The sequence below is a fragment of the Notamacropus eugenii genome, chromosome 5 (genome assembly GCF_028372415.1).
Source record: "Notamacropus eugenii isolate mMacEug1 chromosome 5, mMacEug1.pri_v2, whole genome shotgun sequence".
NCBI classification, from domain to species: domain Eukaryota; kingdom Metazoa; phylum Chordata; class Mammalia; order Diprotodontia; family Macropodidae; genus Notamacropus; species Notamacropus eugenii.
Genome location: NC_092876.1, coordinates 207,376,636 through 207,448,724, shown reverse-complemented (window position 1 = coordinate 207,448,724; position 72,089 = coordinate 207,376,636). Strand labels below are relative to the sequence as shown.

The following is a 72,089-nucleotide window of genomic DNA, read 5'->3' as shown; positions in this document are numbered from 1 at the left end:
AGGTTAATTTTGAGTCAAAACATTATGTTGCTTTGCCTAGTTTGAACTGAATTCCTAGGTCCTATGAGTATCATAAATACTAAAACAAAAGACCTCAAATCATAAAAAAAAAATTATACTAAATATGAGGGTTTTTTCTTCCTATGAAGCCATACCAATTCAATTTAACAAGAAATTATTAAATGCCTACTATGTGTATGGAACTATGGTAGGCACTGGGGAATGCAAAGACAAACAGAAATGATTCTTGCCCTCATGGCGCTTATATTCTATTGGGATCACAGACCAGATAAATAAGTAGGCCAGAATTTGATGAGGAATATAGCATTAACAAATCAGAGAATAAGAAAAGGCTTCCTATAGGAGGTGCCACTGAGTTGAGTTTTGAAGGATTCTAAGAGTTTGAGATAAGAAATATGAGGAAGATTAAAAGTCATATTGCAAACTAGGTATAATGTCACAGTCTATCAAAGTTGGGGCTTAATGATGGGAAAAATAATATTTAGAAATTAGGAAAGAAGAACTATTTCTTGCCTAAAATAAATTGTGGAAATAAATTCCATGAAGACTGAAAGCTAAACCATTTTAAAGTTCGAACCAAGGGCATCAACTTGTTCCAAATAAATTGAGTTGAATTCTAATTGAGGGAGAATATAAATCTCTGGAAAGTTGTGGGAAAGACAAAAGAACCCATGGAAACTATTGGTATGCAAGGCACAAGGAGAGTTTTTTGCTTTGTCTTGCTCATGCCTTGTTCATTGAACATTTTAGCATTTTAACATTCAAATTTTTTTTCCGAACTTCACTGAAAATTCAAGATGGGTTTACAGTGACCTATATAGAAAGAATCTGTTCAACCAAGGCTTATTAAAATCTAATTTTTATTTTATAGCCACAACTTGCAGTTTCATTCAGGTAACCATGGCAAAAAATACCCCAGAGAGATCCTCTTTCCAGAGTGGCTTCTGTTAAAATAGTAACCCTTTACTTGGTTGTGAGATATCTAATATAACTTAGTCTGTTAAAAAGCCATTTCCTAATGGCCTTTTCCTGGAACAGCAATTCTGGACCAGGAAACAACAACTTCACCATTGGAGGTAAAGTTAAATAGGGAAGTTTTTGTGAGGGGGGAAGATAGGATGGGGTAGAGAGTCTAGAACTATGATTTTATTGGTATAGGGAACTCCCTCTACCAATTCAGCACCTCTGCTGCCAACTTAAAGTCTTAGAGAAGGAGCTCTTAAACTTTTTGCTGTTGTTTTCTTTTTTCTTTCTTTCTTTTTTTTTTTTTTTGATGGACTTGTTTTCTTTTGTTTGGTCATGGTCCCCTTTAGCAATCTGATGAAAGCAATGGTCCCTCTCTCAGAATAAATTTTTAAAACTCATAATTTTAAAAATGTTCAATTGCAGTGAAGAATTAGAAAAAGAATAAAGATATACATTTCCCCCCATCACCACAGCATAAGAACCCTTGCCCTAGAGAGTTGTCTGGGGACACTGATAGGTTAAGTGATTTGCTCATGATCTCATGACAGGAATATATGGGGTTGGTCATGCAGTAGAGTAGAGGGATGGAAGTTAGATAGCCAAGTGTCCTTCTGGCAACCTTATCATATCAGAAGTCAAAGAAAAGGTCTAGAAAGGATAGAAACAGTCATTTATTAAGTGCCTGCTGGATGACACATACTATGCTAAGTGTTTTCAAACATTATTAATTCATTTGATCCTCACAACAACCCTAGAAGGTGGGTGCTATTTTTATCCCCATTTTATAGTTAAAGAAACTGAAATAGGCAGAAGTTGAGTGATTTGCCCAGGGTCATATGGCTAGTGTCTGAGACAGGATTTGAATTCTTATCTTCCTGACTCCAGGCCCAGTCTTCTATGAACCACACCATCTAGCCACCCAGCATATTGAGTGCCAACCCCTGTGACAAACTTATTAGAAGACATGGACATGAGTCTCAAGGGATGGGCAGGCATGGGTGAATTGAGATCTGTGTGTCCTCAAAGGAAGCAGCCAAATGAGTGAGAGCACAGATTCATTTGAGGATTGGGATAAGTCAAGGGGAGTCAGTCTGGACTTCCCCACTTCTGGAGGAAAGATTTAGGAACAGAGGATTAGGATTTTGCTTCTGATCTTTTACTGTAATGGGAAACTACTATTAAACTATTATGTGTGGGTTTCAACAATGCTGAATCAACCTGAAAACAAGATAGCTGTGAGGTTTAGAGTGAATAGTTTGGTGAAGGGAGGGCCATATTCGTCAGAGATGATATGAATGGGACTTAAATTAGGGTAGTAACTAAGGAGAGAGAAGAAGGGAGAGATAAAGGAAATTGTTAGGGTCAAAGTTAGGGAACTGAACAAAAGACTAGATGTACAAAGTAAAGAAAGGTTCCAAGTGAAACAGAACCATATATGCCATTCTCCTGGTTACTGACGACAGGAAAAATCTGTACGGGGATGATGGCTACTTCTGTCTTCAGTGTGTTTTTGTTTAATTGAAAATGACGTAGTCTTATTCTAGGATCACAGCTTTAGACCTGAAAAGGATCTTAGAGACAAACTTCCTCATTTTACATGGAAGGAAACTGAGGTCTATATGGATGATGAGGTCATACTGTTTTACCTAAGCTGATTTTTCTGAAAACCTTGAAGTCAAGAGAAAGAAAAATATAAATAAAAGAAAACTCTAAATATTAAATATTTAAAGTAATTTAAAAGTTTTTAGGTAAAATGCAAAGTGATGCATAGTACTCTCCCTTCTACCCCTAAAAATGTTGGGAAATATTTTCTACCTTTCCTAGTAGTAAGAAACATTTGTAGGATGTCCATATAAAAATATACTGTATCAATTACATTATATAGATAGATGTATATTATATATATATGCATATATATGTATATGCATATGCATGTATACTTCTGAAGTGTGTGGCTTCTCGAAGTTCAAAGAAAAGGGAAATAAAACCTCTTTAAATCAGTTGAGGAGAACTATTGTATTAAAATGAACATGTATATTTTGCATAGATTCTAAGGTCCTTGAGGGTAGGGGCTATCTTTTGACTCTTTTTTGTGGTGCTTAGAACAGTGTCAGCACATGGCAGGCACTTCATAATTGTTTTGATTGATTAAGTTGAAAAGTGTTTAGGACTAATAAAGCAATCTCTGTTTTGTTTGTATACCCAATGTCATCTGAGGGTAAGAAGTCCTAAAGGTACAAATTAGCAAATAATAAGTGTTGATCACTTTTTTTCTTAATCACAATTAGAAAGGTAAAGAACATGTATAAAGGTAGGAGTGTGTCAGAGCCAGCTTAGATCTGTAAGCTGGTTGTTCAATTTTCATCATGAGCATTTATTTATTTACACTTCAGAAATCTGCAAATGCTGTCAGGATTTGATTTATGATTTCATTGATTGTCTAGACTTAAGAAAATATCAATAATGTAGATTAATCTTTAAAGTGTATAGTGCTTATTTCCCCCCCAAACACACCTGGAGAATTGCTAAATAAATGTTTGCCAGCACCCACCTGAGTGAAGAACTGAAATCAGAAGATAGAACCATTTATGGCTTATAATGCCATTCCTGTATATGAGGTCAGTCAATAATCATTCATTAACACTTAGTATGTTCCAGACACTATGCTACATGTGGAATTATATACGTTTGTAAAGTTAGAGTAAGAAGTTTACATTTAGAGGTTACCAGTCAGCAGATGTGACATCAGCTGTGAACAGACTCTAAGGATACTGAAACTTCCTAAAAAATGAGCACATCTCAAACCCCCATTGTAGTGAAATTTAAAATAGGATCATTGTGGTGAGTGTGCAGAGCTGTGAATACCATGTATTTAAGTGTATGTAATGTCTTCCACTTAATGGGATGGGCTTCACCAAGACATTTCCCAGGGAGCCAAATTAAATCTAATGATAGTTAATAGTGAGGACTCTTGCTTAATTGGGACAGTCATGCCTACTTAATTGAGATGCCTCTGGGTGATTAAGTGGTATTTGAATCAGGAGACCCAGAACTTGCGGTGATCAGAAATAGATGGTGTTCAGCAGCTCCTTTAAGGATTCTGTTAGTGCTGGTTCAGCAGAGTAAACTTGGAGCAAGCAAATTACTTCTTCATAAGTGAGCAGCCTTCTTTGTGAGGAAAATGGCTTCTCCTTCTAAGGGGAGTACTATTTTGGGCCCAGGAAAAGCCCATTTCCAAAATGGCACCTTTATTGCCAAAGAGAAGGTTATTCTTTTGAGGACTGGGCCCACCACTGTGATTATTTATGTTTCTCTGTGGTTCTTCTTTATTAGACTATTTATTATGTCCTACAGTGTTGGGAAAATTCCTAATGAAATGTCACTCTCGCTGCCCTCTTAGGGTTGGGTGATACACACCCAAGTGCAGAAAAGAAACAGAAATGAAGTTCAAGAAAGAGGAACACACACACACACACACACACACACACTCACTCACTCACTCACTCACATAAACAGACATAGTCAAACAAAAAACACGGATGGGATCATTAGCAAGATGGAAGAAAAACATTGCTATTTGAAAGAGCAGCTGGTAGCACAGTAGATAAAGTACCAGACCTGGAATCAGGAAGACCAGTCTTCTTAAATTCAAATCCTGCCTCAGACACTTACTAGCTGCGTGACCCTAGGCAAGTCACTTAACCCTGTTTGCCTCAGTTTCCTCATCTGTAAAATGAGGTGGAGGAGGAAATGTCAAACCACTCCAGTATCTTTGCCAAGAAAATCCCAAGTGGGGTCACAAAGAGTTGGACATGACTGAATAACAACCACCCAGCTATTCTCCCCATTTCCTATAAAAAGCCAGTTGTTGGCATTGAAAGCCTTTCTGTGACCAGCAGTGGAGAATTGGATGAGTCTCTGATTTCCGGAGTTTGGGGCAAGAGGTTCAAGGAGTCAGAGATATCTTTCTAGCTTAGGTGTCTTTGATCAAATTGGGATTGAAATTTGGAGAAGAAGAAAAAAAGCACAGGGTTATCCATTAATATAACTCAATATTTCTTCAAAGGAACTGCATTGAAACATATTTTTCCTTGATAGTTAACAATTAGGATTTTAGATAGAAATTATATAGTGAACAATTGTTAGGAATGATTTGTATCATGAGGAACTTTACTTTGGGGAATCATAGGATCACAGATTTGAAGTGGGAAAAGACTTTGAACATCATCACATCCAGCCCCCTCATTTCTACAGTTGGGGAGAAGGACACATAGGTAGTTAAATTCAGAATGAGATTTGAACTCCGGAACTCTAACACCACATGCAGTATTCTTTCAAGAATGGATCACTCTGCCACCCCCCTCTCCCAAGAATGTAAGTGAATGCTCCTAAAAATTCTTTCTGCTGAAACACATTAGAGAGATGGAGAACAACAGAGAGAGACACATAGATAGAGACAGAGAGAAAGAGACAGAGACAGAGAGAGAAAGGAAGAGAGACACAGAGACAGGGGGAAGAAGAGACAGAGAAAGAGACAGAAAGAGAGAGACAGAAAGAGAGAGACAGAGACAGAAAGACAGAGAGAGAGAGAGAGAGAGAGAGAGAGAGAGAGAGAGAGAGAGAGAGAGAGAGAGAGAGAGAGAGAGAGAGAGATTATGGTCCTAGAAAATACTTAAAGATTTCATGGTTGGGGCAAACAGTTAATTTGTCCTCAATCCAAACAATCTCAAGTCCCAGAGCACATTATCAGAGCAGGAGGTAACTGCATGTTCATGCTGGATACTTTAATTTTATTTTTACAGCTGGGTGGGGCTTTGGGTTAATTAGTTTAGTGAACTTTAAGGCTTGAGTTTGGTGATAAGCCTTCAATGTTTTACAGTTAGTCTCAGAAATACTATAAAGCAGAGGTGTCAAACACACAGCCGCAGCAATCCTGAGCATAGCCTGAACCAGATTAAAATGTAATTGGGAAACATTTAGCAAAATAAAAATACAATAAAGCGTAGATAATGAGTTAGGAAACCATTAATTCAATATGCAGCCTGTGGAGAATCTTCTGTGTGGCTTAGTGGCCTCTATTCCTATATGAGATTGACACTGCTCTAAAGGATCCTTTTCCTAGTGAAGGAGGAGAGTCCTGGGACTCTTGAATCCTCCCCCTCCCTTCCATACCCTCTCTTTCTGTTATTAAGATATGCTGTTTTAAATTTATTAAGACAACAGATAACTTCTGCTTTCCTACTTTATGATGGTATTAAGGTTGGTGAGAGCTGCTCAGAATAATGAAGGAGAGGCGAGATCTCTGTACCCCAGAGAGCAACCTGGAAGAGAAAGAAAGAGGCATGTTCTAAGCGGGGACACGTAGTGATTGTCTGATTGCCTGTCCCAGAGACTTTGCCCCACCCATGTTTGCTTCTCTGAGTTCTGAAGAACTGATGGGAGGGACCCACGCCAAAGCATATTTGAGCACAGTACATTGGACAGATGTAGAAGACTGCCTTTTCTTAGGCACTGAATGACTGGCAGTGTGTTCAGTCATTTTGTTTTTGCTATTAAAGTCATCGACAAATGAGATTATGATTACATACATGTAGAAGATATGCACCATAACATGTAACATGTGTGTGATCATGTGTGTATATATACTATGTGTGTGTCCATGTGTGTTGAGTGGTGTGTATATAGGTATATGGTTTTTTAAATGCTTTTTCTCAAAGCAACCTCACCAGAAATTATGAATATGACCAATTTAGAAAAGCACGGAAAGAGAATCTGATGCAAAGTGAAGTAAGTAGGAACAAGTAAACAATATACTCAAAGACTGTATTTGTGTGTGTGTGTGTGTATATGTGTATATATATATAATATATATATAGTGTGTATGTCTATATATTTGTGTATGTATGTAGTATATGTGTGTAGATGTGTCTAAGTATATACATAGGTGTGTATGTGTGGAGAGGGGGAAGAGAGGATGATGATGATGATGATGATTGATGACAGGTTTATAAAATGTTTTTGATAACCTTGGAGTACTGCTAAGGCACTTGTGATAGATATTCACATTTAAATAGCTCTTTATGGCTTTTAAAATGCTTTTTCTCAAAGCAACCTCATCAGTAATTATGAACATGACCAATTTAGAAAAGTATGGAAAGACAATCTGATGCAAAGTGAAGTAAGCAGGCCCAAGTAAACATTATACTCAGTGACGGTTATTTAGTCATGTCTGACTCTTCGTGACCCTATGGACCATAGCACACCAATACTGACCATGAGATTTTTTTTGGCAAAGATACTGGACTACTCTGCCATTTCCTTCACTAGTGGAGTCAGACAGAGGTTAAATGATTTGCCCAGGGTCACACAGCGTCTGAGGCCTTTTTGACTCCATGCCCAACACTTTATCTACTGAGCCACCTTGCTATCTCTACACAATGACTCCAATAATGCAAATAGAAAAAGTAAACACAAAGCAACCAAACATGAATTGCAAAATTACAAAGAATAATTGTGGCTCCAAAGAAGAGAAGTGAGAAGGTGGGCTAACCCTTCCCCTTTGTAGAGGTGGGAGGTTGATTCGTGTGGTATACTGCATATATTTTCAGATTTATTTTTTGATATATTGATCAGTTTTGCTGATATTTTTCTTCATCTTTCTTTTTCTTTAAAATATTATTTGTTAAATGGATTGGCTGTCTAGGAAGGGAGAGGGAAACACATATTGGTAGAAATGCTGGTGTTGCAAGGAACAAAACATATCAAATTTGTTTTTTAAGAGAGAGCTGATCTAAGAATAATAAAACTGGAGAAGCAAGTCCCAAGTCTGTCACTAAGCATTCAAGACCTTAGACATTTCATCCGAATTCTTAGGGTCTCCATTTTCTCACCGAAAAGAAGAAAACGTTTGTCAAGATCAAGGATTCTTAACTGGAGGTCCATGGATCAATTTCAAGGGGTCCATGAACTTGGATGGGAACTTTTCTGAGAAGACAAATATATTTTAGGATTGCTAAACAAGCAATATCTTTCTTATTGAAACTACATTGTCTGAATGACTCACCATAAAAATGGAGATTGGGAGGGAAGATGACACATAGTAAACATTTATAAAGTACTTTTTGATTGATTGATTGATTTACTAAAGACCACTATAAAGCCTGATGCTTTTCTTCCTTCACTATCTGTAGGCTAAATTTGGGGATAATTCTGCCTAGGTACTAAAAATCTTCCTTATCCCTCAACACTCTCCCATCCCCCAGGTAGTTTCTGAATGTGCATATTGACCCGTTGATTTCTTCCTCTGGTCATGTTGATGAGTAAATGTCTATGTCTGCTATGACCAATTGACTGAATTGATGAATAAAACAATTATTAATTTATTAAGTTGATTACTAAGTGTTAGATACTATATTAAATGATGGGAATATAACCCCAAATTAAGACAGTTCCTTTCCCTTAAATAACTTACATTCTAGTGGTAAGAGACAAGACATAGAGGATAGTGGTGGGCAGAGAAGGGTGAAACCACTGCGATGGGGACAAGGAGTCATAGGCATTTGATTTTTCATATGTCTTTTCTAGATCGATTCTATTACTATTCCTGGAGCAGAAAGTGAGAAATGGGCATGGGAATGGCGTGTGTCAAAAGGTATCTGCATAAGCATGATAGGAAGATGTGGATGGTGTAACAGAAGTGGAAGCTGTGAGTAGCTAGAGCTGGCTATATGTGGTGAGTTTTCACCAATCATCACAGCCCTGAGAAGCTGCCAGAAGTCCAGCTGGGGGAGAGGAATCACTAAACTATGATTTTATAGGAACTTTTGCGATTGACCTGACTACTGTTGGACTAGAAATATCCCCTCTCAGGGACTCCTCTCAATCAATCAATCACATTTGCTTCTACCAGATATTCCTGAAGAAACTTGATCATTGCTCCAGCCCCATTTCTTGGACTCTGATCCCCTCCAGGATTTTCAGTCCTGTAACAGTAAGTACCCTGACATACACAGGGAGCCTGCTTTCACACGTTCTTTGATCTGCTTCTCTAAAAGGAAATGCAGCTTTAGAGGGGTTAGAAATCACTTTAATGAAGCACACATATCAGAGAAAATAAAAATAAAAATTTCAGGGAAATCAAAAATCAACAGACAGCACTTCGAAACTGCCTGACCATTAACACACATACATCTTTACCAGAAAGGGAAGCACCAACACCTGGCTTTTCAAAGATGGGGAGCTGTGTAGAGGCTTCCCAAAGTCTCTTCTGGCACACAAATCTTTTTCCAAAAACTAAACCCCAAAGTAAAACCTCACCCTCAGAGTATTTATACACTTTTCAGAACCCTCAGACCCAGTGCCTCAATAGAAGAAACAAAAGGTACTTGGGACCCTCCTACAAAACAACTTCGCCTAAATCAAGCTTCCCTGAATGGGCAGTCCCATCAATGGGTGAGGAAGATCTTTTATCACAGTCAAATAGAGGCATTATACTTCTTGATTGTGTTCATCCTTTGTTGCCAAAGAAGACCGTGCCATCAGAGAAATGATGACATGACTTGCACTTGACTTTGTTTTGAGTGAGGGAGGGCTGTGCGGGTCACCAGCCTCACTTCCTCCAGAGTAATCTGAATCCAGTGACCAGATATTCATCAGGATGACTGGAGATGACCCAGGATGCACTGGAAAACCTTGGGTCCTTTAGGCCAAGGTGTTTTCAGGCACTCACTTAGGGTGAGGCAATGCCCATTCATTGAATAGGCCTGTTTAAGAAGTAGCCAGGGCATGGCCCCTTTAATGAGACCAAGAAAAGGAAAGCCATCAGACTGGGAGGGAAACACCAACAATTACTACTGATAATCACTCTAAAGCTAGGAAGGTCCAGAAGAGCACTTAGGCCTGGCTCCCTTAGCTTCTCAGCTTCAGAGTGCAGTAGGTGTAAGGTTTTGAGAGGGGGAGGGGAGTGGAGAGGAGGGGAGGGGAGGAACTAGCCAGTAAAACCCAGTCAACTGGGCATCTTTTGGCCATCCAAATTTACCTTCCTTTGGAGAGGAGAAGGAAGGGGAAGGGGAGGCAGACAAGAGAGGAGGAGCTGAGTTACTCAGCTAGCTGGGTTCCCATTCAGCCAGCTGTGTCTACTCACAGGATTGTGTTCGTCCTTCATTGCGCCAGAAGACTATGCCATCAGAAATGTTGAATGAACCTATGGGAACTGATAAGATCAACAAGTGAGAGGATGTAGAAAGAAAAAAGAAGAGGGCAAAAAAAATGACAAAGACCTGGTGAACACCCACCGTTAGTGAGTGGTCAAAGTAAATAAAAGAGACAAAGAAAGATAAATCAGACAGATTGAAAGAGAAACAAGAGAGCAGTGTTACGAAAACAGAGAGGAGCAAGTTTTGGAAGGGTTAGATCTGGGGTGGGGAACCTGTGGTCTCAAGGCCACATGTGGTCCTCTAGGTTCTCCAGTGTGGCTTTTGACTGTGGCCTCTAGGCCACAGGTTTCCCACCCCGGGTTAGTTCAACAATATCAATGTTGAAGAGAGATGAAGTATGAGGTCTGAGGGAAAAAGGTTACTAGATTTGGCAAATATGAAATCATCGTTAACTTTGGACAAAACTACTTCAATTACATTATGAAGCCAGATGCTAGATTGAAGAAAGCTTACCAAAGAGCAAGAGGAGAGGAAGTGTTGGTTTGTTTTCAATGAGTTTATCTGAGAAAGGAAGGAAAAATACAGGAGGCTAGATAGCAGGAATGGTAGGATTAATGGATAGGGGAGACTGGGGTCTATTTGTTGGGAGCTGGACAGAAACCAGTAGAGTAATAGAAACTGGAGTTTGAGGTGAGGGGGATATCTACTAGGAAACACTGGAGAGGATGGGAATATGGGTACATGAAGAAGGATTAGTCTTGGCAAAGAGAAGGCCTTCCTCTTAAATCAGAGACTGGAAAGAAGGAGGAGAGAAGAAGAAACTCGTGATGAATGACCTCAATTTCTTCTTTAAATGGAAACAAGGTCCTCAGCTGAGGGGATGGTATGGGAGGTTTGAGGAGACAAGATAAGGTGTGATATATCTCTGCGATGAGCAGGACAGAGAATTCATTAGGGGCCAGCAGTGGGATCACCTTACTATAGTGAGGGCCCAGTTGGATTTGATAACACAGATTTTGCAGTCAATCTGATTGCCCTGGCTGTGTTCTTTCCTCCAGCTCTGTTCAATGTCCAGTGAGTAGGAAGACATGGGGAGGACCATGATTGGGGTTTGGCAAGATGTGATCAGCTTATACCTACAAATTAAAATGTAAACATTTCTGTGTATACAAAAGGACCCCTTTCCTGTCTCTCAAACTGGAAAAAATGAAGAGATTGGTGGTTGTTCTCTCCACATCACAGGACCAGTGGCTGGAGGCATTGGGCCCAGGGTGTCACTTCCTGTTGACTTTTTAGAACCTGCTGTGGTCATTTGGATCTATCTTATCTGAGTCACCATGGTGACATCACCTGTCCAAACACTCTTTGGAAACAAAAGCACTGGGGAAATCAAAGATAGCTGCTACTTGGTTAGTTCCAAGGGCCCAGACAATATCATTCATGGAATTAGTCACCAGTCAATAAATAAATGTTTACTATGTGTCTCCACAGCCTTCCTCTTTTGGGTGGGGCTGGCCATAGACTTTAGCCATCAGTCTAGACCTCTCACCTTTGTGGATGCTCAGAGTGTATGAGTGATCATTTGTAAAATGGATATTGATTGTCACTTCACTGTGAAATGTCAACCTGAGAGCATTCACTATTATAGAAATAACAGGGTTGCTCCTTCAGTTGTGTCATCCAGCCTGCACACTGATCACACCACCATGTCATTGTTCATTTTTCCCCTTGGCTTAGGCAGTCACAGTCACAGTGACATATTTCAAATAGGTTGGCTACACTGAGACAATAACTTGCCAGGCAGCATGCGCCATCAATCATGCCTTTCTCTCAACTTCTATTACACTTTCTACCTATACCATGTATTTGGGCACGTGATCATATTCTGACTTAAACGATTATTTAGCTAATTCTTGTGCACCTGGCCTATTTCCCTGAACTAGATTGCAATCTTCTTGTGGGAAGTATTCTACCTTATATTTAATACTGTTGCAAGTAGAACTGGAGAAATAGCTGCTGCTCAGTTATTGCACTTGAATTGAATTGAAACAGCAAAATTAAAGTGAAAAAGGAACCATCATTATAGAAGACATACTTTAACCTACAAATACAATCAGAACAATAAGGTATCTTATAAATAAAGTCCTTTATCATACTGAAAAACCAGTTAAACTACTAGATTTTTCAAAGCACAAAACCATTTAAAACCTATCCTAAGACATTATAGAAAAGTTGCTTTCTATCTCTATACAAGAGCTGAGGTGTAAAAAAAGGGGGGGAGCAAATGGCCCACAATAAACTTTCAAGAGAAATAATCAAACTTATTTATTTTAGTTGGTTGGTTTTGAGTTCCATTTATCTATCTCTCAGAGCTGAGCTCTTACAAGAAAAATAATGATTTAGCCTTGTGACCTTTATCAGAGTCACTTGTGAACACGCTTCCATAAAGTAAAAGAATGAAACTTCAAATGAACCAAATAAAATGTAATTATTTTTCCTGACAGAAAGTATGTGCCTGAATAACAATTTCAATTAACTTTCAACTGTCAAAGATGCAATTTTGTTTTGTTTTTAATGAAGTCCTAATGAAAAAAGATAAAGTAAAACTGAAAACAATCAGAATGACCTTGAATTCCCCTAATACTAGCAAGATTCATACTCCTGTTTGTAGCTCACGCAACCTAGAAACTATGCAATCCAGAATATAATATTATTTGCAAATTCTTATTTTTCAAATCCCTACTCTGTTGTAAATCTTTACCACAGGTAATTATCTATAATTATGGTTTTCTCCTACACCCCCCAAAATGTGATATATTGTACATTATCACTGACAAAAGTTTAATTTGGACAAAAAAAATCAGACCGTTTTTTTACAACTCCGCCCATGTATGCCCCCTTCTTCCAAAAACTCTTGATCAGTTGGCATCCTAGAAGTTTCAACAGTAATGTTCAGAGGATAAAAAAGCCCACCTCAAATTCCCCAAGAAACAGCCTGAGCATCTTCTAACAGCAAAAATACAAAGTCACCATGGCACTACATGCCCTCCACAATCTAGCCCTCACCTATCTTTCCTGTATTGCCTTAGCTGATGCACTATCCATTACCATCAAACTAGCCCAATAGCATTTCCTCATCCAAGACATCCCATCTCTCACCTCTGGTCTTTGCACAATTGTCCCTTCTATCTGGTATGTGTTCCTTCCTAGAAGACTCCTTAACTTCCTTCAAAGTACGGTTCAAGTGGCAACTCCTACATAGAGCCCCTCACTATTAGCAGTCTTCCTCTTGAAATGATTTTGTATGAATTTGTATGGAGTTGTGTTTGTATCTCCCCCTTACCTCTCTCCACATCTCTAACGTGTTCTTGACAATAGGGACTGTTCAATACTGCTCTTTTTATCCCCAATACTTTGTATGCATTGTTCAGTCATTTCAGTCCTATCTGACTCTTCATGACCCCATTTGGAGTTTTCCTGGCAAAGGTACTGAAGTAGCTTTCCATTTCCTTCTCCAGCTCATTTTACAGATGAAGAAACTGAGGCAAACAGAGTGAAATGACTTGCCCAGAGTTACACAGGATTTGAGGCAGGATTTGAGTTCAGGTCTTCCTGACTCCAGACCCAGAGTTCTATCCACTAAGTCACCTAACTGCCCCTCATATGTAGAAGGAACCTTATAAATATCTAGGAAGCTATGTGATATAGTGGATAGGACTCCAGCTTAGAGTAAGGATAGATCTGAGTTCAAACTTGGTCTCAGCAACTTACCAGCTATGGCATCCTGGGCAAGTCAGTTAACTTCTTTTTACCTCAGTTTCCTCATCTGAAAAATGGAGATAACAGTACCAATCTCCCAGAGCTATTGTGATTATCAAATAAGATAATAATTGTAAAGCGCTTAGCATAGTGCTTGAGTAGAGCACATAGTAAGTGCTCCACAAATACTGACTTATTTTCCTGCTGTTTTGTCATTATTACTTGCAATCATTATTTGTTGAATCAAGTTAAACAGAACCAAATAAGCCAGATGCTTAAAGGACCAGATACACCGAGCACTAATACATTAGAGCTTATAATAAAGGTAGGTAGTAAACTCTGATAAAGCTTCAACAGGAAGGATAGCACCAGAAAGGATGAAAAATAATAATTCTGAACGAACCATAAAGTAGAACAAACCTTATTCCAAATGAAAGTAGCCATCATAGAATCTAGAGAACTTGACCATTTTCATCTTACCCATTTCTCTCACCTGCAGGCATGGCCATACTTAAACTACCTCAGAGCTATGAGAATACAGCCTTTGAAAAACAATCCTCTAGTGAAGGGAAATCCACAAAGCATTCATTCTAATACTTAATATGTCTTACTGTGAGGAAGGTTGATCTAAATCCCTTAAACTGAACTGTAAGTCTATTTATCTTATTCTGTTCTCAGTGGAGATGAATAATAATCATAATACATCAATATTTTGAGAATTAGTGATTTTGCCAGTGTGATTTCTCTTTCCATGGATATAGATATAGACTTCTCTTTGCCTTAGTATTTAGTCCTTGTGAACTGCTAAGATCAAATAACTCATTGCCTGGTATCCAATGCAGGGTGATGAGTCTATAAAATTTGGTTAGGCAAAACCCGTCAAGAAAGAGACACATTCTGAAGCTGGGGTTATACTCGAAGGCAGGGGTTCTTGACCTTTTTGGTTTCATGGACCCCTTTTAATAGTCTGGGGAAACCTATGAATCCCCCCTCAGAATAATGTTAATATCTGAAGTAAAATACTTAGGACAATTATATTGAAATACAGTCATCAAAACAGTTTTGTTTGATTTAAAGTTCACAGATCACAGGCTAAGAAACCCTGTTCTAAGCCTTTCCAGCTGACCCGCTCTTGGCATAGCCTTGAGCCCTGTTTCATGCTAAGTATTTAGACCCAACAAGGCCAAAGATAAACAAATCATGCTGCATTAATCCAATAGAATGTTAGGATGCTATAAGGAACTATGAAGATGAAGAATATCAGTCTAAAGTTCTAGATTTAGAGCAGGAAAGGCCCTTGGACGTCTTTAAGTCCACCACTCATTTCACTGAGTTAGAGAATACTGACTTACATCTACACATCTGAGCCAGGATTTGCACTCTGCTCTTCCTGAATCCAAGTCCAACCTTCTACCTACAACATCACCTGGCTGCCTAATGCAGAATGAAGTAAATAAAAACAGAACCAGGAAAACCAAACGTGATGACTAACATGATAAGAATGAAAAGAATAACAACAAAATTTAAACTAAATGCTGTAAAACTAAAACCAAATGCTATAAAAGCGAAAGCACTTGGCCCCAAAGAAGGAGAATGCACCTTCTTGTTTTGAGTATTTCAGTGAGTGTGCTTGAATGATTGCATTGAATGTTGGATTTGGTGAATATGACAACTTTACTGAGTTATTTATTTTTCTTTATGTTTGGAAGTAGCACTCTGGGAGGGGGAGACCACAGGATTACAGGATTGTAGATTTAGAGCTAAAAGGCACCTCAGAGGCCAACCAATCAAGCCTCCTCATATTACAGATGAAGAAACCAAGGCTAAGGGAAGTTAAATGACTTGTCCAAGGCCACCCAGGTAATTAATGTCAGAAACAGGATTTGAACGTTGCTGTTCTGCCCTCAGAGACAGGGTTCTTTCCATCATACCATGCGGTCTATACTGGAAAATGTAGATTATGTAAAAAATGTTGTTTTTTTAATTAAAAAAAAGAATACAGGGTCATCTCCATGTAATTAAGAGATGCTAGAGTATCAGTAGAGAGGCTAAAATTAATAACAGATTTAGATAATACTTTGCACTTTTTTTTCACAAAATCCCTATAAAGCGGGCAGTATGATATTACTATCCCCATTGTACAAATGAAGAAACTGAGATTCAGAGGGGGAAGATGACTTGAATGCTGCCTTACAAGGATTCCACTATGTCTTTTGACTCCAAGTTCAATACTCTTCCAAATCCACTAGCCATGTTATCCATACCTCTCCATGGATAACAGCTGGTCAGCCTCATATTTATGTGAGAGACTTTCTTAAATTTGAAAATGGTTACTAAAATCACCCATGAACCTGTTCCCCCAGAATGAATAATTTCACTTCCTTTAACTTTGTCTTAAAGGTCATCATTTCAAACCAGCTAGTCATCTGTAAAGTAAAAGAGCACTGTTTTTAAAATCATGTGATCTGGTCTTCTATTCCCATCCCCAACATTAGCAAGTTATATGACCTTTAGGTAAACCATTTAACCTCAAAGGACTGACCTGGATTCTACCTACAATCTCTGCTGACTGTTAAATTACACAAGTCCATCCAACTACCTGCTAAATTCTCCACTTTAGTTAGGGAACTCGGGACCAGGTAGAATATTCTAGAAGAATAGCCTTATGATTGTTAAGGATAAATATTTTCTGATATGTTTTCCATTTCTGTGTACTGGTTTTTGTTGTTGGTGGTGGTGGTGATGGCATTTTAAATACAGGGTTTATAATGACAGCTCACAACTTGTTATTCATTAGGATCACAAGATCTAGGTGCTGCTTTCCCACCCAACCCTCCTAGCACTGAATATTAGTTCAGTTTGGCTTTCAGATCCACCATCCTAAGACATGGCATATTTAAGCCCATTCAGTAGAATTCAGGGTAGCCTTTCAAACCCTGATCCTTTCTTCCAGGCTCCTGGTCAGTTTCCTCCCTCTTCTTAGTGCTGTCTGTAGCCTTAATTACCATTCTCTATGTGTGTGTTTGTCCTTCAATGCCAAAGAGGACCATGCCATCAGAGAAATAATGACATGACTTGCACTTGACTTTGAGTGAGGGAGGGCTGTGCAGATCACCAGCCTCACTTCTCCTCCAGAATCATCTGAATCCAGTAACCAGATATTCATCAGGATGACTGGAGAAGACCCAGGATGAGGCAACTGGGGTTAAGTGACTTGCCCAAAGTCACACAGCTAGTGAGTGTCAAATATCTGAGATGAGATTTGAACTCAAGTCCTCCTGACTCCTGCACTGGTGCTTTATCCACTGCACCACCTAGCTGCTCACCGTTCTTTATATTTCATCATCCAACTCATGGAACAAAATAAAAATAATAAAAATAAAAAGGCAGAAGGCCAATATGATCTAGAGAAGCTTCCACTTATGTTCTTCTAGGTCAGAGCTTCTGTGTGTGTGAGTGTGTGTGTGTGTGTGTGTGTCTGTGTGTGTATGTGTGTGTGTGTGTGTGTGTGTGTATGATCATGGACCCCTTTGCCCTTCTGGTGAAATTTATGGGCCCCACAGAGTAATGTTCTTAAATGTGTAAAATAAAAGAAAGGATTACAAAGGAAATCAATAAAATTCAAATACAGTCATCAAAATATTTTTTAAAAGACAAATTCATGAATCTTGGATTAAGAAGGCCTGCTTTAGGATTTTGCTTGAGGCACAGCTTTGTACCACATATGTACCAACCACGAGTTATGTCATTTATTCCAGTGCTTAGTTCAGTGCCTAGCATACAGCAGGCATTTAATAAATGTTTATTGATTGATAAGACTAGGTTTTTCCCAGTTACCCTTAACCTATTTCTCCATTTATTTTATTCTTTGTAACTCTGCAATATTTGGATTGAACCATGATCCAATCAACTCTGTTTTGGTGGTTGAGATGACCCAGACCTCCTTATTTCATTAGCATATGAAACTCCCATTGTGGAAATTCCCTCTATCAAAGAAGATTTAGATTGTTTTCTACTTATAGTGTTAAAGAATTGCCTGAGACACTGAGTACCCAATTTCTTATAGTAAGTATCCATGCTCAGGGCTTGAATCCAGTCCTTTCTGATCAATATTCCCATTTATTTTAATCTTTTTCTCTTATGAGGTATGTTGTGATTGGGTTAAACTGTGATACCATTTAATCTTGTAAATCAGTTTTTGAGGGGATTATCATTCAGGGCTATCACTTCATTAGTATTTGGAAACCTAAGCCATCAGTGAAGATTAGCAAATCTTCTGTAATTTATAATTTTATAGAATTGCTCAGGGACTGAGAATTCAAGAGACTAGTCCAGGGTCATACAGTCAACGTACTCAGAGACATGACTTAAACCAATTGGAGATTTAAACCTTGGAGTCAAGGACAGCTTTTTATCTACTAGACATGCTGACCTCAGAGACAGGGTCTCTGAATCTCTGTTTCTTCATTTGCACAAGGGGATAATAATACATATATTGGCTACTTTACAGGGTTGTTGTGAGAAATGGTATAAAGTATTATCTAAATCTGTTATTAATTTTAGTATCTCTACTAATGTCTTACTCCAACATCTCTTGGTTACATAGAGATGCCTTTGTATTTTTTTTTTATTTTAAAAACTCTTTTTTTAAAATAACCTATATTTTCCAACATAGATGGTATGGAATGATGTAAGGAACTCTGTCTCTGAGGTCAGAAATCGAGCAAAAATTACAAGCAAAAATCTCATCAGGAACACAGTTATATCAGAAACTGTTAAAGCAGTCTGGACACTCCCTTTTCTCAGGAGGAAGGCTATTCTTTTGAGTCAGTTGGCCTTCACTTTTCATGAAGTATCAAAAATTAGATAAAACATACGTATAAATGCTTTTTTGCTTGGCAACTGAACAGAACACACAGCTATATCCATGTAGAAGCATCCCAGAGTATATGAAAACATGGTTATCATACTGGGCTTCACATCTAGAAGAACCTCAGCTGTTACAGGAGGCATTTGACTGATCATCTGGAAGTATATCAACAATAGAAAAGGAGGTTGTTGGCAAGATGCTAAAAACAAACAAAAATCTTTGAGGATTATATACATACATTCTGTTGGAACTATCTGTTCCCCTTCCTAACATAGAATCATAAGGCCTCAGGCTCATACTGCCCTTTTGTGACTGGTTTTCTCCTTCATGATTGGCTTTGGTGTGCATTTTATCCATATTCCACATGTATGAAAATGCTACCTTGTTTAGGAATATAATAATATACATTATAATAACTACCCGTATAATTAAAAGTCACAGGCTCCATGCCCACTTGGAATTTCCGTTTTCATAACTTGGTAAAGGTCCAATTCAGGCTAATTACCTTTTAGTCACTTACACGTCTCATACTTTAATGCATCTCTGCAATGGCTATTTTACAATATTAAAGAGACACAATATTCGGTTCAGGAATGTATCATCACTAGGTACGCTTGGTATGGTGGAAAATAGACTAGCTTTGGAGTCAAAGGACACGGGCCGAAATCCCAGCTCTGTTGCTTTCTATATCTCTGACCTTGGGAAATTCACTTAATTCTCTATGACTCACATTCCTTATCTACGAAATAAGTAGTTGGACTAGAGGACCTTTAATAACTTTTATTTTTTCTCTGTAGTAATGTGGTGTCTACATGGTGGAAAAAAAGGAAGCACATCAAGGAGTAGGAATTATAGTTTAAAGGCATTTCTCTGCTTTTTATTAAAAAAATTTTTAAATATAAATAGTATTTTATTTTTTCCAATTATATGTAATGATAGTTTTCAACATTCATTTTTATAAGATTTTGAGTTCCAAATTTTTCTCCCTCCCCCACCCAAAATGGCAAGCAATCTGATATAGATTATATATGTGCAACCATGTTAAACATATTTTCACATTAGTCATATTGTAAAAGAAGAAACAGAACAAAAGGGGGAAAAATGAAAAAAAAAAGTGAAGATAGTATGCTTTGATCTGCATTCAGACCCCATAGTTCTTTCTCTGGATGTGGAGAGCATTTTCCATTATGAGCCTTTTGGAATTTTCTTGGATCATTTTATTGCTGAGAAAAGTTATGTCTATTATAGTTGATCAGAGCATAATTTTGCTGTTACTGTATATAATGTTCTTCTGGTTCTGCTCACTTCACTCAGCATCAGTTCATGTAAGTTTTTCCAGGTTTTTCTGAAATCTGCCTGCTCATCATTTCTTATAATTTCTCATAATTTTAGATTAGCTTGTCTCATACTGCTTCTGGGACCCCTCAGGTTGTTTCTCTTGCATTGGAACAACTATTCTAGCTTCTACTCAAAGGAAGATCTGGATTTCCACTTTTACCCATTCTCATGAAATGTTCTTTCCCACCTTCCCTCTCTCCCTTCCTTCCTTCCTTCCTTCCTTCCTTCCTTCCTTCCTTCCTTCCTTCCTTCCTTCCTTCCTTCCTTTTTTCCTTCCATTTAAATATGCATTTATTAAATCAACTTAATAATTTATTAAGCAATTACTATATGCCAGTACTAAGTGTTGGGTATACAAAAAAATAAAAATAAAAACAAGCCTTATTCTGAAGGAGCTCAGAGTCTGGGGGAGGGGAAGAGAGACAACATGCAAATAATTACATTCCAAGAAGATTTTATACACACACACACACACACACACACATATACAAACAAAGAATAGACTGAAATAAAGAGAGACTTGAGGCTGAGACATATAAGGCCATTGCAAAAGTCTAGGGATAAGATAATGGGGGACTGCATCAGGATAGGGGAAAATGGGGCATGTACAGGAAACGTCATAAAGGTATAATCAGCAGGACGTGGCAACAAATTAGTATGGGGGATTAGTATGGGGGAAGAGGGGAGGGTTGTAAGAGAGAGTGAGGAGGGAAGGTAGAACCCTGGACAATAATAGCAAAATTAGGAGGAAAGATTTGGGGGAGGGAGGAGGAAAGATAATGCGTTCAGTTTTTAATACATTGGGTTTAAAATGTTGGCGGTTGGAGTTCTTCCAGGGACTGAGAGTCTGGAGATCAGGGGACAGGTTAGGACTAGATTAATAGATCTGAGAGTTATCTATATAGACTGATGAGATCACCAAGCTAAATGGTGGGAGCAGAGAAATCAAGAAAGAAACCTGGGGGAACACCCACCTTCATGTACCTTCTACTAGGATTGGGCTATACCTGCCTTCAAGGCACTTATATCTGCTGAGAGGGGGAAAGAAAGCCATTTATACAGATAAGTGAATATTAAACATATACAAGGTAAAGCAGTTTGACAGATAAATGAAAGAAAAACATTTAATCAATATTTCTATGTGTTAATCACTGTGCTAAGTTATGGGGATGCAAATTAAAAGATGAAACCCCTCTCTGCAGTCAAGGAATTCACACTTTAATTAGGGGAGAAAATAAGAAAACCGGGTGCTGAGTGATTAGGAAAGTGAGGAAGTCCCAAGGGTGAGTCACCAGGTCAGATGAGAGTGCCTAGGCCTATGGCATGTATCCAGACAAGGCTCAAAGGATTTTTAGGACACAATGGTAGGGCTAGGCTTGGTGGTCCTTTATCTCTCCTGAGGGATTAGTGTTGGTACATGATCAGGTCTGGAATCAGTGCCCTTGGGCCATGGTGGGTGTAGAGGCTGGGTTAATGATAAGGCCCTGAGGTCTTTAGGACCCTACCTCAGTCCAAGGCTTGGTGGTCCTCTATCTCACCAGGAGGATTAGTGTTAGTGACTCAGCATGAGCAGTAATGCCCTTCTCCCCACTCTACAGCCCTAGGGGAGAGGGAAAGGGAAAGAAGGGGGAAAGGCATTTCTTGAACAAATTGTGAGATGTCTAGCTCGTTTTCCTGAACTGGAAAAGTTCCTATGAGTTAACACTCCTCTCCAATCCTGTGAATTGTTTGTATTCGGTTGTTCATTCATTCATACAGTCATGAATTCGATCATTCTTTCAAAGAAGCCCCATACGTATAATAATAATAGTAATAACTAACATTTATATAAAATTACTATGTGCCAGGCACTGTACAACTATAATTTTTACAATTATAATCTCATTTGATCCTCACAAAAACCTTGGGAGGTAGGTGCTATTATGGTTCCCATTTTACAAATGAGGAAACTGAGGCAAACCAAGGTTAAGTGACTTGCCCAGGATCACATCACTATCTAAGTGAGGCCATAGTGGAACTCATGTCTTCCTGACTCCAGACCCAGGGCTCTACCTTTAAAGGATTTTACAATCTACTGAAAAGTTGTGTTTAAAAAGATAAGTAAAAACAAAGCATATGAGACATAAATATAAGCATTTGGGGATTAGAAAGAAAGGGAGAAAAATAATAACTGGAGAGTTCACAAAAGTCTCACACTTGAGAGAAGAGTCCATTTAAGAAAATAATATTTTATCTTTTCCCCAGTTACATGTAAAACCAATTTTTAACATTCATTTTTTGAAGTTTTTAGTTCCAGATTCTATTCCTCCCTCCCTTTCCCCTTCTCTGAGATGCGAAGCAATCTGATATAAGTTATACATGTAAAATATTTCCACACTGGCCATTCTGCACATGAAAAGGGAAGGAAGGGGGTAAGGATAGAAGGAAAGAAGTAAGGATAGAAGGAAAGAAGTAGGGAAGAAAAACAAAGAAAGAAAAAGAAAGAAAGGAAGGAAGAAAGAGAATGCTTCAATTTGCATTCAGATTTTATCAGTTCTTTCTCTGAATGTGGATAGCATTTTTCATCATGAATCCTTTGTGATTGTCTTGGATCATTGTATCGCTGAGAATAGCTAAGCAATTTATAGTTATTCATTATCCAATATTGCTGTTCTTGTCTACAGTGTTCTCACTTCACTCTGCATCAGTTCATGTAAATCTTTTCAGGTTTTTCTGACATCATCCTGCTCCTCATTTCTTACAACACAGTAATTTTCCATTATGTTCATATAGCACAACTTGCTCAACCATTCTCCAACTGATGAACATCCCCTTAATTTCCAATTCTTTACCACCACAAAAAGAGCTCCTATAAATATTTTTGTGCAAATAGCTCTTTTTCCCTTTTCTTTTTTTAAAAAATAATCTCTTTGGAATATAGACGTAGTAGTGGTATCGCTAGATCAAAAGGTATGCACAGTTTTATAGCCCTTTGGACAATAGTATCAAATTGTTGAGAGGAGTCCTGAAGGGTAATAGGGATTCTGAAAAGGCTGAGTTGAGGAAAGAGAACATTCCATGCATAGGAGATGAAAAGCCTGTGCAAAGACAAGAGAATGAGAGATGGCATGTGATTTATGGGAAGCAATAAATAGGCCAATTTGTCTAGAATATACTCTCCATGAGGAGAAAGAATACATAATAAACCTGGGGAAAAAATAGGCTGAAGCCAAACTGTGAAAGAATTTAAATGCCAAACAGAGGGGTTTATATACTATTCTGGGGGTATTGAGCCATTTTTGAGCAGAGGAGTGACATGGACAAACTTGACTATGAGTTTTAGGAATATAAATTTGGCAGAGATGTAGAAACTGGATTGGAGAAGACTGAATTTTGAGGAATTAGGAGATTATTGCAATAATCCATACAAGAGGTGATGAGGGCTTAAATTAGGTCAGGTGTGGTTTGAGTAGGAATGAAGGAGAGAGGTGTGAGAAACATTGGGAAGGTAGTATTGGGCTGTATTTTGTAACCGATTGGATATAGGGAGGGAAGGTGTAAGGGAGAACAAATAGTCTAGGATAATTGGGAGACAAACCTGAATGATTAGGAGGATGGAATTTGTTTTGGACATGTTGAATGAAACAATGGCATGTCCAATTGGTAGATACTTCTTTTCATAATCTATTCCTTAGGCTGATCTCAGGGTCTGGTCCCCAAGTGCCTCTTATCTATAACATATGTATACTATAGAGACACCCTAGTAGCTTTTTCTTCTCTTTCCCAGAAAAATGGAACACATGTTAACTGGCTCTTTCTCCTCTCTAGAGTGAAAGCTGTAAGGAAAAGATGGTGCTTCCCTTTTCTGGTTCTATTTTGTTCTAACTTTAATGGGAATCTCAGTGTATTTGCTGTAGGCTAGTGTATGCAAGATGGGAAGGAGTTTCAGGAGAAGAAGGTGTGGCTGGGAATGTCTAGGAGCCTCAGGATGAAAGTGAATGGAGACAATCCTCTTTATTCAGGTCAAGTAGCATTTTTCTGTGTTGAATAATATCTGAAAATCCTTTGTAAATCTGACAAAAATGTGTAGGGAGGACATTTGAAGGGGGTGGGGTAAGACAAAGGCAAACATGAAAATTTCTGGGGAAGTCAATCTTCACCCAGAAAAATGTCCAGAAAGCCCAAATAATTACTTGGAAACATTTCTTCCACAAGTTTTTCAATAGGGATGAATGCAATTTGGATCATTTTCATCATGTATTACAATAAATGAATTTTTTTTTTTTTTATTTCAAGTATGGGGTAGTAGATAGAACTCTGAAAAGGAAGTTAGGAAGCCTTGGGTTCAAACAGCAAGGCATTAACTGTGTGACCCACTGGCAAGTCACTTAACCTGTATTAATTTACCCCTTAGTTTTGGTGCCTTCCTTTTATTATTTCCAATTTATCTTGGATATGAGTTGTTCATAAATAGTTGTTTGTATGTTGTCTCCCAGATTAGACTTTGAGTTCCTTGAAATCCAGGATTGGCTTCTTTTGGGGGGTTGGAGGGTGGGGGGAGCTTTCTTTTCATTCCCAGCAGTTAGTACAGTGCTCAGCACATACTAGGTGCTTATTGACTGTAGGCTCAGTTTTGTCATCTGTAGTATGAAGAGGTTGAATTTCTGACTCTAAGATCTCTTGAGGCTGTAAATCAACCTATGATCTTTCTGCAGCAGCTATTCCCATCTGAGTCATGTAGTTTATCACCTTATTGTAGTCATTTCCTGAAATTTCAAAATGCATTTGTATTTTTTTCACTTGAGTTTCCTAGTACTTTTCTCTGACAAATTTCTGATTCCCAAAATAGTATGCAATTTGGTTTTACATTGTTTTCTTCCCATTCCTGCATGCTTTTCTTTCTCTCTTTCTTACCTGTTTAGGCACCGTGGTACCAATATGTGAAGGGTGCTTAGTGATCTCATCTAATATTAATTTGGCTTCTGTGCACTGAAGATGATTATTCTCATGTTGACATGTGGAGCTGCGGAGAGCAGTCCTTTGATTGATTCCAGAGTTTATGCACTGACATTGTGAAAGCACCATGGGGCATCTGCAAAGACAGCAAGAGGACTGGACACATGAGCAAAGTGTACTGGCATAAACCTCCAAGTAAATATTTAATAAGATCAATAGCTATATGCAATGTGCTGATGGAAGCTCTTTGCTGCAAGCTAAAATTAAGATGAATAATGTTTTTGATGCACTGAGACCTCCACATTCCTTTATAAGCACAGAGCAGATTTCCCACATAATTTGGATGGCCAGCCAGTCACCAGACAGAGTATTGTAATGCTTAAAATGTATCACAACCAATTCAAGGCTCAGAGAAATACAGGTTTACATCTCAAAAGCAAGTGCCTTTAAGTCCATCTCCTATAGTCTGACACCCTCCTTTGACAGATGAAGAAACTAAGGCATAGACAAGGTAAGTGACTTGCCTACTGTCATGCTCAATGAACAGCAGGGCCAGGATTTTGACCAATATACACCATTTCCACAATGAGCTAGTCTGCCTTAGTTTTGTGGTAATTATCGAAACTGAAGGACGGTACTGGAGAAAAGCCAGGGTCAGATTGTGATGAGTCATTTTCTCTTCACCTTGGTTGCCAGGTTGAATGAGCAGACATTCAATTCCCATTTACACTGAACCAGGTTTGGTCAGAATGAAAATATCTCAAGCTAAGGAGTCTGGAGTCATTTCTTTGTGGGGAAATGGGACAGTAGAAGTACCTTAAGGACAGAATACACCACTGAAATAGAAGGATAAAAGATTATGTGTTTAGAAGAAAGAGTCAAAAGTTTGAGATATTTTTGAAATGCATTAATTTCTAATTTTCTTTCAGGAAGACAAGATTCTCAGAGATTTTGCTTTGGCTTGCTTTTTAGTTATTCTAGATTTTCTTTTTGGATACCAGCTGAGGAGAATATTCACTGAGTCTTTTCTCAATGTCCTTCAATAAGAAGGCATAATAATAACAACTGGCATTTATGTAGAACTTTTACAAGTAATATTGTCTAATTTCATCCTCATAAAAAACCCAGGGAAGTAGAAGCTATTATTATAACTGTTTTACAGATGAGGAAACTGAGGCAAGCAGAGGTTAAGTGACTTGTGCAGTGTCATACAGCTAGTGAAATGAGGCTGGATTCAAACTTAGATCTTCATGACTCTAAATGAAGAAATCAAAACTATATATAGTCTTACGAAAAGAATACTCTAAATCATCATTGATTACAAAAATACAAATTAAAACAACTTTGAGGTAGCATCTCATACCTATAAGATTAGTTAAAATAATAGAAGGGGAAAAGGACAAATGTTGGAGGGGATGTGGTAAAACTGGGACATTAATATACTGCTGGTAGAAGTGTGAACTGATATAATTATTTTGGAGAACAATCTAGAATTATGCCCAAAGAGTTATAAAACTGTGTATACCCTTTGACCCAGCAATACCACCATTATATCTGTCTCCCAAAGTGATCAAGGAAAAAAGAAAAGATCTAATATGTTCTCTCTTTGTGGTGGTAAAGAAAGTAGCTTTCTTTGTGGTGGTAAAGAATTGGAAATTGAGGGGATGCCCATCAATTGGGGCAGGGCTAAACAAGTTGTGGTATATAATAGTGATGGACTACTGCACTGTGCTGTAAGAAATAATGAGCTGGTTGATTTTAGAAAAAAAACATGAAAACACTTGCATGAAATAATGAAAAATGGAGTGAGCAGAATCATGAGAATACTTTTTACATTAACAGCAATACTATTAGAAGAATAATCATGAACAACCAGTTATCTGAGTACTACAAATACTCAAATCAACTACAAAAGACCTATGAAGGAATACGCTATCCACATCCAAAGAACAACCTGATAAACAGAAGTATGCATAGTATGGTTTACATGTGTAAAAACAAGCACCCTGACATACACAGGAGGGCCTTCTATCAGAAGTTCTTAGATCTGCATTTCCAAAAGGAAAGCAACTTTTGAAGGGTCAATAATTACTTTAATCAAGGACATATATATCATTCACTTAGTTCAGGGAAAAAAGTCAGCACTCTGAACTTCAAAGAAAAAAATACAGAGAAATCAAAGATCAACAGACAATGTTTCCAGCTGCCTGACCATAAGCAATGCACACCTCACAGATCAACAGACAAATCCAACTCTCTGACTATACTTACATAGTTACCACAGAGAGAAGCACCAACATCTGAGTTTTCAAAGCTGGAGCAGGGGTGCTGCTTAGTGGCTTCCCAGAGTCTCATCTGGCACAAAAATCTTCCCAAAACTAAACCCCAAAGTAAAACCTCACCTCAGAGTATTTATTCATTTTTCAGAGCCAGAGGGCATCACAACCCTTGAGAACCAGTACCTCATTAGAAAATTAACAAAAGATGTGGGCCTCCCCTATTCAAGCTTTCCATAATGGGCAGGCCCATTAATGGGTGGGGAAGATCTTTTTCTTTTTAAATTATTTTATTTGTTTTCAGTATTCTACAATCACTTCCACATATCTTAGATTTTTTCCCTCTCCCTCCCCCTCCTTGCCCCTCCCTCCCCACTCCCTGTGGGGAAGATATTTAATCTCATTAGCTTTACAACATATATTTATTAACCTGTATCAAATGGAGCATTCTCTACTTTGGGGTGAGGAGGGAGGGAAGGAAATAGTTTAGCACTTTAAGTATTACAAAAGAACAAATTAAATTAAAATGAAAAGAAAAGATGGGTTTTAGTGTTAGGAAGCAAGTTGGGATCAAGGGAAACAAAGTATAGTTTCCTAAATTCACTCTAAGTCATTTGGTTCTGACTGTACAATTCTGGAACCAGCTCACTGTTTACCTGTAGAGCAATAAGTATAAACTCAGTGGATTTCCTTAACCATCATTAGGGGAAGGAAAATATGTTGTCATTGGGGAAACTCAGTAAAGACTTCCCAAACTAGATGGCATAAGCTGAGTCATGGAGGAGAAGAAGGAATCTGAAAGGTAAAGATTAGGATATGTTTACTCCAAACAGCTAACTTAGACAAAGTTGAGAGAGTAGAAGGAAGCAACTTAAGGATGGGGAACAACTAGAAACCAATTGTACCTGGAATGTAGAGTGAGTGATGTAGACAGCTCAAATGGAGACTTTGTAAATTCTTCCTCATCTGCTCGATTTTTCCAGCATAGATTTTTTTAAACAGCTAGTTTTAGTCTATGGGTTTCACTGAGGAGGTCCTGTAATCATCTAAGATCAAATTGGTAAACAGTGACATGGAGAAACTCATCAATAGGGAATCCATCTTCTGTGTGGACTATAGAAAGGACATTGTTTATACCTTTATAAAGCTGGTGCCTTCACTCTTTGAGGCTTTGTTTGGTATTGACAATCAAAAGCTCTTTGAACAAAGCTTTGACCATCTATCAAGGGATCTTGTATAATCTCAGCAAATGCATGTAAGAAACCCTTTCAGGAGGGAGCTTTTAAGACAATAATTTGCTCTACAAAGTTAAATGCTTTTCAAAAATCAACAAACAATAAATAAATTAGGATATTATATTCTTTACACCTTCCAATTAGTTGTAAAAATGATTTTCATCATGCACAACTTTCAATGATAGTAAAGATATGGTGTATTGTGAAAAATTGTCTGCAAATGCTTAACATTTTCCCTCATCATATTTTCATTAAGAATACCTTAAATATGTGAGTATACATTCTCATTTTTTTAGAAATTAGAAAGTATATATGTATGTATATGTAAGTAGATGCATATACATATATATGTGTGTGTATATATATGTATATATATACAAACACATATATGTAATCTATATATCAGTACTTGCTCATGTCTTCTCATCCATTTTGAGGTATTGTCTTGAGTGGCATCATTCACATACCACACTCATGATGTGGAAATGCTTCTTAAGAGTTCAAATGCGGTGATTACACTGTCATTGATGATCATAATGAAGAACTGTACAAATAAAGTTCATCTTAGCCCAATGAATCCATTAAAAAAGCTTGAAAAAACTAAAAACTTCATACATGAATTAGTATTATTTTGATTGTTTAGATCATATAGTATTCTTTTTACCCTTTGCTTTTTTTCTGATCAAGTTTATTAAAGATTATAAAAATTGTGTTTGATCATAACCAAAAAATGGCATGTAACATTCAAATAAGCATCATTTCCCTGACACAATATGAGACTTTCTGTTTGAATTAGTAATGATGCCTTTCAATGATAATGGTATAGCTTTGTTCACATTTCATTTGATTAAATAATGAGGACTGAGATTAAAAAAAAGAATGAGTAAAAAAATTTCCTTTCTAGAATAATGGGTAAAGAGTAATTTATTAAAGACATACATCATAGTGGGATTTGGGACCATGCATCAATTAATCATTGCCTTATTACCCTAATAAAGTCATACTGAAAATAAAAATGTCATTATAAAAAAAAACCAAATGAGTTAAAGTTAATGCAGCAATGTTATCATTTTACTTATCACCCAGAATAGATTTAATTTGGTAGGATAATATAATAGTTGCCCTCAAAATAGTCATTATCTTTATCAACATCATGCCGTCTTTATCATCATCAACATTTTATGCTCTCTTTCATACGTAGCAATGGTATTCTTGACACACTAGTTATTTATTCAGGAATGAGAGAACATTTGTGTTGATACAACCATATCACCTCATCAGTCTCTCTTGTAACCAACCATAACATCTCTGAGACAACTGGACAGGATTAGAAGGCAGTCTGTTGTTATTGAAAATAGCATTGCACAATGAAAACATCAGGAGATTTTGATCAGAGGACCTGAGCCACTTACTGTCTTTATGATGCTAGACAATTTATTTAAACTCTCTGGGACTCAATTTCCTCATTTGCAAAATGAGGGGGTGGGGGTAGACTAAAAAACTTCTAAGGTCCTTCCCAGCTCTAAGTATATGATTCATGAACTCACTCAGAAGAGGGGACTTAAAGTGTTGGCCTTATTACAAACGTTCTACAGTTTAAGACATTCTATGCAGATTTCCTGGAAAATGATAATTGAAAATATATTGTCTAATAACAAAAAATATTATGAAGACTTACGATTTTGAAAACCTTAGGAATTTTGGTAAATGCAATGACCAAGCACTATTCCAGAAGAGTGATGATGAAATATACTAACCACTTGACAGAGAAGTGGTGGATGAGATATGTATTTTTGGATATAGACAATGTGGGAAATTATTTTACTTGACTATGCATATTTGTGACAAGGATTTTTCAATTAAGGGGCTGGGAGTAGGAGGAAGAGAAGTTGTTTAATCTATCTATATTTTTAAGCGCTTCCTATATGCCAGGAACTGTGCAAAGCACTAACAATGGGAAAAATAGGCAAAAGGAAGTCCCACTCCTCAAGAAGCTGACGATCTAATGGGGAAGCCAACATGCAAACAGTTACGTTCAAATTAAGCTACATACAAGAAAATTAGAAAATAATTAGTGGAGAGAAGGTACTGGAATTGACGGTTGGAGAAGGCTTCCAGTGAAAGACTGGATTATTACTTGAAAAATATTAATTATCCCCTAATAAATTAAAATATCCCCTAGAATTCTGCAAAGGGTAGCTCTAATAAAATAAAATAAAAATAAATCTATTTCAACAATTTTTAAAAAGAAAAAAATATTAGTTAATATGAATAATAAACACTTTTTTCCCAAAGAAAATTTAAACTATTGATCCTAAAAAGAAAAAGAAAATAGTACCTGGCTTAGACTTCGGGGTTTCTCACTTTCCTTTTTTCTTGTCTCACAATACTAACAAAGGTCTATCTTTATACCCAAAGCACAGACTTTTGTAAAAACTCATTTTTAGAATACCTTGTTTTCTTTTGTAATTTCTTCTTTCCTGAAATACTTCCTTTAGCTGACTTGTACAGAATGTACTGCAATATTGATTTTTTAAAAAGGGATGTTTAATGAGACAAGTTAATCATTGAGTCTCTTAATCTTGTATTAGTCTTGTCCTAGGTTAATCACTAATAATTATCATTATCTGGAAGGCATTTTTTTTTTTAACATTTCAAGGTATTTTTAAAAATCCAGAATCCAAAAAGTTTAAGTTTGGGAAAGGTGGGGGTTCATTTCAATTTTGATATTTCCCATAGAACAGCAGGTTTAAATTCATTGTATAAACTTCCAAATATGACAGGTTAAATTAAATTAAAATTAAAACAATGAAGTGGGTGGTCAATAGCTATTCAACATACATACACAGCTGCATCATTTCATTTTGTCCAAAGAGAGGTGTATAAGACCACAATGCAACAATCAATTGTGTTAGCAGTCATCACTTAGAAAGAACATAATGAGACAGAATAAAGTCCTGGCCACACATGGTCTGATATGTCTTGCGTTCAAAACCCTCCAGGACATGGTTCTAGCCTAACATTATAAACTTGTGCCACATCTTTCTCCTTGATATATAATATGTTGCAGACAGACTGAGCTAGTTGTTCCCCAAAAGCAACTTGTTGTCTCCTACATACACCCTCCTCTCCAATCATTTCCTATACAACCTCCTCTATAACCACCTTGTTAGCCATCATCACAGACTATGTCTTAGAGGAACTTCCATCCTGGGGTCTGCCTCTCCTGGAGCATTGTTACAAGGAAGCCCCATACGTGCTTTTATTTCATTCTCTTCTCTCAGACCAACTACTTTGAAATTTCTTTGCCACCCACATTAGAGACCCCTTCCTTCTCCCTCCCCCATTCTCTCACTTCTAGCTCCGGAACCATGAGCCATAATCAAATCAACTTTGCTATTATTCCGGGATAGGATATGTCAATTGACGTTTCTACATAGCCATTTACCATCCCTGTAACTTTCTGGAACAAAGTGCCTATTTTTGGCCACCACTCACCTATGTGATTCAGACTCCCTGACACGCAGCTCAGTTTTCTTTGCTATGCTGTGCTATGATTGTTTTGCTGGGAAACTTACAGATTCTTGGAAACCGGTTAACCACAAAACTGCTTTCTGGAAAAGAGTCTAGGTTGTTCGTTTGCTATTCAAGAAGTAAGTAATAACTTTGTATGTAAGAACACTGTTTTTACAAACCCATATCTTCTTCAAATTTTCCCCATTTCTGTTGAGGGTACCACCATCTTTACAATCAATCAGGTTTCTGCCTCAGAGTCATCCTTGCCTCAGCTATTGATTAGAGCTCTGGAAAATCATTTCTATCCACCTTTTCCTCTCCACTTACACAGCCAATATCCCAGTTCAAGTGTTCATCACTTCTTATTTTATGCTACAGTAGCCTCTAACAGGTCTCCCTCCTTTAATCTCTCCCTTCTTCAATTCATTTTCCACAGAGCTGCCAAAATAATCTTCCTTAATCAAAGTCTAACCATGTCAGTAGCCTAATCATAAGTGGACTCTAGTGGACTATTGACACTAAAATCAAATCCAAACTCACCATTTGGACATTTAAAATCCTTCATAACCAGGCTCCCATTTACTTCCAGTTTTACTTCAAATTACTTCATCCCTTTCCTGAATTCTATATTTCAGTCAGTCTGGCCTATTATCTGTTCCCTCTCAACTTGTGGTTCTCTCTCCTCTTGGTGCCTTTGCAGACTGTACCCCATGCCAGCACTGAACCCCTTCGTCATGTATACTTGTATAGAATCATTAGCTTTCATCAAGGCTCAGCAGTGGTTACATTTTATATAAGGGCTTACCTTGAGTCTTCCAACATTCAATGCTATGTCTCCTGAAATTACTTTTCATGTACTCATTTGTGTACATATTCTATCTGCCCAGCAGTAGAAAGTCAAGAAAACTTTCATTTTTTTCTTTGAAACTCCAAAGCCAAGTATAGTCCCTCACACATAATAGGTATTTAATAAATGTTTGTTGAATTGACATTAATCCATAGGTTCAAGTCAGGTCCCACAAGCTAAATAGAATGAAGGCAGGGTGTTGTTTTGTGTCTTTTGTTTACTAATGACCTCATGGGGTAATGTCTGTGGGTGAATTGGATTTAAGTAAGGCAGAGCTGCACAAAGTCATCAGATGCTTCTCTCTTCCAGTCATTAAAGTCCAGTGAGTAGACAAAGTCTCGACGATGGCTGATGGCTTGGGATACAGTGGATGACTTTGGCATTTGCAATGCCTGACCAAGCTCTAAGCACATCGCAGCACCTCCTTCAGCTGCCCTCACCTTCCATTGCATTGGAAAGTCTTCATTTGGAATACTTGGGATAAACATCCCCTTAAATTCACTGATGGGTTTGAAGCTTCTTGGTTCCCCTCCACCCGGTTTAACCCATCCTCTGAGATGGTTTTACCAGAGTGTGATCACTGCCCATGCTACAGCTCCTTAGAGCCACAGGTGAGAGCTGGGTGGCAGATGGACACCAAAGGTGGATGAGCAGCCCTGAAAAGGGCTCAGGAAGCCCTCATACTGGAGGTATTAGTCCTCCTTGAACACTTCATATACCCCAGGCAGGATATTAAATAACTGGTATATACAGTGACCAGTGTTCCTGCCTCCTAAAAGAGCTTTCGCTACAATAAGGTCTTCAGATCTACGGACAGAACCTTAGGCAGAAAAGGTCAGATTCCATGTTCCTCTGCATATCTGCACATCTAGGTCAAGTAAGAGCAATTTTTCATGCTCTTTTCACTAGTGCCTCTCCCATTCTCCTCACTATCAATCCCTGACCTTTGAAATTTCTATATTGAGCTCATTGTTCTTCCCAACCTCTTATGTTGCTTCCCAACCTCCAACTGTGATGTGGCAGTAAGAAATATAGCATAGTGGAAAGAAACCCCTGGATTTGGGGTGAGAAGCCCTGGGATTGAATCGCAGCTCTGTGTCTACTCCCTGTGTGACCTTAGACAAGTCTCCTTGACTTAGTTTTCCCTTATTCATTAAGTGAGGGGATAATATCCAAAGTCCTTTCTAATCCAAAATTCTATGACCTAATTGGCATTTTAGAAATTCACAAAGATCTTGTAAATGGGTTAATCTTTTTTTTTGTATGAATCATGAACTTCTTGGCAGTTTAGTGAAGCCTTCAAGACCTCTTCTCAGAATAGTGTTTTTAAATCCATAAAATACATGAGTCATCAGAAAACCAATTATATTAAAATCCAATTTTCAAAATATTAATAAAAACAATTCTACCCTTAGGTTATTAATCTCAGGTGAAGAAGCCTTTCTCTAGTAGAATATTACAAGGATTCTCAGTAGTCAAAATAGATTTGATTCTAAGTGTAATCAGGTTAAGCCCTAGTTGCAGTGTAGCAGGGTAGTGGACAACTTTAATAAAATAAATAAAACCTCCTCTGAGTCACAGGGAAATGTCTCTGCAACTCCTATTCAACAATTTAACAGATATTTACTAAGCGCAGACTCTGTGCAAGCCATAAGGTAGGTGCTTTCCTTGGAAGCTTCCTGTGGTCCTGAGAAAGAAAATTTTCCAGCCTCCTGCAGGGTTGTTGGAATTTACCACTGGCCTGATAATAGAACCCAGCTTTTCTTACCGTGGGCAGTGGAAGAGATTAAGAGATAGTCTCAATGAAAATGAATCCATTAATAACAGTTTATATTTTTATAGCTCTGCACAGTTACATAGTGCAACACTATTTCATTCGGGTTTTCCTTTCTTACTCCCCCTCCTCCATGAAACGGGGAAAATCAGATTAGCTCTGCCTGGCTAGGGTCCCCAGTAGCAAACAAGAGGACAAAGAGCTGGGAGACCACAGGTGTGACCTACAGCCAACCTTTATCAAGAAGCTACAGGGGGCTTTCCCTCCTCCTAACCCTAGACCAGAACTCCTCAGGGCTTCACTCCACAGAATGAAACTCTTATGGGGTTGTCTCCTAAATGGTATCAGGATTTTCCTTCATCCTGGAAAGGCTTCACTTATGAACATTTGCCCTACAAAGAAGCTTACACAGTCACTTCACGCTTATTCCAAGGACTGAGCTGCTTCCTTTACAATCCCTTTTCAGCCTGTACTAATGTTTGTAAAAGAGTATGTTAAAATTCAACTCAGACTTTGCTCTACCAAATATATATTTATACACATATACATATATATATGCCTATATACGTATACAAGCAAATCTATATAATAAGTATATGGGGCACCTATATGGTTACAGAAGTCAGTAAGATCTGAATTCAAATCTGGCCACAGATACTGTGACCCTGGACAAGTTACTCAACCCTATTTGCCTTAGTTCCTCATCTATAAAATGTGAACACATTAGAGAAGGAAATGGTAAAAATGACTCCAGTATCTTTGCCAAGAAAATTCCATAGACAAAGCCTGTAGGGTCAAGCGGAGTCGCACAGAACTGAGAAACTACAATATATGTATATATATCATATACAACATTCATATATCTCATATATATTATGTATATGTGTGTGTGCCTCTTCAAAAGTTTTTGAGAGCAAAGTGCTCCATTCAAAGCCTTTAGAAGGAGTTGCTTTAACCCGAATAGCTGAGGGGGTGGTTCTCTTTATTTCGGTTATTTTGGTTATTTTGTAGGTTAGCTTCTATTAACAAAGAGGAAATTCGTGGTGACACCTACTCAGGAAGTAACCCGGTATCCAGGGATTCTATTTCCCACTTGTTTGTTCCCGGAGGCACGCACTTGCTGCAGTTAGTAGACAGTCCGCCTCATACTGCAATAACACACTACAAAGGATTTTTCTCAAACCTCGGGAGTCTGGCCTTGAAATGGATTCTAAGCAGTTCCCCTAGAGGGCGCACGGCATACAGGTTTTCAGCAGGCAAGGAGACTCCGCACTCTCCCAGGCTCCATAAAAGGGGAGGAGGCGGATCAGTTTCTTTCTCTCATTGAGAAAGAACAGGATTGGAAGACGCAGCATATAAAGCCAAGCAGAAAGCGTGAAACAAAGCATTCAGATCGGAATTGGACTGGAGAGGCGAGGTTTGGAATCCGGGATATAAAACTTGTTTCAAGGGGAGGAACCCAACCTTTTCCACTCCACAACGCCTGTGCGCTTACAGGGGTTCTGGCTACCCTCTTCATTTATAATTTTTTAAATATTTTTTTAACAAAGATTTTTATACATTTTTTTCTCTTAAAAGAAGATTTCTTTTCCAAGAGAAAATAAGGCAAGATCAATGAAGGAGAGAAGAGCCAGCCAGAAATTAAACAGTAAATCTATGATGGATCCTAATCAGAACGTAAAATGCAAAATAGTGGTAGTTGGAGACAGCCAGTGTGGGAAAACGGCGCTGCTTCATGTGTTTGCTAAGGACTGCTTTCCCGAGGTACGTCCAGCTTTCCTTGCCACTGACCAAGTGGGATTCAAAGCCGCTAGAGACCAGTGGGTTTTTTTTTTTAATTTAATTGTTTTAGTGTTCTAACCTCCTTAGCCTCCCGTCTCCTTCACCCTTCCTTGTAAGATCCCTTTAAAGGGGAAAGGAATAAGGAAGAAGGCACTGGGGCTTGAAAAAGCCTGACCATTAATCTCCTTGCATTTAAAACTTGTCTTTCATCTGGAGAGAAGATGTTAGGGTTAGGCTGGTGTGAGATCGCAGTGATTTTGATGGTGGGGGCGGAGGGTCGGTCTTAGGGTTTGGGGGAGGTAGGGGATGAGAGGGAGAGATTTGGTTCCTCGTGTCTGGTGTCTGTTGGGTTGCGTGCTTTCATTTCTAAAGGGGCAGGGGGATTTTGTTGGTGCCATACCTTTTAAGATAACCTTGGTTTTTGTTGTTTCTCCCCCCTTCTTGGTCTGTTTCCCTTGTTTCCTCCGTGTATTCCTTCAGAATTACGTTCCTACAGTATTTGAAAATTACACGGCCAGTTTTGAAATTGACACACAAAGGATAGAGCTGAGCCTGTGGGACACTTCGGGTAAGAAAAGAAACCTGTGTTCACACCGGGGTTTGTCTCCTTCTCTCGGGGATTGGGGTGCTGGGGGTAGGGAGTGCTGGGTTTGAGATAGGGTAACTTCTGTGCCCTAGGCTAGAGCCGGGCCAGTGCGGTGGACCCCTGAGGTCAGCGCGCCCTCTGGCATTCCCCCTCACCCCTCCTCCGCAAGCCACAGTGCCTCCTTTAAGTTTTTCCTCCTCGAGTAATCCCCGCGTTCCGGTCGAGATGAATTCAATTCAGCAACAAATGCCTATTATTTCTTTGTGGGGAGGAAGATGCGGGGGGGATGGAGGGGAGGAAGAACCGAGACCTAAGAGCGAGCGCAGAAAACAGAAAATGGAAAGGAATGATTACGGGCTTTTAACTATCCATGAAGTGTAAGCCAGGCACTCTCGGACCCGCACATAGAAATGGGCTAAGGTCTAACGCTTGGTGATCCAGGCAGGGGCGCTTCTGCTGAGGTCGTTGTCCCTTTCCCCCACGCTCCTAAGGGTGGGTGTTGGGGGGAGGCGGGGGCGGTCGTCCTTGAACCTGGAGGGAGAGACAGCAGCGAGGTCCCCTCTGCACTATACCTAGTTATGAACCTGGGAACACCTTCTCTGTGCAACTTGATGGCTTTCTAGGAGGGTGAAAGGGAAGGGGGGGGTGGCTGTGGGAGGAGGAGGAAAATCCCCAAATAGGCGCGGTTAAGTGCGGAATCCTAACCTACCAGAAAGTAACATGAGCGCAGGCAATCTCTGGTATTCGTGACGATGACAGGAAAGTATGTGCAGGCGGTTGTACAACAGCGAGGTGCCCGGAACGGAGTCGTGGGGGGAGGGAGAGAAAACTCCGAGCTGGAGGGTTTCCCTCCTTGTAGGGGCTGCTTTGCAACATGGAATAAGGTGTAGAGCATGTCCCTCTGAACCCTAGACTGGGAAATGATACATAGTGATACAGTAATTCCTGCCAGGGCTGGGTGTGTTACCTTTACGTTCTGTTTGAATTACTGGGGTGATTCTTTTTAAAGGGGATAGTTGAGTTCAGAACCGGGCTGCTGCCTTCTCACCCCCACCCCCTTGCCATGGCTTTTAAAGTAGAGGGGTAACTATCCAAGCTTTGGGGGGCAGTTCGAGAATGAGGAGAAGCAAAAAGGATGGAAAGGACTTGGATGTTAGGGGGAGGTGTCTAATGTGTCCTTGGTGGGGGCAGTGCGGAGGTGGGGGCTGATCGGTGGCGATCTGGAGGCGGCTTAGTCTGAGACCTGTCCACTGCCACCCTACCGAGAGTTAAGGTCTCCCAGTCCCTTTGCGGAGAGAACCTTCCCCGCGCTCCTGAGGCTGGACTCGGGGTTTAAAAGAAAGCAGCGGACGCTTTGAGATGGGGAGCACCGATCTAAGTGGGATTTGGGAGGACGGGAAAGAAACGAAGCTGCCACGAGGGTCGGGCTGGGTGGGAAGCTGAAGTGAAGACTTAACTAAGAGACCAGGGCGGGCTTGTCGGATCTGCCCCTGAGGGATATTTGTCGGTGCCGCCCAGAGGAGTAGGCGGAGGAGACGGCTTCTTTCGGCTGGTAGCGGTCTAGCTCTGGCCGTGTGGTCAGCCCTGATCCTCGGTGTGAACCTGAATAGTGAGGGCAAGAAAGGGCCAGAGAAAGGGGCCAGCCGAGGCTCCCTGCAGTGATAAAGCCCGCGCATGCACAGTGGGGGACAGGAGGCGCAGTCTAGTCCCCTTCCCCTAAAAGCCTCTCTCAGCTGCAGTCCGGGCCAGACTCCGCTGTTGCTACAATCAATCCAGCCCAGATGGGCAGCTTTTCATTTTCCACTTGGAGAGCCAGGCGCTTCCCAACGCCTCACCATGTGCTGAGGGGGGCGGCAGAAGGAGGGAGGGGCTGAGACCACACTGCCTTCTTTCTCCCTGGGGATTCCACTCCCTGGGTTAGATGGTGAGAAAGCAGCAAGGGAAGTAGGGGCTGATTTTCAGGTCATTAAAAGAGGGGTGTTTTTCTTAATTTTTCCTTTTTCCACATCTAATATCCTCCGAGAATTCCCTACTTGACTTTTAACCCAGAAGTCCCATTCTAGTCTTTTGAGGTTCCTACAAGGTCCAAGACTACACAGCTCACTTAAGACCACAACTTTCAGAAAAGTTGCCTACCTGCACTGGTTTCAGAAAGGATTTCCTTATGGAAAATCTTCTATACCAATGAAATGCTCTTATCCCCTATGAACTTTGCTGTGTCTGGTATGTAGGAAAACCAGTTTGGTGGATGATAATTAGCCTTGACCGACACCTTCACTTCCAGCCCCTTAGAATGCTAGTGTTAGAAAGCCTTTGGAGGTCACATTATTCATAGGGTTTTAGTGTTGGAAAGGAGAGAATCTAATGATTATAATAAGTGACTTTTACACAGTACTCAATTTGATCCTAACAGTAATCTTGCCAGATAAGCACTACAGATATAATCCTCATTTTACAAATAAAGAAACTGAAACTTAGTTAAGTACCTTCCTCATTAAGAGTCAGAGTAGAATTTGAACCATGAATCCTTACTCTAAAGTTAAACTAACAAGCGTACACTATTTTCCAGGATCTCGTGAAAGTTAAAAAAAAAAGTATTTTTATTTGGTTGCTTTTCTCTTCCTCCTTGTATCACTACATAAAATGTCCAAGTGCTACTATAACAGATCATCTCGAGCCTCATCATTTTTATAGGTTAGGCGATGTGCCTAGGGAAAAGGAGTCATGACTCAAATTCCATATCCAATAAGTGTCACAGCAAGGACTGCTACCTAAGTGTTTTCATTTCAGGCCCAATGCTTTATCCTGGGCAAACTGATTTCAACAGTACCTACTATTAATGATGCTCCCCTCCTGCTTTGTCCCAAGGTCACCAAGGACAATAAACTAATAAAGAATAAGACAACGAATAAGAAATCAGTGGAAGGTAATTTGGAAGGTAGTTTGGAAGGCACACGCATTGGACAGGGCTCCCTCTTCACTAGGATAATTGCCTGGCTTCAGTTAGATTTTGTGGGTCTTCTCAGTGCCAGAAGTTCTAGACTTAAAAGTCAACTGTGTGCACTGAGCCAAACTCTGGGAGTCTTGAGATGCAACTAGCTGGACTTCTTAGAAGAAGGAAAAGGGTGTATTTAAAGGCAACTGTCAATCTAAGCAGGGTCTATATTATTCCCCAGAAACTATCACCATTGTTTCTTTTGGATCCACCGTAGAATCAAAGGGGTTTTTGCTTCTCTATTTCCAAAGAGAAAGAAGTAGATTTATTTCCAGAGTGCAGGGAAGACAAATATTTTGTAGGCAGTCTTTATATTACTTCACATGTAAAGACTAATAATTTAGACATGAGAATTCCAGAATTCCATATTTAGACTTTTGACACACATGCAAATTTTATGAATGTTCCTATTTATTTATGCATAGAGGCACTAAGTAGATTAGATTTCCCTGGTGTTTATTGCTTCTCAGAAGCTGAATAATCAGTGCACAAAGAAACTACATTAGTTTGGCAACTTTATAAACAGTGCCTTTCATTAAATTAAAGATAATCACCTGGAATGAGATCTGTATTTTTATTCAATGAAGCACAAAGCTCTTGTGTACTTAGCTTCTATATCAACTTAGATGAAGAAAGTATCCTTTTAGTAATTAATCAATGAAATTGTAGGTGGAATTTAGATGTACAGAAAAAAATATTCACAAGGGAAAAATGTGATTATTTCAAACTTAAGTATAGCATGTGAACAAAAAGTTGTTTAATGACATATAGTCACCAAGCTGTGCAGCAATTCTTTAGAATAGGCCATCCCACAAAACAAGTTTGTCATTCACAGGTAGAATGAACACTGTTACGGGTCATTGCACTCAACTGGAATCATTGCATCAGCAAGCAGTCATAAGAAGTAACTTTAGTATTTTGTATTTCCTTTCAGGCTCTTCACTACAAAAGTTTGAACAGGATTATTTTGTGACAAATGTTTGACATTTTCTTACCCACCAAGAACATTTGTTTGTTTCAGGTTATAAAAATAATTGCACATCTTTGGTGCCTCTCTGAATTATATTTGCTTATTACCAAATGTTGTCAGCTTAATAATAAAAAAAAGCAAGTTAGATCTCTGAATGCCTAAAAGTTAGATTTGGTTATTTTAAAACTTTTCAGAATTAGTTTTGTATACCATTCAGATATTCTCTTTTCTCCCCCTCTTCTCCTTTTCCTCTCCCCACCTCCCTCCCAGCCATGTACAAATACTATTTGGAAAAAGGGGAGAGAATCTGAAATGAGAAAGAAAAGAAGGTAGAAATGTAGAGTGTTTGGATTATTTTTTTATGTCTGTCAGGGCCTTCCAGTAGATCCATTTCTAATGGTGAGAAGAGAAATGTTTTCTAATTGAATTTGCCACAAGAGGGAATTTACCTTTACCAGTCAGTGTCTAGTGTCCTTAAAGAGCACATCCAACACATGAGCAGAACCTGCTCAAAAGACTGACTGACCCATGATTCCATGGAAACAAACAAAGCATTTTAGCAGGAGCTCTTGAAATGCATGGTACTCATGTTTTTAGTGTACAGTATTTCTTGTTTGTTTGGTGGTAGAGAGAGCCACTTTGTTAATAGTTGATCCACAATCTAAATAATTTCCAAGCTCAGTTAAATTTCTATAAGCATGGGTTTATGTTTTAAACATAAATCTGCTGAGTATAGCAGGGAAAGCTTTGGATTTGGAACCAGAAATCTCATTAAATTTAACTCTGGCTTGGCCCTGTCACTTAGTAGCTGGGTAACTTTGGGCAAATCATATCCTCCAATATCCTCTTTTCTCCCCTATAAAATGGGATTGTTAAACCTTACACAGGGTTGTTTTAAGGATCCATTTGGCACTGTATAGAACAGTACTTTATAACTATTACTAATATAAATTGTTTATTATTCTTTTCTGTGGAGTCAACTTAGACAAGAGTTTGGCATACATTTTCCAGTACTTCTAAAGGTTTCACATTTGCTACAGTGAGCTAATTCATGGCATGTTCTAAATGTCTACTGATAGGAAATAGGTAACTATTTCTAAACAACTTGTATCAATAATATTATATTACAAGTTATTTTTCTGTAGTTCTTAATAACAGTTTTTAACCTAGCAAAAGTAATTCACATTTTGGTTAAGGAAGATAATCTTAAATGAAATTATGTGTGACTACTAGGGGACCTCCAGGGCATTATGTTTTGGAAATGCTTCAGAATATTCATGTGACACAAGCTTTGTTTAGCCTATGGATGCTTAAGCTAACAATTATTGCACATTTTCTAAAAATATTAGTATTTAAAAAGCATTCTTAAAGTCTGCACATGAGCCAATTAGGCAATTAAGTATTTACATTTTATTTAAGGGAAATATTCTTCAAAAACTATATGCCTGTTGGTTTACAGTGACCATTTGTAGTTTATGTATCGAATTTGAAGTATGGACTTTGTGACAAGCACTCTAATGAAATATTTCTCAGCAGGGCCAGAAATGTTACAGCAGTGCTGGGGATTAGCATATAATTAAATCCAGAAAAGCCTTAGAGGCTTCAAAACAAATTAACTTTACTGTGATTTGAACATATATGCACAATGTGTGGAACATCTGGACAAAAATGTAGCAGTGATTACCAAATCAACCAATATTTATTGAGCAGATATTATGTGCAGGGCTCTTGTGTGAGGCATTGTGGGAGATATGAAAGTATAAGTTGCAGTCCCTTTAATAAGTGAATGAAAAGTTAAATAATATGTATAAGGAACGTTTGAGGCAGGCGCTATTAGATGAATTGCTATGTGAATGATAAAGAATGTGCCAAGTTCAGAGTAGAGAAGGATCATTTTGGATCTGAGTGTACGAAGATTTCCTGAAGGAAAAAAGTTGAGCTGGCTCTTAAAAATGGGCAGGATTTAAGTTGGTAGATTGATAGATTCTGAGCTGGAGGAATCCTCACAGACCCTTCAAATAAGGAGACTGTGAGAGCCAGAGACTTATCCAGTATTACTGTAAATAATAAATAGAGCCAGGATTTGAACCCAAGTTTCCAGTCTTCAGATGCAAGGAAATTTCCACTATGTCATGATAAAGATTGATCCCTTTTTCTCCTCTAAAACCTTCTAAAAGCACACCAATATTAAGAATGTTTTATTTGAGACATGGGATAAGCTACCTTCAGTAGCAACCCAAAGCATGTTAGTCACACATACTTTTGTATGTCATTGTGATTACAGTATAATATCTAAGTTTTTCCAGTCATATGAAAAACAAAATACTTTAAAATAATATTTTTGCATTGCATTTATAATAATAAAAGTTGAAAGGGATCCCCTCTCCCCCATTCTATAGACAAACTAATTAAGGTTATAGAAAGTCACATGGTATAGAACCAAGATCTTCAAGCTCTCAGCCCAGTGTTTATCCCAATACAGCAGAATTATTTCAGAAGCTTCCCTCTCCTCTATTGTTGTTTGTTTGTCCAGTCATATTTGACTGTTTGGGACCCCATTTGGAGTTTTCTTGGCAAAGATACTAGAGTGATTTGTCATTTCCTTCTCTTACTCATTTTACAGATGATGTGGGGTTAAGGGACTGGTCCAGGGTCAGGCAACTAGTAAGTGTCAGAGGCTGGATTTGCACAAAGGTCTTCCTGACTCTGGGGCCAGCATCCACTGCACCACCTAGCTTTCCCTTGTTTGTTTATGGGTAGAAATTGTCTTAAAGACTTTAGATGCCCCTGGACATGTTAAAAATCACTGCCCCTTTTCTGCACTTCTGCTTAGGCATTATTTTCACAAAAAATAATCTTGAACAAGGTTAGTTTTCTGGCAGTGGGAATATGAAAGGGAAAGCATGCTTCAGGTAGTGGCAAAGAACTATGAGAGTTTATCATGTTAAATACGAGGTGTAAAATAAAAGCACAAGCCTGGGAAAGAACTAGATGTGTCCAAAGGTAAGTAATGATACATGAAGCCCCAACCCCAAGATCAAACAACGCAAGGGTGTAGTTTCACTGTACCTGGACCCCATAAGTGAGGTAGGTTGAAACAGGCCAGATCTCTATCTTAATGAGTTTCCACAGATTGATAGTACTTGGCTTCCCAATTAGATCTACTAACAGATGCATCAGACCACATATAAGAGGGTTTCCCCATTGAAACTATTGGTTGGTTAGGAAAGTTCAATTACAGTTGCCAGTATGCACCTGTCTCTAAAGAGAGATTTTTTTTTCAGATTTCATTTTTAACCCCACTTGGAACTGCATCCTTTCCTATCTATTTGTAGCAGTTGCATGCTCAAATAAGGTGTCCAGATTGGCCATATTGATTCTACTTAAATTAACCAGATGTTTGCTCATTAATCCAGTTATTTTGCATGTAGATGTGACACCAAGGACCAATATTTACCCAGATTAGTTCATGGCTGTTTAGTGGTCTATGTAAAATGGAACAGTTATCCCAAAGCCAGTTTGTAACGCCCTTCAGATGCCTCTGTTGCTACCACTGATTGGTAACTTTATTCACAGTCCCTACAGAACAACCAATTGTTCTATTGAAATGGTTCTTAATGTCTTCAAGGTGCTCTGTTCAATGAGATGAACATATAACTGAGGCAGTGTGGGGAAGCTGGGCTTGACTATAAATTCTCAGAAGGCCCTGGGGATGGATAGCCAGGTTCTTGAAAGGCATTCACTTCTCAAACTAGACTTCAAAGTGATCTGCCAAAAATTAGAGTAGAGAAGTCCAAGGCTGGTTCCCCATTAACATGATGAGTTTGTCTTATTCCTCTTAGGATGATACAGCTTCATCTCATACCTAAATGACAATTTTGTTAGGTATTTCATTAGCCAAATTAGATTAAGATGTTATAAATTTTGTGCTTTGAATAAAGCTACAAAATTCTATAAGAACACATCTTTTTCATTCTCTAGGAATAATAACGTTCCCCCCATTTTAGGGTGTTATACTAGCCTCCAAATGCTTTCAAAAGAAATCTGCACGTAATTCCTATCAATCTGGTTTTATGGGGGAAAACGAACAAAAATGCTTTATTGAGAAAGCTTTAGTGGCTATTGCATATTTGCTTTCTTTCCTTCTTGGCACTTTTTCAAAAGTGTAGACCAGCTTGGTGGAGCTGAGGGGAGAGGGCAGGGGAAGGAATTGAAGAGAATCTTTATTGAGCCAGATCCAAAAGGTCTGGGTTGACTTAATGCACATTCTTAAGATTCTTGATAATTTGAAGCTTTCATCTAGATTAGTGATGGCATGATGAAATGGTGTCTTATAACAGGTCAAATCCCAGAGGCACACATGTTAGCAGTTATTCAGTACAATTTAATGCAACTACTTGCTTGCTAGTTACCCCAGACTCAAATGTGCAAGTATCCTACTTTTAGCTTTCTTTAAATTCCTTAAAGTAGTAAGAAGACTACCTACTTTAAGACCCATAGAAGAGCATTCAGTAACAACTTTTTTAAAGTTTGAAAATGTTTGTAACTGGTAAGTGAATCCACACAGGCTCCCTTTTGGGCTGGAATCTGTGTATATATACATTTAATTATGTACATATATGGTCTGTTCTATCTTTGAGAAGCTGTGACTTAAGCAGACAGGTATGTCTGAAGAATTAGTTTCAGGGTGAGGCACTTTGTGACTATTCTTGGGTTGGAAATTTTGCTCTCACCCAGAATTAATGATCTTAAAGACAAAGATGGGCAGACATGAACTTTCAAAAAGCCTTTTCTGCTTTGCCACTTCTATGTGCCAAGTTCCAAGTGCTGTAACTCAGTTGACCCATGAAAGGAAAAAAAAAATGCACTACTATACCTACCACCCTTAGGTAAACTCTTCATCTTTTTTTAAATTATTTATTCATTTTGAGGGTTTACTTACCATTTAGTATTTGGATTTTCTGGGGGAAGGGGGAAGGGGAGAATTTTCTTTCAAAGACTCATAAGTTAAAATGAAAGCATTATAGGGATGAGATTTAATTAAAAATTCAATATCACCCTAACAGAAATGATGGGATGATAAAGCTGAACCTTTTCATTCACATGAAAGCAAGCAATGGAAAAGGAGCAAATAGAACCCCATAGGACTTTGGCAGCCTAAGACAGACACTTGAGATGATAAAAATGGACTTTTTCTGCCGCTAGTGTTTAGGAAACAGAACTCATGAGTCATGCTGAATTTTTTAGCTTTTTTTTGCTGCTGTCTTTTACTTTAAATTTATGCTAGATGCTTTTAAAAGGCAACAATAAAATCTCTAACAATTGTCCCCCGCTCCCATGTGGGACTTAACATTGGTGGTGAGGTTTTCCCTCTCCTCCCCTACTGAGGGGCAGCTCTTGCAACAGATTCTCTTCTAATACCTACTTTGGTAAGGTTCTCTCCTCCAGATGTTACTACTCACTTCACCAGAGAATTCTTGGAATTCTTAGTTTCTCTTTGCACTGTGAGTTATCTAACAAGTGTTCGGTGATTAAAGCATGAAGTCTCGCAGCTATTGGGCTTCCTTTGTGTAACAGCATCAACTTTCAAGGGACATTCTAAGACTGACCTTCAAAATGATGAAAACTCAGAGCACAAGCTGAAACTTTGCCGCAGGACTTCTAAGGGAGCTTAGTTAGCTGGTTGGGTTTTGTGGGTTTCCTCATTGCTGGATGTCCTTCCATCTAGCTGCACATATTAGGTGTGGCTATGGCATCCATATACATCTCTTAACATGAAGAAGTATGAAAGCGGCAGTGAGGGCATTCCAAAATTTGTGCTATTTTGCACTGAGAGAGAAGCATGTTTTCTCAGCACAAGGAAATAGCATTGCATCATAATTTTACCTAAAATCACTTCAGATAAGTGAAAAAAGTTCTTTGTTTTCCTGGAACACCGTTACAGTGTTTTTACGAAAAGTCTGGGTTCAAATTCTACCACAAATACTTCACAGGTTGTTGCGTGAACATGGGCATTTCACTTAAGTGCTCTTTGGGCTCAGTTTCCTCTTCTGTAAAATAGGGATTATAATAACTTTGGCACTTAGCTCAACAGGGTCATTGTGACACTCATGTGATAAATGTATATCAACTATTTTGTCAACTCTACTATGCTCAAGTAAGTGCAGGTTCTTATTATAAGTTAAAAGCAGCTGAGTAGAGTAGATGGAGAGCACTGGACCTGTACTCAGGAAGATGGGAGTTCAAATCTCACTTCAGATACTAGACATATGACCCCAAGCAAGTCACTTGACCTCTGTCTGCCTCTTTCCTCATCCGTAAAATGGGGATAAAAATAGCACCTACCTCACAGGGTTGTTCAGAAGATCAGATGATAGTATAATTTTAAAAGTGCTTAGCATAGTGCCTGGTGTATAATAGACACTTAATTAGTGTTTATTTAAAAAAAAAAAAAAGTGTATGCAGTTCCCTAACAAACCAGTAACCCTTCAAGACTTCTGTTTGTGGAGAGAGGGCTAGACCAAAGCCTAAGGGTTTACCAACAGTAACCAAAAAGATTTCCTATTTGAACATAGCTGAGTATGAGCAGGGAACTTGCAACAAGGTCACCAGAGAACTCAGCTTTTTTGGTTCTTAGACAGGAGGGTTGGGGAGAGGGAGATTCTTTAAGCACGTGAAGGAATTTTTCCAGAATAGCATTATGCACAACTTCATAGATGTAGAGCTGGCAACATGTTCGTATTACAAATGAAGCTGAAGAAAAAAATGTGACTTTCCCAAGGTCACTGAGGTACTCCAGACTCACACCTCTTTGTGACTCCAGATCCAGCACTCTTTCTTATATAGCACTGCCTTAATACTAAAGTAGGGCTTGATGTCTAGTGAAGAATTTTTTTTTTTGGTGGGGGAAGAGGTTAAGGAAAGGGTAGGGTTGCAGTTGTTTTAATAGCCCAGAGTTCTTGAGTTAGAATTCACAGAGATCCTGCCCTTTCAGGTCAGAGCTAAAACCTTCCTAGAGAGATGAATGGCTTTTTTAATGATAGATATGTTCAGGAAAGAGAATCAGTAGATTTTTGAAGCAGAATTAGTGAATTTTCTTGGTAGGTTGGAAAGTCCTCTAGGAGTTTCATTAGCCTTCTGACTTTGGGGAATATCTAAGTAGAGAAAGAATTATATATGTCAAGGAAGGACATACTGACACTGTTTTTGAAATTGTAGATTTTTACTACAAAATTTGAAATTATATTGCAGAGAAGTTAGCAAATCATTATAATGGGAGTATTGTGAAAATAAACCCAGAAATAGAAGAAGTACAACTTAGAGAAATTTGACCCTGAACTGAAAGTCAAAATGGAGAAATAGATAGGAGTGCCACAAACATTAGAGGCCTGATATTACAGGTTCAGCCAGGACCCATTAACTCCCTCCTCAGAACTTTCTAGATTACTGTATCATTATATTATTACACTAATTATTTTTCCCAGTCATGGTCTCAATACATATATGACCAACTCCTAGTTTCTGAGGTGGTCTCATTCTTAGATGCGTTATGCAAAGGAGCCTTTATGACCTTATGAGCCTTGACCTGCAGGAGATTTATTTTTGTGTGTACGTGGGCAGAGACAAAGCCTCTCCCAGCTGTCCGGCCCTGCTCCATCAGGTTGCTCATTCCTGGCTGGAGAGTGAAGCAACTGTAGACTGGGCAAGCTGCTGGCTTGATCTCCCCTCACTTGTTCACAGTCTTGTTCTTTTATCTTTGGCACGTTCCTTTTCCTCTTGCTTCACAGACACACAGTTGGCCCTATGTTATCTCAGTAAAACAAATGGAATAGCTGAATTTTTCCATGTGACCCCTCAATTCAGCAGATTTATACACAGAAAGTCTTCAGATAGATTTCCAAGTTCACAGTATGATGCCACACTTAGTTTCAGGAGAGACGTGGGTTCAGATTCCGTCTCTGAACTATCACTTTGTTGCCCTTTCCTGTAAAATGGGGATAAGAATATTTGTATTATCTACTTCACAAGTTTGGTATGATGAATGAGAATGGATATGAAGTGCTTTGGGGAAAAGAAAAAAAATCTTTTAACTTTGTTTTATGACAACTGTTAAGTAGAATCGACCCTTGATTATTAAGTAGAATCAAGTTTACTTCAAATTTTATTTTTTAAATTGGCATTTGTTTTTAAAGATTGCAAAAACATCTCAACTCATTTTTATTTTCTCTTGACTGACTTCCGTAGCTTTTGATTCATCAAGGGTAGATTGGTTGTTGTTTGCTTAAAAAGTAATGTCAAAAGTACAGCTTGCCTTGAAACATTAGAACTTGAGAAGCTTTGAGGCTTTAAAAGACAAAAATATTGAGCTTTGAATTTTCTTCCTCTATGCTAACATTGGTTTTTCAGACTCAGTACAATGATTTAAGATACACGTGCTTCTAAATCATCTACATGTCAAAACTGATAAGTAACAGATTAGAGATGCGTCATATTTAATTTTGCATTGAAAACAATTTGTAATGTTGACTATAGAAATTAACATTCTTTGGGTTCTTTAAGAATATAAAAAATGGCTTTTGAGGAGTATGAGTGTTTTAGTGGTTACAATAATAAGTTGTTAATTCAGAGTGTGGCGTTCTCTGGTGTTTCTAATACAGTATGATGGTATCACATCATTTACTCAATCAGCCTATGATATTACTGTCTAAGGCAGAATGAATGTTGACATAGAGAGACCATTGGTCCTATTCATGAGATTTATCTTTTGGTTTTTCAAATAAGAACCTTTAAAGGCTAAACTAAGGGTTTCCTCCCCACACGCTTACCCACAACTAAGCTTACTACATACTTAAATGTTCTTCAGCCTCTCCATTCTTCTTCCCTTTGGGTCCTAGAGAAGGATCTCTATCCATGCTCTATTGACTTTTCCTCAGAGAAGCTTGGATCATACTTCTTCTCCACTAGGGGCAATAAGGAGGCCAGGTCATCCCAAGCCTGTGACACATTTTTAGTATTAGCCTCTGTTAGAGGCACAGAGGCACTGTTATAGTAGAAGATGTATAGTAAACAGATAACTGGACTTAGTAATCAGAAGACCTAGATCTGAAGCCTGCTTTTGTCAGTTTTCAAATCAATAAAATGGAAATGATAAGATTATTTACTTCACAGAGCTGTTGTAATGCAATGCATATCAACTTTGCAAACTACAAAAAGATATATAAATTTGATCTATTTTAGGAATCTTGTCTTTTTTAATTTAAAGTTTTTAGGACAGAGCTCTTGTCCCCATCACCCCCACCACCCCTATTGACTTCTGGTCTATAGCACAGTGGAAAGAGTACTGGATTTGGAATCAAGAGAACTTAATTTCAAATCCTTATGCTACCATTATACTACTACCTGATCATACATCATGAAAAGTACCTCGATTTCATTGGGAGTTAGTTTCTCAATGGAAAATCAGGAGGCAGAGTGGGAAGTTTGGACTAGGTTGCCTCAGTCCTTTCTAGCTCTTAGTCTATTATTTTTTTTTAATATTTTAGAGGGTTACATATATAAGTAAGAGTCTTATGTTTTAAAATTTTAAAAAATGGGCCACTGATACAGAGTGTGTGTGTGTGTGTGTGTGTGTGTGTGTGTGTATGTGTATGTATGTGATGTGACATCCATCTTAAATAGGATGCATATGTGGGAGCCAGTATTAATGCTAATTTGGGAAATTGGTATTGGGTGGGAGCAAATAGGGTTGGACACTCAAGGGGTTCACTTTATATGGGCAAAGTAAAGGTATGTCTCTGAAGAGATATCTTAAGCTCTAAATTAAAACATCTTCATTTGTCTATAGGATCTCCTTATTATGACAATGTCCGGCCCCTTTCCTATCCTGATTCCGATGCTGTATTGATCTGTTTTGACATCAGTAGACCAGAGACTCTTGACAGTGTCCTGAAAAAGGCAAGTATTTGAAAAATTTGAACATGTTTCTGTGCCATGTGACCTATCAATAGAAGTCTTACTGAAGACTGAGGTTAATATCCTGGCTTAGATCTGGTTTTGTCTAAAATACTCTACTGGTTACACCAGCACCATGAGGTTTCTTTAAAGGAGATTTGCCATGCCATTAGTACTACAAATGTAAATAATCTTACTACATCAGGCAACTTTTTTCATAGGATTGTGAAATACATACACTTTTAGAAGCTTTTTAAAAAACTTTGGTAGAAAGAGATTAATAGAAATAAGAATTCTTGTTGGTTGTATGGAAGTTTACTGTTTTCTCCTTAGTTTTCAAGTCTATACATTGACTACATTCAGGCATTGTAGTGCTTTTAGGAAAACTTTTATTGACAAAAATCTATCAGACAATTCATAAATCCAGGAGAAGATAATAGAAGAGACAATATGTGGTGATTTCTAGTATAAAAGTGGATAAAATGCCATGTACCCCAAACCATCAATAATGGAAGTAGTTTGGTACAATGAAAACAATGTTGGATATGAAGTCAAGGATGAGTACAAATTCCATTTCTCACACCAATTATCTGTGTGATGTTGGTCAAGGCTCTTAATTTGGAGGAGGAGAATGCCTCTTTTTTTCTCACATGTAAAGACAATTCCAGTCTCTGATCTCAAGATCCTATGAATTTGGAAGCCTTAGAAGTTGGGTTAAAATGAGCCCAGCCTGTTAAGTCATCAGGCTCCAAATCCTAGAAGAAGCTGGTGATGAAGGGGTAAAGTTACCTTCTATAGATGAGGAAGAGATTTCTAGCAGCCTCAACCAGGACAGCTCATTCTCCCCAGCTCTTCTCCTGTGGGGAAATATCTGAATATAGAAAGCACAGCCAAGCCTTCTCTCTCCCTTAGTTAACCTGAAACAGCTCAGTTATCTTCAGAGGCAACTAAGTGCTCCACCTAATTAACCTCCCTCTCAATCTCCCTCACACACAATCTTCCAATCCTCTTTTGTTTGATACCTGAAGTCCCTATAGCAATGATTCAAGTAGTATTTATTAAGCACCTACTATATGCCAGGCACTATGCTGGCTTTTGGAAAAACTTCCTACGATTAAAGATAATAAGAGGGGAGGCCTCTCCCAGTTAGAGATTAAAACAAACGAACAAAGAATATGTGAATAAAGTTCAGTTAAAGTGTAACCAGTCGGTCTGTAAGCATACATGATTCTATCAGCATTTTTTCCTGTTGTTAGGGAAAAGGTGGAAGAGACATGGAAGGCACTGGGTATCTGAAGTGGTAGGGAGGGGCTGCCACTGAATGGGGAAAAGAATGCCAAAGGGAAGAGACCAGGGACTGGGAAGATAAACCTTGCAGACATCAGGATTTTATCCCTAGGGGTAGCCCCTGTTTGCTTTTGGCTTGGCCAAGGCAAACAAACTGAGCAATGAGGTATTTTTGCCAAGCAGCTGCCACTTCAGGCAGCTCTACTCTGCATGATTTATGAAGTGTTTTTTTTTAAAGAGTGACTCATTTTGTCAATGCTGCAGTACCTCACTGTGGTGTGGAGGTGACCCCAGGTTCCGGAAGGCTCTACAAGCCAGGTGCCTGGGTTGACCTCTGTCCCGTCAGGCTTGAAAGTATAGTGTAGCCTATAAGATGAACTATGGCCCTGTCACCTGGGGACAAGGCTAGCTAAGTTCTAAGAGGCTTATCACCAGAAGGTTGACGGTTAATTTTTTTGGCCAAGGAACTCATGAAAACCATCTGCTAAGATGTGAAAGGGTTGCAGTTTGCCTCAGTTAACAAGGTATCCATGTGGATGAAATCATATCCTTGAAGTATTGCCAAAGAAGGAGCCCTAAATTCATAGATTAAATTATATTAATTAAATTTAAAAAGGAGCCCTAAATTCATAAAGAGTTGAAGGGAGCCTTAAAACCCACTGATGAAGACTCATTTTATAGAATGTTCAGAGAAGTTCATTTGCCCAGGGTCACACAGAAAGTCAGAGTTGAGACTTAAAAACCAGGCTTACTGATTTCTTATTCAGTGTTCTTCCCGCCACATTAAAAGAGCTTCGTTGTCAAGTGAATTTGTTCACTGGGGCCTCACTCACTATGGAGCATGGACTAGGAATGAGTAATTGGTTGATCACACAAGCTTGGGACTAACTTAACAGTATCTGAGCCACCAAGATAGATGTCTGAGGTGAGAGATTGAGTTCTGTGACCTAGTTGATTCTTCAATGCTTGAAACAACTCCTAGAAATTAGCTTATGACCCAAGGTGCTAGCCCAAAATATTTGGAAATGTATACATCTTAATAGACTTAATAGACTTTTATCTTCCTGCTTTATGGCTATCTGTAATTTGATAATTTAAAAAACTTGTTGAATGTCTGACAAATCCCAACAATATATCTCCTACAGTATGAGCAGATAATGAATCATGGGGAGGGAGAAAAGACAATAATATGTGTTAGCGTTTTGTAATGTAATTACATCTACTTTCAAAAAACAAACAATCTGAAATCTGAGGTTCTGAATTCCCATCTTAGCCCTGCCAATTCCTAGTTTTGTAATGTTAGAGCAACAGCTTGATCTCTTGGACTCTATCTTATGGCCTCTGAGGTCCTTTGCAGTTCTGAATCCAGAAAGTTGAAAGTTGTATATCTAGAAACAAATTCATCTCCCTCTCCCAAACAAGCATTTTTCTGTCTTCACGCAAAAGAGAGAGACTCGTTTGTATGCTTGAAGTAGCCCAGCATGTTCCTGATGTTCCAACCATCTCTTTTGCAGTGGAAAGGCGAAATCCAGGAGTTTTGTCCAAATACCAAGATGCTGCTGGTTGGCTGCAAGTCTGATCTTCGCACAGATGTTAGTACATTAGTAGAACTTTCAAATCACAGGCAAACACCAGTATCTTATGATCAGGTACGTATACTGTCCTTTTGATTTTGATTGTGAATGTTGGTTAAAAATAAAGAAGCATATATCTCCCTATATAAATGCAAAACTGCTAGGAGATGCTTCCATTGACAGGCACTACCTCCAATCAATACAAACCCTCTAGCCCAAAGTTTTGAAGGAGTGCTATGTCCTGAAATAACTCTGCTATATGGACTCAAGTATATTAAGTAGATTAAGACTCAGGGGCAGCTAAATGATATAGTAGATAGAGCAGCAGGCCTGACATCACGAAAACCTGAGTTCAATTTTGGCCTCATTAAACCTAATTTTATCTTTTTCTCTTTTGACCTGGAGTAGATTGAAACACTAGTCTTTTTAGAACCAAAGGATCATAGCTTTAGTACAGGAAGGCCATTGAGTCCCAAGGCCTCATTTTATAGATGAGGAAATGAAGACTGAGAGAGTTTTTTAAGAGATTTGTCCAGGGTTATACAGCTAGTCCGAGGTAGGATTTGAATTCAGGCTTTCCTGATTTCAAACCTAGTGCTCTATCCATTTTATCACCTAGATACCTATTTCCTCCAAAGAGAGACCTATGTTCTAGTTGGTTTTAGCACTGCCTAATTGACTCAAAGTGTTAAAAGGAAAGATTTTTTTTTTCCCCTTACCTATTAAAAAAATATGAACTCGTTAAAAGACCAGGGTCTTTTTACAATGAATTCCTAAGTGATTTAGGTTGACCTTTTAAATATGCATCTTGTTATTCACATTTGTGTGTATATACACACCTTTGGGAAGATGCAAAAAGAATTAATTGTACTTCAAAGATGGCATGCTACTTCATTCAATTTGCTATCTATCTGATATTGCATCCCTGCATACATAAATAGTCACCTGTGTTCTTCCCCATGAAGTATATCTGCAATTCTTACTGGGTGAGATCTGTGGATTTCAGATGGCACCTCTGCAGACTCAATAATACCCTTTAAGAGAGTTAATCTTGCTTTATAGTCAGTGGCATAATAAACTACTAAAAAGGCCTTTGCTATTAAACTGGAGCACCCCATAAAAGACTGTTTTAAAGGATCATAATTTCCATAAGCATTGTCCCAGAGAGTGAGCTAGGAGAAACTGTTGTAACAGTTGTTTCTTTTGGGAAACTCAGGCACTAAAAAAGGTTTTATTTTGAAGCATCTTGAACTTTACTTAGCATTCAACACTACAATCACTCTGTTTCACTTGGTCTTTATTTTCGTGGAAGCAGATTGCGTTTCAGATTAGTAAAGCTGGGAACGCTCTCCTAGTCGTGTCTATATACTTGCCATCTGTACACATTGGTAGGCTTGCCTACCTTTGGAAATTCCTTGTTTTATATTTCAAAGCATAACTTTCAAAGAGGCAATGGTGACATACATGAAGTCACCGCAGTAGTATGTTTTTCCACATTGTGTTTTTGCCATTAAAAAATTAAGGTCAGTTCCACCTCCCACTCTGGTTGGCATCTATCTACTTGTTTGGTTGCTCTCATTACATCTATGCCAATAAAGCATGTGGTCAGAATGAGGTGTCATGATGGGGTAGAAAGGGTAAGTGAAGTCTTAATCTGAGTAGACAATACTTAACCTACTTTGTTTGTCATTTCTTTCAACCATGTATTGGGGAGATTGGACTACATGATTTCTAAAGTTCCTGCTAGTTCTAACAATCTATTAGTCCAGGGAAAGTGAACAAAATGTGTCTTTGATGGTCTCAGAATAAGGAGCAGGTCTCAGTTTCCAGAGTCAAATGGAAAATTTTGTCATGTGCTTGAGTGATTCAGATCACCAGTCTTCTTTAGTCAGGATTGTCCTGGCAGTGAGGTAATGTGTCTCACAATGTTTTGCTGTGACCTGGGAGACTTGCCACTAGTTCAATTACTATTTGCTCTTGTTGTTGATAATGATGGTGAATCACTTACTTAGTATTGCCCTTCTTCTTTGAATCACCTTAGACCAAACGTTTGATAGCTTGGGTTTAGTTGTCCTACTTCATTGATGGCCCAGTGCCCTAGCACAATGCTCAGTAAATATTGTTCGATTATTTGGAAAGGAGAAAGATCTCTGAATACTGTTCTTGATGGCTGGCTGAAGTCCTGGTTGCAAATATACTTAATATCTGTAAAGATTAGTTCCAATTAGAATGATTCCTTTCAGTGGGATATTTGGCAAAAATTATTTGAATATGTTATAAAATGTTTGTTATCTTGCTATTTTATAGACAGCAGAAGAGATACCATGGCTTTTCCCAAAAGTCTTTCCGTTGATTGAAATGTCTGTCTTCTTTTTTCTTCCCAGGGTGCCAACATGGCCAAACAAATTGGAGCAGCTACTTATATCGAATGCTCAGCCTTACAGTCAGAAAACAGTGTAAGAGACATTTTCCACGTTGCCACCTTGGCATGTGTAAATAAGACAAATAAAAATGTTAAGCGAAACAAATCACAAAGGGCAACAAAGCGGATTTCACATATGCCTGGCAGACCAGAACTATCCACAGTTGCTACAGACTTACGAAAGGACAAAGCAAAGAGTTGCACGGTAATGTGAATGTGTTGGATTTCTGTAACGAGGACGAGAAAATCCAATGAGAAAAGGTGAAGATCGAATGGAGTACTCAGCCAAAGTGATATATGATGGAGGCTTAGCGACCATTTTAAAGGATATTCTTCATCTTTTGTGGGATACTGTACTTAAGGGTTCAGCATGTAGACCAAGTGGTGGAAAGAGAAGACTTTGAAGAGCTTGAAAATGTGACTTGGGAGATATGCCAAAAAAAGGAGAGGTTCCATTGTTCTAGAAATAGATGAGGAGGGGAATGAGTACCTCCAAGAAGAAAAATCACACCCTGTCTGGTGCTTGCTTTTTTTCTTAACAATCTATTCATGGCTATCTGCATTGATTTAATTTTTAAGTGTTTTAATCTCCTTTTAAAAATATTAATACACCCTCCTCACTGGGGAACTGGCACTGTGACCTTAGAGTTTAGTGTTCCAGAGGATGTGATCTAATTTCCTCCCAGCTCATCATTAAAATGGAAATTATATCAAGACCCATGGGGTATTGAGAGGAAATGCTGTATGAGGCTTTGAAATGTTGCCTTCCTGAGATAGCTGAACAAGATAGTCTTGAAGAAAGCCTTTCACAGTTTTTCAAGGCCTGCAGACTAGCATGACCAGAGATGGAATAGACCAAGTAGAAAGAGTCTGCCAGTTACTATTCAGTCTTATATTTCTGTTCATCAATGTGATTGTCATTTGAAAAGTGGTAATACACTGAGTTTTCTTTTTGTGCCCTGTTTAGAAAATACATTGTAGGGTTGTGCCATCATAGATGAAACTGCAAAGTTATATAAAAACTTCTGTGAGTTGTGGTTATGGAAGGATCCATGGGGAAATGGAATGTTAGGTAGTTTTAACCAGATTATGTATGGCGTGAAGGAATGAGAGCAGAAAGTACAGATTATAAGCAAAGTTCTCTGAATTTGAATGAATACAACTTCAAGTCAACATGGCCGGTTGTTGAATTGGCACATGGATAATCTCCAAAATGGCCATATTTGATGACCCTTGAGTATTACTTATTTCATTTTCTTCCAATTGCATTCATAGGAGGAGCCAGAAAGTAGAGCTTTAAGGGCTCCCAAGTGGAAACTGGACATAGCATCAATCCTCTAGGACAAGCATGTACATATCTAGAGAGTGAGTGCTGAACCGGAAGTAACCGGATTCAGCCAAGTCCCTCTTTTGGGGACCTATTTCTCATGTCAGGTGAAAATAAACCAGCCTCTCCAACAGTTTGCAGATGTTTTCTGACCAGTTCCTCTTAGAGCTTCTTTCAAAGAAGAAGGATAGACTTGACCTGTTCGTTGTTGGCGCTTGTTGAAAACGAGCATTCTTTCCAATGATGCTACTTCATTTTTGAAGTGTTAAAGCTGTGTTCCCATTAAAATGTGGCAGGATAGGAGATTAAGGTAATTACAACACTTGGTTGGTTCTATGTCTTACAAGCACTTTGTTTTGTCTCTGCAAGAAAATACCATTCCAGTCATTTCCCACAAAATACAGATGTTTTACCCACATAATATGCTTTGATTGATGCAGCATTATGCTTTGGGCAGTATTACAAAAATAGCTGGCAAGTGCTTTCTGTATTTAAATATTGTACAAAGAAAATAAGTTATAACTGTTATAAAACAGAACATTCATTACATTTTTTAAATGTTGAAGTCACTTTGTATGTTTGTTTGGTTAATGTTTCTGCAGTATTTATTGATATCATTTTTTCTTTAAATAAAAAAGTAACCATGTTTTAGCTTAATTTCGTGGTGTCGTTTTTTTATACTGCTTAATATTTAGCCTTACTCGTGTGTGTGTGTATACCTGTGACTAGTGATTAGAAATACATGTATATATGTGTGTATACATATATAACAATACATACATACAGGAGTATATATACATAAGTAACTAGAAATACATGTATATAAGGTATATATACATATATCTATCATACATATATGCATAACACATACAAACTCTCACCTAACTTCATTTCCTGGTCTCCCGTGCTTTGAGATTTTCTTGGCAGCAGTAAGAGCTGGGGTTTTTTTCCTTAAAAAATAATGCATAATGTAGATACATGGTGACCTTAAGGCACAACTGAGTCATTAAATGTTTTGCTCAAAAGAAAAAGATAAACCAAGTTACTTAACCCTAGCCATAGCTGGTAACAATTTGGAAGCTCCACGCTTTCTCGGTTCAGAAAGGAAGTGACTTAATCTTAGGGCAAAGGTTCATATATCAGATAGGGCCAGTTAGGCTTCACTTCATAGTTAGAGGCTTTTCTCCCTAACCCTAGTTGTAATTATGTGATCTTGGGCATGGGAGCAAGATGGAGCTACATACACCCTTATGTCTCAACTGCTAGGGAAATAGCAGCTCTTTGGATATTAAAGGCAGCATATTTCACAGAGTAAGGAATTGATACCCAGAAACACACTGCAAGTGTCTGGAAGAGTGGACAATATTAGCACCCAGGAAAACACTTAAGCCTCTAGGAAATGATTAGTTAGGGGTTAATTTTTCTGATTGAAGAGGATGGCAGCTACAACTTTAAGGTCCAGTGGTTTATACATGTAAAGGAGATGTGATGGCATATTTTTCAAAATAATAATAATATTCACACTATGTTCTCCCCAAAATGACTTGACTCCTTGATTTGAATGAAAGACAGGATTTGTGGCTTTTCAAATGATTAGAAATCACTCAGGTACAATGTACAGAGACTCATGAGTCACTTGATTATAATAACATTCCTCAAGAATGCAGAAAAATGAAAACACTAGAGGAGCAAAGGCCAATGAGCAAATTAAACTTATTAACTGTAGGTGGTTGAAATGTTTTGGAAGAATCTTGCAAAGTATCATAGACAATGGACTAAGATGTTTACCGTCGGCCCTTGCTTTAGGAGGTGCGTAAAAGTCATAAAAGAAATTCAATTAGTCCTCACTGTATTGAGGCATCAAGTAACAGGCTGGTTACAAGGCTGAATTAGCTACGTTGCAGGAAAGAATTCACTGGCACAGAGGGGAAGAAAAAAAAAGCTCATCTGAGGTTCTGCTGACCTTGGCAGTGTTAGCTAGGTTGTTCAGGAATGTTTTTCTCTGATGAATTGTTCTTATCCAACTGCTTTAATTTGTTTAACAAAAATTAGCTTTTCTCCAGCCTTAGGCATGTATATTTTCACTTTCCAATTCTGACTTGGCTTCAACAAACATTCTGGTCATTCTGGGAAAGTGCTCTTCAACTGATTAATGATTATGATTTTTAAATGCCCTTTTTAAATACCGAGAGGTTGTTTTCAAACTCTGAATATGATTTAACCACTTCTTTTCCACTCTGATTAATCTTTTCTTTCCTCAACCTGGGCTCATGGTTTTGTAGGGAGTTTTTAGGAGAAGCATAAGAGTCAAAACAAACATTTCTTTTTATTAAAAGAACAGTGTAGTCAAAGAAAATCTAGCCAATCTCTACTGGTAACGCTCTTAAACCAGCCTTCCTTTTTAACTCCTTCAAATAACAGCTTAGTAGTAAACATACCAGTACTTGGCACCATATCTTATACTCTATTTATAATAATCTAGTGTCTGGGCATGCATGTCTGCCTATATGTGTGTATATGAATCCAATTTAGAAATGTCCCAAGATAATTCTGCAATTATTTTACAATTTTATTTAATATTATTTGATAATAACTGTTGTGTCATTTCTATGTACTGTTCAACTGTATATTGTATTTGCATGTATCTCTAACCTATGGCCTAGCACTCATATTTGGTTAAGGGACCTCAGACTTAGAGCTGAAGAGGCTCTTAGAGGTCATCTAATTCAACCCCCTCATTTTGCAGCTGAGAAAACTGAGTAGAGAGGTGGCCCAGTGGATACAGTATAGGACCTGGAGTCAGGAAGCTTCATCTTCCTGAGTTCAAACTTGGCCTCAGACACTAACTAGCTGTGTGATCCTAGGCAAGTCACTTAACCTTGTTTGCCTCAGTTTCCTCATCTGTAAAATGAACTGAAGAACGAAATGGCAAACCACTCCAGTATCTTTGTTAAGAAAACCCCAAATGGGATCATGAAGAGGTGGACACAACTGAAATGACTGAAGAGAGAGATTAGGTTACTGGTCCCAGGTTATATAGTCTGACAGAGCCAAATTTGGATCCAAGTCCTCTGACTGCAATTTAGGACTTCCTACTATACCACACTTCTTCCTATTATATATATATATATATATATATATATATATTTTAGTTTAGTTTACCCCTACCTAGAGTTTCCCATGGGAATCTCAAGAATTACTTCATATCCTAGCCTAAACTGTACTACTCCTTCATTCTCTGTTTTGACTTGGTGCAATCCAGTGGGAAGAGAGCTGATTTTTTATCAAGTTCATTTCCTTCTACTAAAGAAAATTAAAACTCTTAGGGTAATATAGATATGAGTACAAGAAGCCCAGTTCCCATGCAAGCCCTCAAGGTAACAATGTATATTGGGTAACGAGCAGACTTTATTTCCTCCTATACACGGGATGCAGAAAACAATAATTCATAAAAAATTGGTTTAATTGTTCTACAGGTTTCACAAGTTCCATCTTCTCCCTCAGAAAGAGTGCCAAAGCACACCTGAGGTTGTTAGACATCCCCCTGAAATTTGGCATACTCCAACTGTACCCTCAATGCCCTATATAGGTTATACTGGTGTAAAGATTTTCTTAGTATGGGATAAGAGAATGAGCAGTAGATATACAGTTAGAAGACCTGGGTTCAAATGGTGATTCTGATGATGACTATCTGTGTGACTGTGAACAAGTCATAAACTAGCCATGGGTCTCAGTTTCCTCATGTGCAAAGTAAAACAGTTGTATAAGCTGGTCACGGAGATTCCTTTCAGTTCTAGGCCTGCGGATGCTCTATTAAGTTGCCAGAGAGGCTACCCCTCCCATTCCATTGAGTCCCACTTTCACCTCAGGGATCTTTGCAGGCTCAAGTGTTATAGTACTACTATAAAGACTAACTTCCCGCTTGGAGTTGATAAAAAGGCATTGTTTCTTCCCATTGAATTACACCATGTAAAAGCAGAAGGTGAAATATGTATATGCTAGTCTGATTTAGGCTAGAGAAAATGAATAATGGAACCTTACAAATATTTCTATTGTCTACTTTTGAGGCTTCTGAGAAAAGGAATATGAGCAAGAGGTCAATGATGTAGAACTAACCATCAGTATGGTATTAGCAACCTGATCATAAATTTTGTGACCACTGGAAACTTCAGTATGGGAAAATAGATCAAACTAGGAAAAGAGAAGATAAGAGGAAGTAATAATACTTTAATAGAGGGGTAATTGCTAAGCAAAACAAACTCTAAAGATGTACAAAGATGAGGGGGTGGAGCCAACATGGCAGAGTAGAAAGACAGACCTGCTCTAGCTCTCCCCTCATAGCTCAGAAAATACTGGTAAAATAATGACTCTAAACAAATTTGAGATCAGCAGAAGCCACAAAACAACAGAGTGAAAGAGATTTCCAGCCCAGGGCCAACAGGAAAAGTCTATTGCACCTGGTTCAGAGCAGAATGCAGCCCAGCCTTGATGCACCACATGGAATGGACAGGACTGGAGCAGGATTCAGGGCATGGAATCATGGGTAGCAGTTGTGGTTTCCAGATTTATCAACCAACAAATGCCAAAGACAGCCTCAAAGGTCAGTAAGAAAGCTCTTTCACCTGGGTAAGAGGGGTGGTCTGGCCCCAGGCCGGGCCCCAGAGGGGCAGCAGCCACAACAACAGCAGCACTGTCTACTTTTGGAGCCCTTGGCCTAAAGGTCAAGTGGAATTGAGCAGCTGATCTGGGTCTCAGTCCTGAGTGACAGTCCTGGGATGAGGAGGAGTGTTGGCATGGTGGAACTGGTGGTGGTAGTGGACAGGGAATCCTACTCACATATCATGGGCATTAAAGACTGCTTGTGGTTGCTCACAGACCACAGGACAGTCCAGGAGAGGAGTAAACTCCTCTCCCTTGATTGTGCCACCTTGGAGGAACTGAGAACTTACAGGTCCCTAGAATAAACTCTGTACTTCACAAAGGACTCAAAAGTCAAGTAACTGGCTGGGAAAATGCCCAAAAAAGGGGAAAAAATAAAACTATAGAATGTTACTTTCTTGGTGAAAAGGTATTTTCTTCCATCCTTTCAGGTGAGGAAGAACAAAGCATACCATCAGAAGAAGACATAAAAGTCAAGGCTTCTACATCCAAAACCTCCAAAAATATATACAATGGTCTCAGGCCATGGAAGAGCTCCATCCTTCCATGAAATTTACAGTCAGTCCTCAAGTATACTGAAAATGTGTGACATGAAATAAAGTATAGTAACTGAATTATGAAATTAAAATAATAGGAGATTTCTGAAAATAATGAGAGCCCTACAGAGTGAAGGGGAAGAGTCTATCACTTATCAATGTTAGCACTATCAGTCATTACACAGGAAATGAAAGTAAGAGTGAACCTTAGTAATATGGTAAAGAAAAGAAAAACTTTTTTTCTGCAGTCGCAGAATACAAAGATAATTTCTAGTGAGTGAACCTAAAAAAACTGAGCAAGAATAGTAAAGTCAATTCACTCTTTACTTTTTTTTCCAAAAGGAATTTTTCTTATTTTCCAAGCTTGGACACTGATACAGTTACATTGGTGGTCTATTTTTAAAAATAGGATAATGAAATACACTTGGGGACCAGTTGGGGATGTAAGTCAGCAATATCTTTCTTGTCATTCAGGAGGCTATGGTGCCCAGATCCTTAAGTCTTGTGGACATTTCCTCTGATCTAACACAGTTTCCAGGTTCCTCTTTCTTCTGCCTGGAAACCTGGAGCTCATCACAGACTTCTGCAGGCATCAATGAGACCATCCTTCTTCTTTTCTGCTTATCTATATTTCAAATTTTTTCTTCAGAAAAGGATGCAGGTTTTCAACTTCTTCCCAACTTTATTGTCTCTGAAATAAACTTACAACATTGTTTTAGGTTATTAAAGCTTTTTTTCTGTTAGTAATCATAGGGAGAGAGGAATTTGAAATAATAAATACGAAGGGAAACACAATCTTATAACCATATAGGAAGGAGTAAATAGTTCTGCCTCCAAAAAAATATATGTGGAACTAGGTTTCATCTGTCTTAATTTTTCTCTTTCACTCACTTGTCTTTTAGTTCTTATTCCCAGGGTTGGTCCTACTCAAATCTTTTTTTTAAATTAAATTTATTTATTTAACTTTTAACATTCATTTTCACAAAATTTTGGGTTACAAATTTTCTCTCCTTTTATCCCCTCCCCCCCCAAACACCAAGCATTCTAATTGCCCCTATGACCAATCTGCTCTCTCTTCTATCATCCCTCTCTGCCCTTGTCTCCGTCTTCTCTTTTGTCCTGTAGGGCCAGATAGCTTTCTATACCCCTTTACCTCTATTTCTTATTTCCTAGTGGCAAGAACATTACTCGACAGTTGATCCTAACACTTTGAGTTCCAACTTCTTTACCTCCCTCCCTCTCCACCCCTTCCCTTTGGAAGGCAAGCAATTCAATATAGGCCAAATCTGTGTAGTTTTGCAAATGACTTCCATAATAGTTGTGTTGTATAGCACTAACTATATTTCCCTCCATCCTATCCTGTCCCCCATTACTTCTATTCTCTTTTGATCCTATCCCTCCCCATGAGTGTCGACCTCGAATTGCACTCTCCTCCCCATGCCCTCCTTCTATCATCCCCCCCACCCTGCTTGTCCCCTTATCCCCCACTTTCCTGTATTGTGAGATAGGTTTTCCTACCAAAATGAGTGTGCATTTTATTCTTTCCTTTAGTGGAATGTAATGAGAGTAGACTTCATGTTTTTCTCTCACCTCCCCTCTTTATCCCTCCACTAATGAGTCTTTTGCTTGCCTCTTTTATGAGAGATAATTTGCCCCATTCCATTTCTCCCTTTCTCCTCCCAATATATTTCTCTCTCACTGCTTGATTTTATTTTTTTTTTAAGATATGATCCCATTTTCTTCAATTCATTTTGTGCACTCTGTCTCTATGTATGTGTGCGTGTGTGCATGTGTGTGTGTGTGTGTAATCCCATCCAGTACCCAGATACTGAAATGTTTCAAGAGTTACAAATATTGTCTTTCCATGTAGGAATGTAAACAGTTCAACTTTAGTAAGTCCCTTATGACTTCTCTTTGCTGTTCACCTTTTCATGCTTCTCTTCATTCTTGTGTTTGAAAGTCAAATTTTCTTTTCAGCTCTGGTCTTTTCATCAACAATGCTTGAAAATCCTCTATTTCATTGAAAGACCAATTTTTCCCCTGAAGTATTATACTCAGTTTTTCTGGGTAGGTGATTCTTGGTTTTAGTCCTAGTTCCTTTGACTTCTGGAATATCCTATTCCATGCCCTTCGATCCCTTAATGTAGAGGCTGCTAGATCTTGTGTTATCCTGATTGTATTTCCACAATACTTGAATTGTTTCTTTCTAGCTGCTTGCAATATTTTCTCCTTGACCTGGGAACTCTGGAATTTGGCCACAATGTTCCTAGGAGTTTCTCTTTTGGGATCTCTTTCAGGTGGTGTTCTGTGGATTCCTTGAATATTTATTTTGCCCTCTGGTTCTAGAATCTCAGGGCAGTTTTCCTTGATAATTTCATGAAAGATGATGTCTAGGCTCTTCTTTTGATCATGGCTTTCAGGTAGTCCCATAATTTTTAAATTGTCTCTCCTGGATCTATTTTCCAGGTCAGTTGTTTTTCCAATGAGATATTTCACATTCTCTTCCATTTTTCCATTCTTTTGGTTTTGTTCTGTGATTTCTTGCTTTCTCATAAAGTCCTTAGCCTCCATCTGTGCCATTCTAATTTTGAAAGAACTATTTTCTTCAGTGAGCTTTTGAATCTCCTTTTCCATTTGGCTAATTCTGCTTTTGAAAGCATTCTTCTCCGCATTGGCTTTTTGAACCTCTTTTGCCAATTGAGTTAGGCTAGTCTTCAAGATGTTAATTTCTTCAACATTTTTTTGGGTCTCCTTTAGCAGGGAGCTGATCTGCTGTTCATGCTTTGATTTCATGTCTCTCATTTCTCTTCCCAGCTTTTCCTCTACCTCTCTAACTTGATTTTCAAAATTCTTTTTGAGCTCTTCCATGGCCTGAGCCCATTGGGTGGGCTGGGACACAGAAGCCTTGATTTCTGTGTCTTTGCCTGATGGTAAGCATTGTTCTTCCTCATCAGAAAGGAAGGGAGGAAATGCCTGTTCACCAAGAAAGTAACCTTCTATAGTCTTATTTCTTTTCCCTTTTCTGGGCATTTTCCCAGCCAGTGACTTGACATCTGAATATTCTCCTCACACCCACCTCGCCTCCTGATCCTCCCAGCCAGCACTTGGGGTCTGAGATTCAAATGCTGCTTCCCAGCCTCAGGGCTTTTGGCGGGGGCAGGGCTGCTATTCAGTGTGAGATTAAGTTCAGGTGCTGAGGTCTGGGCGGGGCCACCTCTCAGGCTCAGTTCCCTCAGGGGGTTTATGCACAGACCTTCCACAATGGATTTAGGCTCCCGCCCGCTTAGGGAGCCCCTGTCTGCAGCTGCCTCTCAGCTTCTACCTCCCGGGGGGGCCTGAGTTATGGGGACACCCCACTCCCCTCTCGACCCGCCAAAGAGACTCTCTCACCAACCCCGTCACCTGTGGGTGGAGGGACTTGTGCGGCCGCTGGAGATCCCATCCCTGAAGCCTGCTCGGATCTTTTCCTCTTGGTGCCACTGCCGTGGCAGGGCTGCACTCAGCTCCCAGTCCCGGCACCCAGTCCGCAGCGCGAAGGACCCCCCGCGAGAGGTTTGCAGGTCTCTCCAGAACAGAAATCTCCCTCGCTCCAATGTTCCGTGGCCTCTGGGTGCAGAATTCACTGTGAGTTACTTCCCTGTAGCCGTTCTATGGGTTGTGGGTTTGGAGCTATGTGTATGTGCATCTTTCTACTCCGCCATCTTGGCTCCACCCCCTCGGTCCTACTCAAATCTTTCTGGATTGAATGCTACTGAAAGTTTTCAGTCACTTTGTCTGGGAAAGATTCTGGTTGGCATCCTAGAGGTCAGTCAGTCAGTCAATAATCATTTACAAAGTGCTTAAGATTCCATATAGTAGGATTCACTGAGCTGCTGGGATTCTCTGTCCCTTATAAAGCTTGCTATTTGGTTTGCTCTCTGTGTGTATGGACTTATGGTTGATACAAGTAGTTTCCTATCAAGCTTCCAAAGATTTTGCCCCTTGACTACAGCCTTTCCTATGTAGAACTTGTACCTAGTTCCTTTACCCCTCTTGGAGAGAGCATCTTTCTTTGAAGGAAATTTGAAATTGAGATTAGTAAAATAAGAAAAAGTTTGGTGGCAGTGTAGCAGCAAGTGTCCTGACACATCCAGGGTAGCCTACTAGCGCAGGTTCTTAGATTGGATTTTCTAAAAGGAAAGCAACTCTTGAGGGGTCAATAATCTTTAATCACATATACCAATAGAGAAAATGCAAGCAGAGAAATAAAGACCAACAGGGCTTCTAACTGTATGACCATAAGTAATACATACATCACAGATAAACAGACAGATCCAACTGCCTGACCATTACATACGTACATAGCTACCAGAGAGAGAAGCACCAATATCTGGATTTTCAAAGCTGGAGGGCTCCTAAATAGCTACCCAGAGTGTCATCTGCCATATGAATCTTCTTCCAACTCCCCCCCACCCAAAGCAAAACTCCTCAGAGTATATATACATTTTTCAGTGAATAATCCTTGTGACCCAGAGCCTCATTTGTAACTAACAAAAGGTGTGGGCCTTCCTACAAAACAAGCTGCCCTTAATGAACTTCACCTGAGGCCTATTAATAGACTGGGAAAATCTTTGCCTTCCTACAAAACAAGCCTCCCCTAATCAAACAACTCTCATTAACATTTCAGGCAATGATTCCACCCAGAGCATGTGAAGAGTCCTAGGTTTCTAAGTGGAAGAAAAGGGACTCTGGGAACTGGAGGTTTTCATAGCCCTGACTATGGAAATTCTACTCTCCCTTTTGTATCCTTGGGTGAAAAGGAGACCTCCCTATCTATCCCAGTGATTCCTCTCCTAAACCTCAGGCTATCTAACACTGATCTTACAAGTGCTTCCTTCTCCTCTGCTGGAAGAGTCTACAGTTTGGGCCCATGGAAATTCTATTTCACCCCTGATTCATTTCTCTCTGTACTGGTTAGTTTGCCTAAAGCAAATCAATTATCCAGCCTTTAAGATAGGTCCTATCTTTTCAGAGAATACTCAGCTTATTGCTCTGACTTCTACCTTCACCTAGTCATTTTGTAGTTTAATGTCTCCCAAGTCTAGCCCCATCATAACTGAAAGAATTAGTTCCTCCATATCCCCAAGAACCAATTATTTTATCTTTCTGTTTCAAAGCTAAGCAGCTCTGTCATGCTTTCCAATTTTAATTCCTGCTTCCAGGCTGAGAAGTGCCTCAAACTTTTGACTCATTTGTAGGGCTGAGGACACTCACTAACTGGTCCCAAGTTAAGTGGTAATAAGTTTAGGTCATTATCTCCATCTCTGTCCCCAGGTTCTCTTTGATAAGTCATTAGTCCAGTTTCAAAGGGCCCAGAATCATACATAACTCAGAATCTATCATTATAATTTTAAGAAAAAAAAATTCACATACAGAAATAATGGGTCAGCTAGGTGGCACAGTGGATAGAGTGCTAAGCCTAGTCAGGAAGACTCATGTTCCTGAGTTCAAATCTGGCCTCAGACACTACATGACCCTAGGCAAGTCATTTAACCCTATTTGCCTCAGTTTCTTCATCTGTAAAATAAGCTGGAGAAGGAAAAGGTAAGCCACTCCAGTATCTTTGCAAAGAAAATCCCAGATAGGATCATGAAGAGTCAGTCCCAACAGAAACAAGTGAACAGCAATAACAAAAATGGATTTTTACCAACAACAAGAAGGTCTTTTCCACATGGAAGCAAAAATTTGATTGCTTAAAAGATGAAAACTGGTCCCACACACCCATATCTTGTGATTATCAAAGAATATTTGCTCATTGTCATAACTCACATATTAAAAGTTTAATATTGTAGCACCTTCCCACCCCTATCTTCTGGGTCTGATACCCTGGGATATGCGCCAGAGAGTGACAAAGTTATCCCTTTCCTGCCCCAGGTTTTTATCCTTCTTTGAGTGTAAAGCAATGTGGCAGAGCAGAAAGACAGCTTCTTAGAGAAGCTTTCCTCTGAGGTTAACTCTGAGCAGGGAAGACATGAATTCAAATCCTGCTTCCAACACATACTGGCTGTGTTAGCTGGGGCAAATCACCTAGTCCATCGGTGTAGTGTCTGGTACATAGTAGGCACTATATATGTTTACTCCTTTTCTTTCTCCTCACCCTTCAGGTAGCTCTTTAAGATGGTAAGTTGCAACAAAGATGCTGAGCTTCATTGGTGGTGGGAATTTACTCAGGTGGGAGTACCCAGTATGCTAATGAAATTACATGTCCAATCCCTTCTCCTCAAATCCTATCAACCCTTCCTCTGTTCTGTTCTTTATCTTCACCAGTTTCAAAGCATTCTGAGCTTTAGCATTTATAACACAATTCTTACAGAATTGTGCAGCGGTTTTGGTATTATTTGATTTTTCTTTCATCTTCTGTATATGACTTTTATAATCTTTTTCTTCCTTATCAGAATTGTCTGTGTCTTCAGGCTTTCACTCTTGAGTGATTTCTATCCCTTCTGGGCTGACTTTCCCTATATAATTTTCATCTAAGACATCTTACCTATTCATTATCTGAATGACCCCTTTGAAATTTGTTCTCCTAAGATCTAGGAAGCATAGCAAAATATATCTCCATTTTCTGTCTCCAGAATCCAAGAAGATTGGGATATTGTTCAGCTATGTCTAACTCTTTCTAACCCCATGGTTCAAAGGATTTTCTTAGCAGTGATACTGGAGTGGGGTGACATTTTCTTCTTCACTGTGTCCTCATTTTACAGATAAGGAGCTGAGGCAAATAGAGGTTAAGTGAGTTGGCCAGAGTCACACATTTAGTAAGTGCCTGAGGCTGTATTTGAACTGAGATCTTCCTGACTCCAGCCCACGATCATGAAAGAAGACTGCAGTATACTTACTGTCTTATATGTGTGTGTGTGTGTGTGTGTGTGTGTGTGTGTATATATATATATATACACATACATACATACATACATGTATGCATATACATGTATGTATGTATATATGTATATATATATACACATACATACATACATACATGTATGCATATACATGTATGTATGTATATATGTATTTCTTCTATTACTCTTCATCCAAATGTTTTCTACCATGCATCCTCATATTACTACATCTTAATATACAGTGCTCTGCCATTCTGCTTAGTTTTTCCTATTTTATTTGAAAGATTTCTACTCATTCAGAGCCTGATTCCTGCCAAGGGTCTCATGCTATTTATTCAGTGATATTTAAGAGATCAGATTTGCTTCCTTGCATTTATAGTGCATGTTGTCTATACCTTGTATATTTTTACGTGGAAATTTACCATTACGGGTTTTACTACTAATTTTCTTCTTGGGTTTTTATTTCTGTGACTTTTTGAGGGTCTCAAATGTCCTTTTTGTTATATTTTAACTACTTTTTATGGCTAGATTTCCCCCCCCCACACACACACACACACACTTTTTTACCTCTACTATCTTCTTCAGTTTAAAGCAAATTTTAAAAATTATATTTTGCAAAATACTACCATTCTTGGTAGGAGAACTCCATTCTTGGCCTGGAGTCTGTCATTCTAATAATTTAACTCATGGTCCAGAAATTCAAATCCCAATGCCAAATATAATCTCCTTAACAAGGTCAATTTCCCAATCTGATCTGCCCTTCTGTATCTTTGTCATAGATGAGCCAGTAATGAAAATACTACCTATGTCTCCATGGTCTTCAGTTTTTTGTTTGTTGCCCAAGACTTCATAATCTATGACAATGCTTTTCCAAGTTCCTTCTGGCAGTGTTATTTATACTTACATGTATCATCAGACATGAGTTTGAGAAGTCTTGAAAGGTTTCTTTGTTACGTCTTGGATGCATGCAGTGGAAAGACAACAAATCTTTCTTTTCTTGCCATCAGTTTGAAAAATATTCCTCAGAAGAGGGTCATCACTTCATCTCTTTTTCTGACTATTAATCAATGATCTCTCACCTCTCAACACCTGTGGATGTCCTTCACCATTCCTTGGAGTTTAAGCAGCTGCTTTCTCCTTGGGGTATCTATATCCTTTACATTCAGGAAAAGATTCAAATCAACAAAACAATCAGTTAAGCCCTGAATTGTAGACTTTGTAGATTTCTGAGGTGTAAAAGTGCTCACACCTAAAACTTAAAAATCAACTTTTCTGAGCAGGTTCAAGCGATCTTTTCCCCACACCTGCTTAATAATGCAATCCTAGAAAAGTCAAGAAACTTCAGTTGCCCAAAGGAAACTGAGCCTGGGGTAGGGAACCTGAAGCCTTGAGGCCACATGTGTCCCTCTAGGTCCTCAAGTGCTACCCTTTAACGGAATTCAATTTGTTCTGTGAAGTCTGGATTTAGTCAAAGGGCTGCACTTGAGGACCTGGAGGGACACATATGGCCTTGAGGCTGCAGGATCCCCATCCCTGCAAGATTATAAATTATAGAGTAGTAAGCTCATTTGAACTGGAAGAAAGAGGTGACCACCCCCACTGAAGTCTTACACAAAAACAGCATCTTGACAGCCAGACCCAACTTTCTTTAAACTCCTCTTGACTTACTAATAGTGAGTTACCTGGGACCATATTCTTCTATACTCTGTGTAAACTATTCTTGGACTAGATTAGCTGTGCTAGAAAAGAAACTGCATGAATGAACTCCAATAAAGTTCAATTCTAGTTGGACATCATCGTTTCTTCCTCAGACCTAATTATCACTTTTAAATATTCATGTATGCTTTGATTTTTCTATTCTGCATTAGAGTCATTGGAGTATGCATTACAGTTATATTGTCAACTCCATGAACTCAGGGACCAGGTCTCATTTTTCATTTAAAAAAAAAACTGCTCCATTTCTCAGGATAGGGCCTTGAATATAATAGGCTTTTTACAAATGATTTTTAAATTGAATTGAATTTCAGGTTAAGGATTTCTTACTTCTTAGTAAGTTATTAATTCAAAGTAACTGAAAGAGTTAAGAGAGTTTTTATGAAGCTTACTGTCACTGGTACAGTTTGTGTACTGGGAGTGTTTGAATCAATACATATATAGGTAAAAAAATAATTTCTCTTCGATAAATAGCATGCTTACTAATGAAATGGAGTTGGAGTCCAGAGACCTGTTATATGAAATCTGTGGTCAGAAACATTTGTTGAGAGCTTACTCTTCTTTAAGTGGGATTCTGTTTCCCTGGAAAATAAGTTTAGCCAATTTCTTGTCCATTCCACAAACCACGTGGCTCCTGCTCTTTCACCCATTTATTGCCCAACCAGGTTGTGTAATCACTTAGAGTCATTTGAACATCTCTCCTCAAACATTATT

The 72,089-nt window shown here is 38.7% G+C and overlaps 1 protein-coding gene across 1 annotated transcript; it reads left to right on the top strand.

The window, feature by feature from the left end:
• Positions 1-35,955: 35,955 nt before the first annotated feature.
• On the top strand, positions 35,956-58,243 carry RND3 (Rho family GTPase 3). The gene is made up of 5 exons (XM_072611930.1): positions 35,956-36,456; positions 36,955-37,042; positions 50,870-50,979; positions 53,778-53,912; positions 56,222-58,243. The coding sequence occupies exons 1-5, from the start codon at positions 36,307-36,309 to the stop codon at positions 56,471-56,473; spliced, it is 735 nt and encodes a 244-aa protein (XP_072468031.1). The 5' UTR covers positions 35,956-36,306; the 3' UTR covers positions 56,474-58,243.
• The last annotated feature ends 13,846 nt before the right edge of the window (positions 58,244-72,089 follow it).

Coding starts and splice junctions, on each gene's coding strand:
- RND3 (XM_072611930.1), top strand. CDS start 36,307: ATGAAGGAGAGAAGAGCCAGCCAGAAATTAAACAGTAAATCTATGATG. Junction 37,043..50,869: donor GAGCCTGTGGGACACTTCGG/GTAAGAAAAGAA, acceptor ATTTGTCTATAG/GATCTCCTTATTATGACAAT. Junction 53,913..56,221: donor CACCAGTATCTTATGATCAG/GTACGTATACTG, acceptor TTTTCTTCCCAG/GGTGCCAACATGGCCAAACA.